We start from the raw sequence: 69665 nt of genomic DNA, 5'->3' as shown, positions 1-69665 counted from the left end.
AACATAAATATGGCAAGAGAGCCATTTTCACCACCCCGCCAACTTTCTCATCAATCAAACCTTTTATTACCTAGATTTGATAATAGGTCAAATGTGGGACTAGTTTTGTTTTCTGGCATTTTTCCATTGCAACCGCCTGCTCCTGCTGCTCTCTTTAAGTAAATAAACACTTGTTCCACTGAGTTGGCTAATTAGTTCGATTGCAAAATTTGGACACGGATAACCTTGAGTATAATATTTTTCTTTTCTTTTTTTTAGCTGGAAAGAAAAACACAGGGTTACCAGTAAATCCTTTGCACATGGTGAGCGACAGAGTGCAGTGACTTTCACAAAGTCTCATTTTGATAATGGCACTTGTTCGATCATTTTTCACACTTTATTAAAATTGTTAATTTCTCTTTTAAATATTTTCAGGAGGATGTTGGCATCTTTCTGCATCTGCAGCCAACGTGTTTCTGCCCACGCTTTGTTGAAATATTTGGACTGAATAACAACAAATTATGTGGTAACAGCAAAAGGCTTTCCGGAGTTGCAGTGCCTTCAGTTTTTTGTTTCTTTTTATTCAGCCTCTGTGACACTGGGTTGTATTTTGTCACTAAAAGTATGTGCTTGAGTGAAACGTCTAAGGATACATTAGACCTCGAGTGGATTTTAGATCAAATCAGAGCTGCCTCGCACACCACGCACCAACCAATCCAACGGCTCCTCCTTTGTCTCGTGAATGTCTATAGATCTATTGTAAACAGTCCTTACATGAGCCACAGGTATTCTGCACAATGCACACTTGTCCTGGTGGGAGGTTTCACACACATTACCAGCCATAATCCTCTTATTTCCTTTCTTCTTTAAAAAATTTGCCTTTCCTCTCGACCTCATCAGAGGAGGTAGTATTTCCACACTACAAGTCGTCAGGCAGCTGCTGCAAGCTCACACTTCATTTTTGCGGGGGCTCCGTGAACCTCAAGGTCCACAGAAACACAAATAACACATGCTGCAAAAAATATAAAATATCTTTTTCCATGTGCTGCACGTCTGTACTATATAGGATGAATCACAAAAAAAGATCTGGCTGTCGGAGAGAGAGCTTTGAAGGTTTTAGTCATACCCAAATGTGCTGCTTTTCCTCTCATGCGCCTCGTCAGGGTCCTCCCTTGTGCGTCTGGATCGTAGATGCTGGGAGAGGATCTGGTACAAAGAGAATTACAGATCAACTTCAGCTTGACAGTAGATGAATGCAGCCAAGCACAAAGAGCCTAAATAGCATTGCCTGCACCTCAACATAAGCATGAGGCACATTTCATTTAGAAAGAAATGTGCAGAGAAGAAATGATGCTGGTATATAAGAGCTAAACTTAAGAAATAAAAATACTTTCATAACTGGGGCACATCCTCATCAACCGCACTAGTTAGAAAACGGGTGAGAATATTAGACACAAATTACGCAATCCATTAGAGTGCATCTGCAGACGGTGGATCAGAAGCACATGGCTGTGGTTTTCGCAGGACAAAGCAGACAGACTAAGCTTTTCAGACTTAAGCGTCGCTGAGGGTGCTGCTGTGATTGTCCTTGCTGAGCATGATCTTTCCAGTATCTCATAAAAGAAACCACTTTTGCTCTTTTTCACGTATTGGATAACCCACAAACCTCCAGCCTGGCAAAAAAAAAAAAAAGAGGAAAAAAGAGAGAGAGAAAAACAAAACCCAGCTCATTAATGCTCAGGATAGAGGAGCTAGCAGGAATCAAGTGAACTGGTGGAGTACCAGCAAGCAAATAACAGCACAGTGTGCCATTCAGATAGAGGAACGGCACGTGTTGGATACATGCTTAAAATGCCTGCATGTGTTTTTCCCCCCCTTTCTTTTGTTTATTCTTTTCTCTTACCTAAACCCATCTACAGTTTTGTCTTTGAGACATGCACAATTTTGACAATTTCATGATTATTTATGCTGGAACTAATACGGACTGGGAAGCTCAGTTTCTCACATTCCATCCCAATGTTATTAAGCTATCTTAAATATTTCATAAACAACATAAAATGTACCAAATGACTGCATTTACACCAACTGTTTACATGCTCCTTTTTTTTTTTATACTTTTCCAGGCAGATTTCCAGGCTTCATTTTACAGTAAATTATAAGTAAATACTGTAACAAGACTTAAATTGTTTCATGCCCATGTGTATGGATGTGATTAGACCATTAGTCGTGCGCAGCCGTTACACTCCCAGTTTCTCCAATCAGGTGCAGGCTGCATTAACACTGGGCAGATGTTTCTGTTAGTTCAAACCCCACATGTGTAAAAGGTCTTTGTGAATGAAAACGGGCAACAACAAGCCACGATGCATGTGGCAAGAATTAGGAGCACAATCATTAATGATTATAATCAATCATTAAATTCTCACACTTTTCCTGTTAGAGTTAGCAGAATTATGAGAGTGGGAAAATTAGATTTTAGCAGTGAAAATGATCACCTAGAGCACTTAAAGCAAGCAGGAGGTACACACATTAAAAAAAAAAAAAAAGGAAAAGGAAAAAGAAAGAAAAGTTACTTGTTGCAGTACATCTTCTGCACTTTGGCTGTTTTGATGCTGAGAGTGATCTGGGCAGCATATTTTACTTAATTAAAAAAATCTGAATGCACCACCTTTAGTCAGAGCATTTCCAAAATTGCTATGTTGTTACTTCCTCGTGCCTCCACTAAAACTGTCCCATTTTCTGCAAATGTTAAAGCCTCTCAACAAAATACCCCCAAAGACTCAAAAGTAGCATTTTTAAAAGTGCCAATGTAACTTACAAATTACGTGTGGGCCAGGATGTCACATTTCACTCCCTGTCTTTGAGGCGGAAAAACATGCTCTCTGTATTTATCTAAAAGGCATTCTTAAGAGGTTTTTAAGCCATTAACAATAGATTTTGTGGAGAACCTAACAAAATAAAAAAGAGAGCTCTAACATGCCTTGATATATTAATAAAAACTACAGCAAACACAAACCTCAGTTTCTAAAAATCTCACATTTCCATTCCTGATAACAACAGCTGGGTGCATTTCAGAGCACAAAGCCCATCAGCTGCAGCAAAGGGAGTCTGGTCTGCTGCAAGCTGGATGTACTTAATAAAATAGCCAGGGTGTGAGGGGAATCTAGGCCACAGAAGTGTTTCTATTTACCACTATTTACCCCCAGCGTGTTCTCAGAGGGGGAAAAACAGGTGCAGAACCATGTTTCACCTTATGAAAACAATTGTGGAAAATTAGCATTGTTCTCCTCTTCTCCTAGCACCAGAAAAGCTGCCATCAATAAAATCAATCCTCCCTCTGTCATGCTTAAACCACTCACGTAAACAGTTTTAATCAAATCTGCAAAACTTCAATGATTTTTTTTCCCCCTTCAAAGACTCCACGTGGCCTCTTTCACACCTATTTTCTGTTCTCTGATTTCTTTGCATGTCAGCTGCTTCTCTCTGTTCTTCCTCGTGTTTGTCTCTTTTATTCTCCGTCTGTTCTCTTTTATTCTCGCTCCGTCCTTTTGCTCGTCTGGGCTGCAAACCAGCAAAACTTCCACTTTAAGAAAAAGATCGGAGGGGAAAAAAGTGATCATATGGATTTGAATTGTCCACATTTTTTTTCTTCACCTCGGTGGATGATAGAAAAACCATAGAAGACACCTAGTGTGCTGAAGACATTACCAGGAAAATGAAGGGCCTATTTCACAGACGTGGATTAAACTAATCCTGGTCTAATACACTGAAAAAGAGAACTTTGGCTGTCTTTCTGTGAAACCAATCCCTAAATCTCATTGAATTTAAAATGTCTGATATTTCTACACTCTCTATTATTACTTTATTAATAGCATATGTTGTGTCACACAGGCTCCCATGTTGATTTATAAACATGTTTACGAGTCGTGTGTGATATACGAGAAGCGCCGAACAATAAAAGTGGTGCAGCTCTGGAGTTTACTGTGCGTTAGCCTTCAACTTTCCACAAAATTCAATCAAAGAGCGATCTCACTGTGTGCTTTTCCCCTCCTCTCTCACCCCTTTCATTTGCTTAATATATTAATCTATTCCCTTTAATCCATATCAGATGATATCAGGCAGTTGCTGTATCACTGCAGTGGCAGCATATACAGTTATGTGTCGCCACTGTGCGATATGAAGCCGAGGACAGAGAATGAATCACTAAAACACAGTAGTCCTGTCTGTTATGTTTCCTTTAACATGTGAGGCATTTTAGCTGACTCTTCTGCACACATGGGAGTTACGATGAAAGAGGCAAATAGCCATCAAGGGTGCTGTCTTTGCTTTCATCCTGTAACAGTTTCTAAGCAGACCACAAAGGCAAATGCTACATATGCATTAATCGCACCGTCTCAAATGTGTTTTGCTTCCTAAACAAAGCTGACTCTGTGCCTATGAGCCTAATGTGTGTGTAATATTAAGGTTTACAAGCTCTTTGTGATTGTATTACCTCTGTACAAGATATTGCAATCAATACCACAGCATAAACATGATCACTGAATACCACTCTGCTGGATATGAAAAAAATATTAGCATTGTTACCATCAGAGCCAAGCCTGTGATTCCAGGCTCATCTGTCCTTGACTCAAGTGTTGCCTTTATGCTACGTGTCTGGTATTTTTTGATGTGAGAACATTGCCCCCTGCTGATTCCATTTTGTACACTATCTAAAAACCCTTACAAGCAAGGAGCTGAGTGACAGAAGACATGTGGGATTGGGAGGGGGAGGGGGGGGGGGGGTCACACAAATGCTGCAAAGCGATCCATCTTATCTCTGACGCCTTTTTTTCACTCCTTTCTCTGCTCTCTTGTCACAAAGCTGGTGTCATCTTCTTCTGAGCTTCCTCTGCTGGAGCAGGCACGTCAAGTTCTCAGTATGATGCCGATATTTTTATGGACGTTACAAACCAAAAACGAGGTAAAGTCTCAGGACTGTAAATGTTTCAGTAATTTTCCAAATAAATATTTATAACACGGGAAAAACACTAATTGAGTCAGTGCATCTGGGCAACGCTTTATTCTCGCTGCAGCGTTAAGGGTGCTGAAAAACTTGGCTTCGAATCTGACTTAGTTCTACAGCATTAAATATTCATGACTAAATACACAGCATTCAAAGTTGAAAAGGGGAAAACATGCTGAAGTTTTTTATTATTATTATTTAGAGTTTAGAAATTCAAAACTGACCCAAACTGCTCCATAATAAAACTGATTTATTCATGGAAATATTTGACACCACCTTTTGGGTGCTGGCATTCATGTGTATGTTACTTTGACACAGACCGCCCACCTAAACATTGTTGCACACAAAGAAGACCCCCCGTGGCAACAGCACTCCCCCGGAGCAGTGGGGGGGTTTCCTCCACACAGCAGCAGGAACCAGAAGAACCAGAAGAACAAGTACTGACCAAATGTCATATCATATGATTGTTGGGTTTTCTCTGAATCTATTATTGTACGATCTACTGTACAATATAAAGCGCATTGAGGCGACTGTTGTTGTGATTTGGCGCTATATAAATTAAATTGAATTGAATTGAATGCCCACATCCACAGATCTAATGTTATTAAATTTAAGTCATTTGTGATCTAAAATTAAGCTCTAAAGAGGTTTAATATTCTGGCTAACTAGTTTTGATGGTTGAATAAACATGTCATCATGTCATACATTAGACTGAGAAGGTGGATTAACTGCAATCTGCAGTCCCTTTAAGGCCCGTGTACCTCCAGGACACTGACAAGGGCCTATAGACAAATCAAGTGTTACAATAACACACATAACTTGCTCAAGCTATAAAAGAATTGTGCACTGGACTCATTACCAAACATTATGCATAATGTGTTACCTATATTTTGCATTTTTACATATTTTTCTTCTTTTTACTCCCATATCTCTAAGTTGTATAACACACATACAGGCATTTGTAATATTCATACCCATCATTTGCACACAGTTACTATAATTACCCTGCATATGCAATCATACACAAACGAAAGAGAAAAACATCCTTGCAGTAAATATTTGCTTTTTATATATTTATCTACATCAACTGTTTGTACCTCACGAAAAAGGCCACACTACTTTTACATTTATGTAACATCACTTTAAGAACTAAGCACTGTCTCTATCAAGAAAACATCATGTCAGCAAAAAGACACAAGTTGAGTAAATAACAGTTTGAGATGCGTCCTATTAGAGAAAACAGGACATTATTGTCTGCAGGTTTTCCAGATTCTGTTCCATATAGGTTCATCTGGCAACTGTGTTCATATCAACTGTTTACCAGCTGGTTCCCTGACAACAGCTTGTATAACTGCATCAGCACAATCTGCTGCCTGTTGTCATATTTCTTGTGCTATTTTCGTGTCTGGGGCTAGCTGCTGTGAGTATGTGCGCATTCTGCAAAGCTCTAATTGGCTGACAGATACTTTGGCCAAACATTTGCATCGACCGATATCGGCTGTGCTGACTGATATCAGACAAATAAGTGGCCGATATTTTAGCTGTTGTGTCACATTAATTTTGTGCTGACTGAAAGGTTCGATGTCACAATAAAGTTTGTTTGTTTTACTTGCACAAAAGAGGAAATCTGAAATAAATGGTATCGGTATCAGTCAGATTCTGATTTTAAACATTAGTAGTGGTGTATTAAGACTTTCACAATCAGTGCATTGAAAAGACGGTAGCCAATGACTGCAATACCATAAAAGGTTCAATTACTAAACATATCAGAGGTGAGAGCAGTGATTCATGCAAGAGGCAGAGTTGGTAAACAGAAACCAATCCAAACTCTTATAATTTTGGCACAAAAATGTGTTTATGTAGTAATAAAAGCTGAATTAAAAATGGTTCAAATGCCTTTCAGCAACATAAAAATAGTTTGGAAATGAGCAGTGCAAACTGGGCAAATAAAGGAAAAGCTCATGCATGTACTTTACTGTAAATTATATGCCTGGGCCCTGATAAGGCATCATACTGGAGCTGTCAGAAAAATCCGGTTCATAAGTTCAAGCATTTGTCACAGTTATAAATACCATGTAGATCCCATTTCATGTGTCAACCAGAAAAGCATGAATTAAAATTTCATGTATACGCGTATCCAACATAATGGCTAAAAGATTCTAAATAAACGTTAAAATCGCCCGGTGGGAAAAAAATTGGTATTCTAACAGCAGTCGTGCTTCCAAATGATGATAATCTGTATTCACACAGTCTGCCAAGTCAGATGAAAGCCTTCAATTAGCAGTCAATTCTATTCAGTATTTTCTATCATGCCACCACTATTTACATTCCCTGTCAGCACCCAAGGCAGCTCCATGCCCGAACGTTGCAGGAATCACGCCTGGTGAGAATATGAGTAACCCTGCTGTGAACAAAGTGCGAAAACAAGTGTTTTGTAATAATCAGAGACGTGGGCTTCTAATGCATGATGCTCCCCACCTCATGGCTGTAGATGTGAGGAGCCATAAGTTGAAGTGTCATCCCTTCAGTCGCAACCTCCGATAAAAAACTGGAGATTGCAGTGGAGAGATGAAACACCTCTGATGCTTTGATTTGCAGCCTCACACTGACAGTGTTCTGCACAGGCCCGCAGCATGATGCTTGTCCTCTCACCAGGTGTTCTTAGTGGAGACGAGCCACTGATTGAATTTTGCTTCGCTACCTATACAACACTGCTGGGCTCACAGCAAATGCATTCAAAACAATACAGTAACTGCCTTCCATTTTAATGCACTTAAATAACAGGGCAGCCACATAGTCTGGCTAAGCTATGATAATATAAGCTTTGTAGTTCCGTGGATGGCATCGTGCTATTATTGTGCACTGACAAGCATTGCCTTGAGAAATTCTTTTCTCGGGGATAATAAAGCATCAGCAGTAGGCCTCATCTTTTGCACTCAATAATCAACTCATACTGGGGTGCTAAGGAGCATCTCAGTCCCTTTGTGTGTGAGAAAATTCATCCAGTGTAGGGGTTTTCTTTCAGTATCATTATTATTAGTATTGTACTGTGTTAGTATGGGGGCCAGACACATAAAAGAACATATTTGAAAGCCAAAAGCAGACCAGTGGGAGTCTGTTTTCAGTGCAAAAAAAAAGAAAAGAAAAAGCTAAAGGCCAGTCTGCAGAGGCCCAGCGTCTACTCACGTGTCTTGCTGGGTCAGCCCAATAGCACTCCAGGTCAGCTGGATTTCTGGAAGACCCCATGCTGGAAGTGACAAATTGAAACAAAAACTTAAACTGTGTTTTATAGTTTGAGTTGAATTCATGAAAATATTATGCAAACAAGACTTCTCAGATGTGAGGATTTGCAGCTTTTCTTCGTTCTACGCCACAGTACGGCAAACTTATTTAATTTATGAATCACAGACTGTTGCAACTCGCAGAGGCCCTGAAATTAATATACATGTTTTCTGATTTTGATCCACAACACGATAAGGCAAATAAAGGCAATATCTGTAATATCGATACCAATGCTGGTATCGGTATTGGACTAATACTAGCATGATAGGACCAATACTTTGTTTCTATCCTCTAGGCTCAGTCTGTAGCCCACTGAATTGTGTTGAATAAATTATTGCTTTTAGAAATGAAAAAATAAACCTCAGACATCTTTTTTGTGTTGACTGCCATGTCTATTTTAATTATAGCCTATTGCACATTTAAACAGCAGAATTTGGGCCAAAGTTGTTTAGAGACAGACACATTTACATTCCAGGTCTCCAAAAAACACAGCTTCGAAATATATGAGGAGCTGAATGGTATGTTTTGTTGTGTTTACTCGTTGTTGTGGAAAGAATCACAGAGATTTAGTGGTCATTAAAATGTGTTCAGAATTTATTAATTGTAATAATGAAATAATACATATAATAATCATCTAACTTCTCATTAGATCTGACACAACACCTTCCGTAAGCTGCCTTAATAAGATGAAAGTATCAGTATTGGTATTTACTTGGTAGAGGATCGATACCAAAATGGGCAGTGTCGCACAGCACCAGTGCAGAAACAACTGGGAGCTGTCGGGACATGGTCATGTGGCCTACAGCGGGTGTCTTGTGGTCTTTGACACAGTGGCAGTAAATCCCTTTGTTTGCAGGCTGTGACTGGGAGTTTAGAGCCTGTGTCAAGGCTGATTTGGCTCAATTCTCATAAGAGAGAAGTCAGACTCACCACTCTTCGTGCAGTTCTCAAAACAGTTAATTTTTCATAACAGAGCTCACCTGTGCAAAAGACACTCCAACAATCAAACATTTTGCCATTTGGTAAAGCATGAAGAGTCCATCAATCGCTTCAACACCATTTAAAGACTGAGTATTTGAAATGTTGAGGTTTTTTCTCAAAACCTTACTTACTTTGGAAAGAGTTCTGGAAATGAAATGTGAAGGATTTAAAAAAAACAACTTTATAAAACTGATGAAGAAAAGCAAAATAGTGCTCAGAAACAGAAAACAGCCAAAGAATATACATAGTGAGAACATAGCATCAACTACTGTACAGTCCAGTAAAGTCAACAACATGCATTCAGCAACCACTTTATTAGGTACGCCTGTTCCACTGCTCATTACAGTAATCCAGCATAACTCAAAGCATTTAGAGATGTAGTCATGGTGAAGACAGCCTGCTGAGGCTTAAACCGAGCATCGGAATAAGGAATGTCGGACAGGTTGGTGTGAGTATTTCAGACATTGTTGATATACTGGGTTTTTCCTGCACAACCATCTCCAGGGTTTCTGAAATACGAAAATATCCAGTGAGGAGCAGTTGTCTGCGTGAAAGTACAATGTTGATGTCAGAGAAGAATGGCCAGACTGCTTCGAGCTGATAGGAAGGCAACAGTAACTCAACTCGTTGCCTGCAAACTATGCAGAGGAGCATTTCTATTTGTTGCAAGAAAACCTCTGACAGTGTGTTACTGCATTTATTCTTTCACACATATCTGAAAAAAGTTTAAAGTAATTTGATTGAAAAAATTAATGCAATGCTGGACAGTATTCGGGAAAGCGAGCAATCTAGACTTGTGACAAAAGTACAAACTGTTTTGATGAGCTGTCAGATTCAAGGTAGAAGTGTGTGAACACAGTAACGAATACTTTTAGAAGTGAAGTCTGTCTAGAAACAATAGCAGTGTGTGTAAAAACAATGAGAATGTCAAATGTAAGTGAGGAAATGCGTCACTGATTGGAGCACTGCAGTAAGAGTAGTGAGAATGACTTTTGTGCTGTGAGAATTGAACCAAAGCGACCGAGGGAAACTGTAATTAATGTATTTCTTCTTTAGTCTTCTCATTTGTTTGACACAGCAGGTAACCTGTGAGGAAAAAGGTAGCATGGAATTTTTTTTATTAACAAATCACAACTTGGCAACATTTTCCATCAAAATATGATGACATTGATAAAATATCACCAACACAGAGCAGACTTGAGGGTTTTTTTCTTCTTCTTTGCCTTAACTTTGATTGTTGCTTATTTGTTCATAAATATTTAATTCTTTGGAGAATTGTAAGATTTGAAGCCAAGTTTTCAGGGAATTTAATCCTGCAGTGAGAATAATGTTGCCCAGATGCTCTGACTCAATTAAAGATTTTTCCTTTAAATATTTATTTAGAATATTAGTGAATTATTATTGTTACCCTTCAGCCATTCCTTAGTATTTTCTGTGGTTTGGCTGACAGGGTATGTTGTCCTGCTTGGGGAGTCCATTCCCTTCAGGGTGTGTGATTGATCTTCACTAGTGTGTAAGTGGGTGTCAATATACCATCCATATGAAAGCCAGAACCTAATGTTTCCCAGCAAAGCAGTGCACAGTGAGTGAAAAATAATCAGTGTTATTCATTTTACCTGGTAGTAGTTTTAATTTTTAATTTTTGCCCAGAATCATTAATGTTACCATTTAAAAAAAAAAGAATAAATACATGAATAAGTAAATACTGCTGAGGGAATAAAAGTACAAAGAATTTTTTTTTTTAAAAAAAGCATAAACTCTTTTACTTGTGGATGAAAATGATCACTACTTTAAGTCCCTATTTTTAAAGTGTATAAATAGGATCTTATAAAAGAATATCATAACTGAACGAGTACAATCTCTAATGTAGGTGTAAGTGGATGCAAGTGTTTGCTAAGTTATTTTTTAACCACAACAACTCCTCCTGTTGTTAAACAGCATATCTTTAATTTGCAATAAGAATTTTTTCCATGTTAATTATAAAATGTCATCATGATTTGTATTTTAGCAACATTATTAAAGCCTATATTTTAAAACAGTGCCTCATCTAAAAACATGGAAAAATGAAAGAACCAAGAAGTTAACATATAAACCCCTATTGTTATGCTATTATAAACTTTGTCCCAATTTTATCACAAATACACAAAATAAGAGAGAGAATTATATTGTATTATATTTATCTGATATTTAAATTATGTGTGCCATGTGCACAACACTGTTCTTAATTATTGTACTGTAATTTACATCCTGAACTTAAGTGAACTTTATTTATTTCAGTCATTATAGTCCACTTGAAACCAAAAAACAAAAAAGTAATAAAAGACAACACAAAAATACAATCATCAGTGATTACACCGTGAAATTTTCCAGTGTTTTGAGAAGTAGGAAAACATCACTTATCAGTTAAAGAAGGCACAGTTAAAACTATTATGACCAGATTTTCTGAATCAATTGGCTGACACATTTGCATGTAACCTCCCTCAGCAAAGCATGAAAGGTAGGAACATTACAAGACAACAGGTGCTTTTAAAGTATATAATAGACTGTAATCAAATGATTAAATATTCATAGACTGTCGTCTGTTTTCTTTAAAGCTCCATCAAATTTTTTGTTTCATATATATTTATATATGACTCAGCGTTATTGCACCTACTCTGTGTTCCACTGTTATCGGTCTTCTTTGATTTGCAAAACCCTGGCTCACAGTGACAGATTATAAGTCATTTACAACAGTTTAAATATTATCTGTCACTTTTTGACACGACCGTGCGACTGCTGTCTGTCTGTCGGGGACGGCTGGTGTTTTGCTCCCATGGCTCGCTCCCTGTCAAAACGGAGCGCAGGAAGTGGCACCGTTTTGGACCAATGAGCTGTGAGATTACTGGGACGCCCTACCCAAACAACACAGGCAGCAGAACAAATTGTTGTTGGAAATATGTTTACGATATGACCGACAGGTTGTATTGATTTATTTAAACACTTGAATGCTGTGTTTCGGAAATGACACAGGTCAGAGCAGCAAATTTTAAAATTCAATGAGACGTTGTAAGAGCACAGCGGCGACCAGCATTAGCAAACGTTAGCAAGCTGTCAGATGCTAGCCGAGGAAGCTAACCGGTAGCGCGTTTAACAAGTTATTTTAGAGAAGCTCCTTTATTTGTCGGAGGGTAACGTCACACCGAACACTTTGTTCGTGCATTATTTGTATGGTAAAGAATCCAAAAAACCGATGTGTTTTTATCTATTTGCACCATTGCCTGGTTGAAATTTAAGCTAGCAAAAGGACGTTAAGTTAGCTTAGCTCCGCTCCGTAAACTTAACATCTACCAAACTGGACAAAACATTGGATTTAGTGGGGTTTAAATCGGGCTCGGCGGGTTCGCTGACCCCTCAAAAGAAGATGAAGAAGAGGAAGGAGCTAAATGCTTTGATTGGTCTCGGGGACAGCAAGAGGAAGAAGACCAAAAAGGGATCCGGTCACCGGCTTCTCCGAACCGAGCCTCCGGACTCGGAATCGGACTCGAGTTCCGACGATGACGACTTCAACGGCATGAACGGCGGAGTCAACTTTGGGAAGTAAGTAAGCAGTTTAACGAGATTTTGTTACGTGTGTATAGCATGTTTTTTCCTACGCAATTGACCTCATTAATAAGATGCCTTAAATTCACTTTGAGTTTCTAAAGAAAATCTGAAAGTGAGTTCTACCTCTGAATTCACTTTTAATAACGTGTGCTTGTGTTTTAATGTGTCATGCTTTGGGACTGGCTTGTCACTATTTTATAAACTTCAGGGATACATGGGAAAATGTAAAAATAATAAATATGTTTTTCAGCATCATTTCAACAGTCAGCTCCCATCGAGCACACTGCCTTTATAGTGCAGAGATTAAAAGAAAACCTCTTTATTGTCAGATCAATTCACTCTCCTGCTTCTGTGCTCGGAGCATCAGGAAAATCATTGACTGTATAGAATCTACCCATCCAGATTTCTGAAGCATGATTGCTTACAAATAATCCTCATAATTCCCATAACATAGCACACAGCCTTCTGAAAATATCTCCTTCATTAAAAATGGAAGAATGTGTACGGCTGTAAAGCTGTCTCACGTTACTGTGTTTCTTCTCTTTACAGAAGAAGCTACACACAGTGCTGCAATGTGTGCTATCCCTTGTTTCTGTTCATCATATTAGCTGCCTGTGTCATGGCTTGTGCTGGGCTCATATGGATGCAGATTGCTCTGAAAGAAGATTTGGACTCCCTGAAAGAAAAGCTGCACAGCAGTAAGACTCCTAAACAAACCTTGTTATCTTTTTGTTATCACTGAAAAGAAAAGAAAAAAAAGGTCTTGTACTTTGTACACAAGCATTTTATATGCTAGTTAAACAGTCACATATTCCTTTATTTTAACACTTATGTTGTTTTTTGTTACAGTGGAATCCAGCCAGAAGGTTTCGTCAAGTGAAATACCAAAATTAAGCGAGGACCTGAAAAACAAGGAGAGACAGCTTGATGATATTGAGAACGGTGGCAGAGGCCTGAACAAACTCTGGTCCAATCTGACAGAAATGAACCGAAAGGTCAGTCATAATGTCTGTCTGGAGGTTTTGAAACCACCTCGACATTTACTCAGTCATACATACAAAACTGAGCTGTTAATGATAAGCTACTGAGTGGTAGTTAAACTTAGAGTGAGATTTAACTCAGGATGATGCACTTTTCATACCATGTAGCTGAAAATTGCTTTAGAAAAGTTTTCGAAATTGCAGATATAATGCATGAAATAGAAGTGGTGCCAACAGTAGTAGTTAAAGTATATTTTTTTAATTTGTGGTGTTAACTTGTAAAAAAGAAAATGCATAATTTATGTTCCTACAAATTGGATTGGATTTTTTTTAATTTTCTGAAATGATAGGTAGGAACAAAGAAGAAGATTTTTACATTTATTTAGTCTCTTTAGTCTTAAGTTTAGGTTTGCTGAGATAAAATGATTGAATATATAAAGATGCCAGTTTGTTGAAGTCACCAGACTAAGACGTCAGCTTTTTAGTAATTTATTAACAAACATGTTACATTTTTACTGAAACATTCAAATTCAAAGCAAGATGGACAAAATAACATACCTAGTATAATAATGTAATAGTAATACAGTCCAAAAGCACCACATACATTTGTTTTAAATATGTAAAACAAACAGAATATTGTAACATTAGTGATGGTAAATTTGAGGGATGTTCTATTAGATTGCATTTTTTGTTAGGTGTTCCTAATAAAGTGGATGGTTTGTGTCTTTTATTTGTACAGATCAGTTTGCTGGACTCTGCTGTAAACCATTTAAAGGCCAACTTGAAATCCGCTGCTGATTTAATTAGCCTTCCAACAACAGTAGAAGAGCTTCAAAAGGTGAGAAGAAAAGGGTAATAAAAACAGAAAAAAGATGCCTTGTACTTTTTTCCCCCTTTTAAAAATTTTGTTAGAAGTGACTTTACAAATATTTTTCTTTTCCAGAGTGTTGCTACAATTGGGAGCACGCTTACAAGTGTACAACACGATGTGAAGACTATGCAGGCTGCTCTTGAAACTCAGAAGAAAGATGACGACTTGAAGGAGACAGTGGTAAATTTATCAGTGACATTTGTAATAGTTTGGATTGAACAACTGACAGTTGGTACAACTACATGTTGTGACTAAAGAGCATATCAGATCTTGAAAGCGCTTCCTCCACACATTCACACTTTCAGATTGCTTTTGTACTTCTTGCTTGTGTATGTTTGCAGTTGACTAATTGTACTTTTTCCTTATTTGGCCATTGTTTGCATGCAGTTACATTAATGTATGTTGATAATAAACCTGGGAAAGATTTCAGGTAATAATTACATTAAATGCGCAAACAATTTCTGAAAGCAAAAATCTGAGACTGCTTTAAACACTCAGTTTTTCTTCTTTTGTCTTAGTGTCATGTCAGGGAGCACAGATATCTTTAATATTTCTGAAGGAAAAATGTCTTTTAAACTGAAGCGAAAATGGCTAAAGCTACTTGATTCAGAAAGTGTATATAGGTATAAGCAATTAGGTTTTACGTTTTGTTTTAATTGTTAATTATGCAGATTTAAGCAAACGAGAGAACAGAAAAAATTCCCTTTAATAATTTGCTCTGTGTAGTTACACATGCAAAAAACATTTTTAGTCACTTAAATGTAACTATTTTTATTCTTAATTTTTTACTTTCCTTCTAGAATGTACACAACCCTCTTGTTTGTGTTATTGAGTGCATGTGTTATCTGAGTGCATGTGTTATCCACATGCACTCAGTGACCACTCTATTAGTTACACCTGTTCAACTGCATGTTTAGGAACATCAGCCAAACACGTGGCAGCTGCTTCATGCATTTGGGCATGTCGTTATGGTCAAGATGAGCGAAAGTTCAAAATGAGTATCAGAATGGGGGATAAAAGTGATTTAAGTGAATGTGGTATGGTTGTTGGTGCCAGATGGGCTAGTCTCAGTATTTCGCATATTGTCGTTCTACTGGGAGTTTTCCTCATAACCATCTCTGGGGTTTACAGGGAATGGTGTGAAAAAGAGAAAATATCCAGTGAGCAGCAGTTCTCTGGGTGAAAATGCCAGAGGTCAGAAAAGAATGACCAGACTGCTTTGAGCTGATAGGAAGGCAACAGTATCTCAAATAACCACTCGTTATGTACTAAGAACTGAGGTTGTTCTGAAGGAAAAAGGGGATCCTAGCTGGCACTATCAAGATATGCCTAATAAAGTAGCCAGTGGTTATATATCTCAGTGTGTCTCAGTAGTTACGACTGTTTCTCAATGTTGATAAATTGTATGAGAGGCAGAAGGGTCCATGAGTATAGCCTTCCCAGCAGTTTTTCACAAATATTGAAGGGTTAATGCAGTGTTGGCAGCTGACAACCATCACAGAATAATCAGTAGCTGTATTCCTTCAGAAATAGGATAGGGCTTCAAGCTTTAGTATTTCACATGAGCAAAGCTGAAAAATTATTTTATGAGTCAATGTCAAAGTTGGATTTCACTTATGTTGTTTGACAGCTTGTCTGTTTTTATTTACATCTCTGCTCCCTTCAAATGCTGCTGAAGGCTGCAGATCTTATTTATTATTTATGTATGGACGTATAGAGACAGGTGTGCGCATAAAACAAGTACTGCGCGCACTGGAATGAATGCGTTAAATAACTTGGTGTCCTGCTGTCTAATGTACTTTCAGTCTCACTCAGAATTGAGACATATCTACTCAGACATGACCAAGGCGTTTCAGTCGATGAAATGTTAGTTGATCTGCTTAACTGTTACACAGATCCAAACCAGAAGCTGAGGTGAACTTCGCCACAGCGAGATTAACTTGTTAAACCACAAATGCATGCATGCTTTTGCAGTTCTTGTCAAGCTTACATTGACGGAGTTGCTGGGTTAAGAAGGTCCTGTCATTTCTTGGATTCATGCCTTGTGTTTCCATCCATAATACATGAAACAAGTGCCAATCTATTTTGGGAGCTTAGATGCTTTAGTTTGCAGAGTGAAACTAGGTCAAATATCCGAGACGACTGCAGAATGTTTTCTCCACATTATTTTTCATTAGCACAACAGGAAGATAAAAGACACACAGAAAGTAATTGTACACTTCCATCTACCTGATACCATGACTGCAGCAGTCATATGAGGTACACTGTCAACCTGAACCTGTTAACACCTTGGTATAAAATCAATTTTCCCTTAACTATGAGATGGTTGACATGTTCTTTTTAATCATTATAGGACATAACAGACCTGAGAAAAGCCATGAGTGAGGTTAACAAGACAGAGGAGCAGCACCACACATGGACTGATGAGCAGATCCACATCCTCCTCTCTACAGTGGCAGATCTTCATCAGAGAGTGGCCTCATTAGAGAACGGCTCAAAACAAAGCGTCAGTAATATGATGAGCCTTTTTTTCCCTTCCCTTTGATGATTTTGTGGCGTTGTGTTGATACCAGGATTTACAGGAACACTGTAAGCACTTTTTATTTTATCTTCTGCTGTACAGTTGAACAACAATGACCCAGCACCTGAAGCAGCAGTCAGCAGTGAAAGTCCAGCAACTGAGGCGGTGAACGAAGCTACAACAACCAAAGCAACACCGGGGGATGTGCAGGGTAAAGTGTAGACAAAAGGGAGCTCATCACAGAGGTCATATTTGCCCCGTGTTGCATTTTAATGCTTATTTCTTCTTTATTTATGTATTTTCTGACAGAGATCACCACCCCGCTGACAGAGCCACAGACGAGCAGGCATCCTCCCTTTTTAACTGCAAACCGCTCGAGGAGACATATTTGGACAAAATGTCCAAAGACTGTGTCACTGCCTGGCATCGGTTCTCTGACAGGTGCACTCTAACACTATAAAATACATATCTCAGCATTCATAAGAAAAAAAATCAAAATATTGGGAATTACACACGCTGGCTTTATTGTGAAGTTAAATGAGACGATTGATTCTTCGCTGTAATGAAAGGAGTCTCTGCTTGTTGCCTGGCAACCTTACCAAGATGATAAGACTACCTTTCAGCCAACAAATAGCCCAGCGCATAATCCCCTAATCTTATTTTGATACTTTTTTTGCATTGATTCAGCAAAAGGGATACATTGCGTTAATGAGCTTTCGAGGCGCTGCAAGAACAAAACCATCGCAGTCCTTTCATATCCTTGTAGTACAGTGAGGCTAAATCCACACTTATATGAAAATGATCTGTTGTCAGAAGAATGTTTTAGCATCTCCACACATACTAGCAAACCTAATATCAGGCATTTCTAAAAGACTCAGTTGTAGGGTTCCTAATGCTAGAGTGGTGCGGAAATGCATTTTTCTTAGAAAACTGTAAATGTGTGGACATGCTCTAAACCTATGAAATTAGATTTCTGTCAAATGTCCTGGCATGAAATGAAACATAATTAAGAGCAAATAATTGAATTTCATGAGTGCAGGTATTGATTGCAGGACGGAAGAAGGACACTACTGTGAACGGTCACTTTCTAAGCAGTGATGCCACAACCTCTGGATTAAACAGGTTCAGTTTTGTGTGGTAAACTGAGCCACACCATGGCAGTTATATACCATATTTGTTTACAATTAGGAAATTGCAGTTTGCATTTCCACCCAGTCACTATATGTGCAGTACATGTATCTGCTGAAGACTGGGCAACTTTTTGTTGGTGGTTGTATATGCCTTGTATTTCGGCTCTAACTCTAAAATCATAAATGCTGAATCCTGATGTTCTTTATGATTTTTTTTTTCTTTAAATCTTAATAAGCTATGTGATGTTTTAAAACAAACTAACAGGACAGAAGTGAGGAGGCTCCAGAACTTGTTGCTTTGCTTTTAGCAGAAAATTAAATATTTCCAAAGTGTACAAATTTTGTTTGTAATTAAAATATTTTTTGTTACAGACTTGGAACGCATGTTCCAGCAGACAGATGCTGAACAAAATTCATTGAGTCTGACCTACGAGGACCTGAGGGAAATATTTGGAACATCAACACCCAGCCATCGTATCGTCAAGTGCTTTGACACTGACGGGGATCAGAAGTATTCGCTGAAGGAGCTGAGAGCTGCTTTAGGTTTGTGAGCACATCATCATCACCGAGAGCAGTGAACAGTATTGAATACCCAGCTGGGTCTGTGGGGTTTGGGTTTTCCGCCTCTTTTCTGTAATTGCTGCACTTTCCTGAACTGAATATTTATCTTACTGATTGTGGAAAAAGTGACACTGACGTTCCCCGTACTCGCTCCCCATCCTCGAGTCCATTTCGACTTAGTGTCAGCCCCAAAGCATCTTAAATTTTAACAGCAATCCAAATGAGTATCTGTATATAGAACATCCAGCTCCTATGTTAACAAACGGCTCGGTTTATATTATTAATCCATGGAAAATAAGTGTGAATTATTTTGACTCTCTTGCTTTACCCTGAATCTTAAGACTTGCAGTGTTCATGTACTTGTCTTTATTTGTTGGTTGGTTTGTTCGTTCCTTGGACCAACTGTCTCATCTTGATGTAAAGTTTTTGTGTATTTAGCTTTTACTGAGGCTGTAACTGTCAGTGTATAGCAGACTTTCCTCCTGCCGGCACCTGGTACAACTCACGTAAACTTTATTTATAGAACATGAGATAGAATTTTATGAATGTTTACAAATGACTACTATAAACAGCTTTGTCAGGCTTTTGTTTTGGTTTTAGACAATTTCCTTACTTCTCCAAAAACATACTTTTGTATGCTCTTTTCTACGCTGGATACAAGTTTGATTGTTCCTCCTCATTTACCTTATTCAGATGGTTTGGATCATGTATATTATCCATCTGTACATGTATATCTAGTGACTGTGGTTCTGTTTTATGCATTTTCCTGATGTTTTGCAGATTTGAAGGGCTACGAACACTTAAAGTCACGTAAAAGATTTTTAAAGCCGTAACTCATGAGGCATATGTAGCAATAACAAAATGATTTAGATGTTACCTGTGTAGAATTGCAGTGGAAAGGCAGAAGACATAGCTCACAATATGTAACAGGTAGTATAAGAAGCACTGATCGTCACTCTGGACTTGACTCATTTTATGCCATTTAAATGGCCTCATAATGTTGTACTTACATCATAAATTTGTCATATTCAGACTTTGTTGTATGCTGTAAAAATGTATTCTAATCTAGTTACCTTGTAAATGGGGTTGGGATGATAAAAAAAAATTGCTTTAGAGACATAATCCAACATGTTGCATTTTTTAATTCTGTTGTGCTTTGCATGTTCCTTTTTATGTAACATGAACGCATTATTTATAACTTAACGTAGGCGACTAATTGTTTTTGCGGGACATGGGTTAGCTGGCTTTGGTCGCCATTGCATAGATTTTGGGTCCATGCTGCTACTGTATGTAAATGAGAGATTTTATGAATGTCTTTGTTTGAGCACCAATGAATAAACATACAGTTAAAGGTTTGATTGTTGGATTCCCATGTGTCATAAGACAAAGTGGCAATTCTCATGTGTCTGTGGCACTCAGGTCTTTTACTAGAATTATATCCAATCCAGTCTGAAATATACAAAGGGAGAAAGATTTGATAGACATTTTCACAAACTTCACAGTTTTTGGAAACTGGAACAAATTGGCATCCACCTTGAGGAAGGCTATAACAATATTCTGAATAAAACTGAGGTCAGTCACACATATCAAGAGAAAGTCAGGCCAGAGCTCCTTTGGCTCTCCAGTCCTGCGACAAAAGCCCCAGCAACTCCTCTTCATTCTCCTCCTCTTCTTCTTCAGTGCTGTCGCCAGTGTCCACTTGTTCCTGCTTTCTGGGCAGAGACTTGCTCTTCACCACATCCCGTCTGTCCCTCAGTACTTCCACCCTCTTGTAACACTCAATTTGTTCATCAATTTCATCAATCTGACGTTCAAGTCGCCCCTCCTCGTCTTCTTCTGCCACGATGGCCTCGGACTTTGTGTTCACCTGTCGGATCTCCTTTTGAAACTCTTCCCACTCCTTGTCCATTTGATCCTTAGGAGCGTCCACGTTGCGCACTTTGGCATCTCTAACCGGATCGTCGAAGAAACCCTCCGGGAGCGCCTCGGCTGTGTTGTCTTTCTTCTCTGGGATCTTTTCCTGAACGTCTGCTTTGAGGATGGAGCCTGAATGGGAGATTGCAGGCGTGGGTGGGATGGAGCTGTCAAAGAAGTCAGCTGGTAGTCCTGCAGCTTCATCCTTCTGAGCAGGCGGATGTGTGGCCACCTGTTCACCTGTCAGAATCAGAATCAGAAAGGGTTTTATTGCCAAATGTTGAGCGGGTTTACAACATTAGGAAATTGCTTCAGTGCAAACATACTGTTATGTTTGTATGTCTCCCCAGTAGCTTCATTATCATCATCATCGTCCTCATCATAGACTCCAGCCAGCAGGCTCAGTCCTGCAGTCTTCTGTGAAGAAGCAGCTGCCCTCTCGCTGGGTTTCTCAAAGAAATTTCCTGGCAGTCCTAACGAAGGCTGACCAGGAGCCGCTGCGGGTTTCGCCTTTTTTCCTTTAACGTCCTCGTCGTCGGGTGCTTTCCGCTTCAGTGGCTGACTCTGCGGTGTCACCGGTTGAGTTTTTGCTCCCTTCAGCTCAGCAACCTTTTCTTTGTGCTGTTTCCCAAGAACATGCGCCGACCACAGCAGTTCGGACTTCACCTGCACATTGCACAGGGTACAACTGAGGTGGCCGAGACTGTTGTATTTAGCAAACGGAGACTCGACGCGTTTCTTGTCACTGGCTTGCTTTTGTTTCTCCCTCATTAGCCGTCGAAGTTCCTCTTGATTAACAACTTTCTTCCCTTTCTTAGAGGTCGCCATTCTTGTAAACAAAAACAAGCTCGTTAGCTAGCCAGCGAGTTGCTTCTGGAGAAGTACGCGCGTCTCATAAAGATGACGCAATACAATAATCTCGCGAGATCTGTCAGTTGCCTGCTAACGGGGTTAGCAGAGATGTTAGCTGAAGCTCAGTATTGTTGTATCGCCCGATTCTCCTGAATTCAGCCGCAAAGCGTCGATACCGTTTTAAAACCTGCATCCGAGAGACGCGGTAGAAGAGACAACGATGTAGTCGTTTGCTCTTCTTTCTTATTATCCCGATTCATTGTTTGTGTGTGTGGTTTTTTTAATGTTTGTCATTATTTTTTGTTTTCATCGCCGCACCCATAGATAAATCAAACCATATTCATTTTCTTGCAGCTAGCTAACGTGTCCTAGGAACCGCGTACCGCTATTTTAATAAAAGAAGCGTTGCGAAAAAGCGTCGCCGTTAGCTCAAAATTTCTAATAGGACTGAGCATTTTTCATATTTGTGGAGTTTTTGCTAATGCCCACTACCATATCGCATCTTCACCATACGTTAGCCTCGTGTGTAGTTCACCAGTTACCGCACGATAGACATCATGACAGGTGAGAAGATACGCACCATGAGAAAGGACCACAAGAAACCGAACAAAAATGACGAGATAATGGACACGTACGATGAGACCTCCAACGGGACTATCTCTAACGGCACCGGTAAGCATTTCAAGTCCAACAAGGCTTTCCAGAAGTCAATCAAAACCTCGGCACAACAACAGCAGCAGCTCAATGCCAACAACATCAACGGTAACTCATCAGTTGTCAGCGACAACAACAAGAACCCAATAATCCTGACCAGTGACGACTTGGAGTTCCCTGTGCATGAATGCGTGTTTAAGGGAGATGTGCGTAGGCTCTCCTCTCTCATCAGGACCCACAGCATCTCCCAGAAGGATGTGCATGGTAAGCTTTCTGCTGTCATGTTTCCATTTCCATTTACAGTGTTTGTGCTAGAGGCTGATATTTACTTGATGTGTTTATTTTTTTAATTCCAGGAAACACACCTCTTCACTTGGCTGTCATGTTGGGCCACAAAGGTAATGCTGAACCATAGAGTAGTAAAATGAAATAACCTCATTTTAAAATTGTTATTATTATTATTGCCTTGCACTGGATTAAACAAAATTACCAAGAGCACTCTGAAAAAGTAATCTTCCAGTATCTGCTTAAGCCCAGGAAATTTGACTAAATCTGCCGTGCTCTCCGTGGCCTAACATGGCTTTATTAAAAGAGTATTTTGAATCCTCATTAAAAGCCCCCTTTGAACGCAGCAGTTCCCTATTCCTGTGTTGGAATAGCCCACATACCCTTTGTGCGCATAACCGTGTCTTATCTGACCTCTGCAGAGCAGCGATAACATAATCTTGGTATGACACATTAGTTAGGCTCAGAGAAATCCACATATATCAGTAATTGCATACAAAGAAGCCAATTTATGGGCACAGAGACACAATTTCATTTATGTGTCAATTATAACACAAATTTGACTCAAAGCTCTTTGTAGTCTGTGTACCACGCAAAGTCCTCTAGTCCTGAAACCTTAATTTGATACAGATTAAACTGAACTATTAGAAAAGAATTTGTTTCTTGCCCTGGCGACCATGCAATTAGTGGACAACTTGCTCTACCACCTGAGCCACAGCTGCCCCGTACCTACTTCACTGTTTAACAAAGTGGCTGTCTGATGCCTAGTTTGGCATGCCATCAAATGAAGACAGAACAGCTGCCTCAACTTAATCCAGATGCAGACAGCTGTTTCACAGTCTGCCATTATTTCCTTGCTAGAGCCAAATCTGCCAAGTATAACTGTAGGAATGAGTAAAGTCAAGAGTCTTCATGCACTCCTGTCATTTGAGTAACTGAAGACCAAGTGTACTACTTTTAGTTTTTATGGCAACTCCGCCGACATGCAGGAAATGTTTAGCGTAAGCATGTGTCTGTCTCTAATGTGGCCAGCATTACCATCTGTTTGCTTCTCTCCTGCTCTCTCTGCGCCCATGCACTGTGTCTTTATAGAAATTACTCTAAATTGAAGCTGCTCTGATGTACACTTTGTTATTTCAGTTGTCAAACAGTGACACAAACACAGCCTGTTATGACTAATATCAACCACATGTCGCTTTCGAGCCATTTTTGAACCTGCTGCTCTCTGCTGTTAAAACCCTGACATTGTAATGGATGAGATTACATTCACATAAGTTAAAGGCAATGGTTGTGGTGTGATTTCAGCACCCACAGCTCTAAACATGTTGTCAGGCCAGCTCACCGATTAAAGCAAACTGTTTTGGTTTTTTTTGGGAGAGGATCCTTAAAGAGAAGCACTTTAGTCAGGAAGTCCACAGAGTGCTGCAGCAGTATACAGCATGAGAAACATTATTGTGGGTAAACCCGTTTTACCAACCCTTCAAATCATGGTCCTGTAAATGAGCGCAATTTGAGCATGTGCAGAACACTATATAGTGGCCTTTTGCAAATATTAAAATTGTTTCTAATAACAATGCATGTAGTGATAGTGCAGCAGTAACAGAACTGTAGAACTAATCACATTTGTCACTCATTGTTTGGTTGTTTTCTTCTCTTTTTCCTCCTTTTCAGAGTGCGCTCTCCTCCTGTTGGCCCATAATGCACCTGTAAAGATAAAAAATGCACAGGGATGGAGTCCTCTAGCAGAAGCCATCAGCTACGGCGACAGGCAAATGAGTAAGCCTAAAACTACTCTGAATAGCTGTAGACTGACTTGAGCTTTTCATATTTGGATCTGTTTGTTGCAATCTCAGTGTCACACCTGCAATCATACACACTCCCTGTTTTGACAGTTAGGCTGAGTTCTGCCTATCTGAGGGTTATATAGATATACAATGTGTTCTTTAGACAGTATTTGTGGGTTATTCAGTCATATCGGTAATTGGGAAGGTGTTCTGTATGAATGTTCATATTGTAGTGGTGTTACTGAACATCAGCTTGATAGCTGCAGTGTTTTGGTTGGATTTTCTTTCCCCACATGCTTTGCACTGGCATCAGGAATCAAATGAGTTACTCTGATTATAGATGAAATCTTAAGTTTCAGAGAACATGTCTACATTAAATGAGGGTTAGATCAGTGTTTCATTTTTTTTTTTGACAAATAAAACTTGTGTAATAAGGCTGAAGATGTAGAATTTCTAGCAAATTGTCTCCTGTTAGTATTCAAAGGATCATTTGTTAGTCATGTAAGTGTTTAACCACAACAAGTGCTGTCTGGCCATCCCATCTAAAAAGCTATGGTGGGGATTTTCTCTGAGCACTCACCATCCAGATGGGCTGGAACGCTGCCTTAGCAATGGCTTAGTGTTAGCCCCAAGCTTAAAGCTTGCCACTGCCCTGCTTAACGATGCTACCGCTTTTAGGTTCGACATCTAGTGAAATGGGTCAAATGACATGTAAAAGGTCCCAGCTAATGCTTTGGAGATATATTCGCTCCTCTGTCCTTGTAGGTTTTGGGTTAAGTTAGTGCGATTTGTTCAAGCTAAAGTAACATATAAATTGTCTGCTAAAAGGGCTGAATAGTAAATAATTTATTTTAGTTTCTGTAGCTGTGCTGAGCTGCACATTTTTAGTTCTTGCTTTTGGCTCTATAGATGATACGAGTGAGCTATGAGCATCATTTTCTTACACAGCCTGCGACAAAGCGTTTGAGGCCTGGTAGTTTGAATAATGACCCTCAGCCTTGTTAGTATGCGTCTCGGCTCTCTGTGCTTGCTGTGGCAGGCTGTCTTGGGACTGGGACCGGGAGCTTTGCTTTTGAGAAGGTCACATCACTCACAAGGGTGAAGGGGTGGCAGAGGGGCAGAGAGGGGGCCGGGTGCATTTAAACCATGCATAGAAATTCATAATCCAGTGACAAAGGATATTTAGATTTAAATCTTTGGCTAAATTACAGCCGGTGCACAGCTGGTGTTAAAGAGAGACAGAGAGCAAGGAATAATAATGGGGTTTGCCAAATGTCAAGTGTCTATTTGTGTGTGTTATAGCTTGTCACAAAGCACTGCAGTCTTGTCATTGGTCATCAGCTTTCACTTTTACACATGTGCCCATCGTGTCAGCAGCTCGCTATCTGGACGTGCGATTATGAACTACCCGAGTGCAGCAGCGTGTGCCTCGTCAGCACTTCTCTCCTCGGTCACGTCTATTTTCTGCCTAATATTTCCCCTGGCTGAAATAACCAAGGATACGTGTGAGATATGCTGAGATATAATTTTTTTTCTTCCTTTTTTTTTTTTTGTGGTTCATTCTGGTATCATTGAGAGGACGCTGGTCAGTTTGTGAGAGGAAGTCGTGCACTTCACGAGCCAACGGGTTACATCAGCCGATCCAAACACAGCTGTGGTGTCTGCACAGTTATATAAATTATATAAAGCTGGGTGGGATTCAGTGTTTTTGTGTTATGTAATAATCTATGAAAATCACACAATTTTAACTGACGCGTTGTGGCAATCAGTGTGTCGGGGTTTGGGTGACAGAGTTCAGTCCTGTGGACTGGTTGTGAAATATGCATATCCTGGCACTCATATCTCCCTCAGCGCGAAAGGTCATCTGAAAATGCTGGAAGAGAGGGTGACCACCATAAAATATTTGTGGCTTGTGCCAATACTCATGCTTTAGGGGTTTAAAAATGTATTAATAACATGCACTCAGCAGCTCCTGTTAAAATGCACAGTTGTGACTTTAGATCGGGGTCAAACATAAGGCCAGGTGGCCAGAATCGGCCTGGCAAAGACTCCAGTCTGGCCCACTGGCAGGCTGAAAATGTGAAGGAGGGCATACATTTTGGGGACCTTTAACTTTATTTTTATATGTTTTACAGTCTTGGTAAAGATAGCCTTATGACCATTCATGCAAACCAGAGGAATTAAGTAATAGCTGAACAATGAAATCATTTAGAAAAACTGAGACATGCTGTTAAAATTGCCACTGCTTTTTCTTATATTAAGATATTTCAGGGGTTTAATGTGTAGCTAAACATCTTTACGCTGACAGAAAGGACAGTTTCGCCTGCCCGGCCCACTTAAGATCACAGAGGCCTGTATGTGGCACACAATGTAAAAAATGAGTTTGAAAGTCATACCACATTTTTATAATACACATCCATTATGATCCATCCCTGTTGTCTCCCCCCAGTCACAGCAATACTGCGGAAACTAAAGCAGCAGTCGAGGGAGAGTGTGGAGGACAAGAGGCCAAAATTACTCAAAGCTCTCAGAGAGGTGAGACTCATTTAAACACTGTGATGACAAACTCAGGTTTTCCACTGACATCGTTAAACCTTTAGTCCCATAAAGTTTGAAAAACCTTCTCTGTATTGATTTGGTTAAATGTCTGCTGACTACCCGTGAGCATGCAATATCAAGTGATGATGCACGTATAATCTGAACTTTCTGTTATGTTGTGCGTTGACCTTTTGATGTGTTTGAATGCTTTGGTGCAGCTCGGTGACTTTTATCTGGAGCTGCACTGGGACTTTCAGAGCTGGGGTGAGTTTTAACTTTCACACAAATGTGAAATTTTCTGCAACATATTCTCACACACAGCTACAGCGTGTAATAGTTTGAGGCTGCTCTTGATTTTTAAATCCTTTGAAAATTTCCGGAGCTGTAACCTCACCCAAAACCCTCCATTAAGTGCGAACACAGCAGGAAGTCACTATTGAATAAATGCACGTCTCATCTGTTGTAGTGCCTTTATTGTCCCGGATGCTGCCATCCGATGCCTGTAAAATCTACAAGCAGGGCATCAATATCAGGTAAGATATAAATACTAGCTAAAGTCTGCCCCCATCTACACCACTGTGTGTTTAATGTAGCATGTTTCCTATTGAGGTCGAGAACTTCTTTTAGCTCTGAAAAGTAGGACGTAACTATCTTTTCACACACTCTTCCTCCTCTCTCTTGATTTAGACTTGACACCACTCTCATAGACTTCACCGATATGAAATGTCAGCGCGGCGATCTTAGCTTCATTTTCAACGGCGACGCCGCACCGTCCCAGTCCTTTGTGGTTCTGGACAATGAAGCAAAAGTGTACCAAAGAATACACCACGAGGTAACTGGGGGGGCATAAGGAGACCTCTGTTTCACATCATGTTATCAGAAAGATGTGAAAGAAATGAACAGCAAGAAGTTGACTCAGTGTTTTTGCCCCAAGGAGTCAGAGATGGAGACAGAAGAGGAGGTGGATATTCTGATGAGCAGCGACGTCTACTCTGCAACCCTTTCTACCAAGTCCATCACTTTCTCCCGTAGTCAGATCGGCTGGCTCTTCAGAGAGGATAAAACAGTAAGGCTTATTTCACAGTATGGTTAAAGCAAAAGCCAGAGGGGCCGATGGCGCGATATGGCAGCCTCGCTTCTGTCAGTCTGCCCCAGGGCAGCTGTGGCTACAACTGTAGCTTGCCTCCACCAGTGTATGAATGTGAGAGTGAATGAATAGTGGTATTGTAAAGCGCTTTGGGTGCCTTGAAAAGCGCTATATAAATCTAATCCATTAAAAGAAATGGGACAACATTAGGAGGAAGAAGGGGGGAAAAAACATATTAAAGGAACTTTGGGGTTTTTAAGCACCGGGACCTTTCCCATTTTACAAAAACAGTTGCCTCGAGGCGTTTTATAGTGTAAGGTTAAAAATCCTACAGTATTCTGGAGAAAACTGAGCAACCACATTACAACAGTGGGAAATAAACATACTTAGCCCTTAGGTTTTACCTCATGACCCCTTGAAGGCATCACAAGCCTCACTTTGATCCTCCATACAGCCTGTGCAGCACATCCCAAGTTTGAAATTTTGTTTTTACTGCTGTTGCATTGGAAGTATGGCACCATCTGTTTGTTTCCTGTACAGGAGAGAGTTGGAAACTTCCTGGCTGACTTCTATGCAGTGAACGGTCTGGTGCTGGAGTCAAGGAAACGGCGGGAGCACCTAAGTGAAGAAGACATCCTGAGGAACAAAGCCATCATGGAGAGCTTAAGTAAAGGAGGCAGCATCAGTGAGCAGAGTTTTGAGGTGAGAAGGAAAGAATTCAGGGCCGTGGCTTCATCCGCCAGCGGTGAATGGTGCTAACACTGACGGATGTTTTTCTGCCCTCCAGCCCGTGAGAAGGCAGTCCCTCACAGCTCCAGCACCCAATACAATTTCATGGGAGGAGTACATAACCGCGGAGCACGGAAAGTAAGCACCTTGTGTTTTCTACGATGTCATCAGTCCTCACTGTAATTAGGAATTTATTCAGGGCAGGTAGAAGAAAATATGTATAACTGCTGAGTGTGAAATAACATCTTTTTGTGTTCGTCTGTGCCTCTTCTCACCTTCAGGCCACCTCATCTTGGCAGAGAGCTTGTTTGTAAGGAAAGCAAGAAGAACTTCAAAGCTACTGTAGCCATGAGCCAGGATTTCCCTCTAGGCATTGAGTCGTAAGTACATCCCTTGCTCCTTAGATCTATTTGCGAAGCTTTCTGTGCAGATTGAGCCTGGGTGGATACACTTGGGATACTAGAAAAGGGTAGTGCAGAGATGAGATGAATCACATCAGATAATTGGGCCAGGTAGACAAAAGGGCTTCAACTGGTTGTGGGAGAGAGCCACTGATGAGAAGATTACAAAATTCAAACACTCCCCCACCTTCACCACCCTCACCAAAAATGTTCTTTTGCTCAGCTTGGCCACCATGGGAACCCGGCACGGTTTGTTTGAAGTTAAAATTTCTTATTCGCTTCTTTTCATGCCTTACTGTATGCACCTGTAACCTTGGAGCTGCAAGGCTTTCGTGTGTCGAGACTTGTTCTCAGAGTCGGGCCAAATGATGGGCCTGGCTGATAAGAGTTTTTCAGTTTTAAATCTTTTTTTTTTTATATATATATTTTAAACCTTGTTTTTTTCCAAGAGTTGATAATAAATTTTGGAAAAGATTTTTCCCCAAAAAATATTTTATCTGACTTGGTTAAGTCAGTGTAGGTTCTTCTTTTTAGTCTGTGAAACTCTTCAGGAACTCTTTGGAATCATCTTAATCCCAAAGATACTTTATTATCTTTGGGATGTAATGAACAAAACCATCCTTTCAGTGCATTGCATGTTTGTGCATCAGAAAGTTGGCTTTTAATTCCATCATCAATCAACTACATGTTTCATGTCTAAGAAGCACTGGTTTCAGTGTTATTGCTGCACGTTCCCAGCTCCCCCCCCTTCTGTTCTGGTTTTGTTTGCGGTCACAAGTAGTCTTTTGGCGACTGTGTACGAAAGAACTAATAAAAAAAGATCCAGCACTTTAAAAGATCATTTCACGTTGCCCTCATTTGGGATTCAGGCGGGATGTGGCTCGGGTTTAAATATTACGGGAACTTAGTAAAGGCAATAAATTGCTTTATCTTGTCTACTGAATGAACCTTAATGGAGACAGCAATAAAAACCTCTCTTTATCAGAGCTAATGTTTTTTTAATGTAATTTTTCCCCTTTGCATATTTTTCTTTGTAATGTTTAATATGCTATGTTTAGTATTTGATCGTTTTCGGTTTTAATGTCATAATGACCCAAAATAGACAGTGCTCTAGTTGTTGATGATAAATAATATAATTTGTACGATAAACCTTTTGCACTTCTTGCATCATTTCCAGCCTTGGTGCTGGTAGTTCCCCAGCCCGCTTACCTTTCACTCTAAACTGCATGTGTGTGTGATTTGTGTGATTGATGAAATAAAACACTGGACTATTTTCTTGTGAATCGGTTTGGGGGTTCACAGAAACTGATTTATTATCATCACGGGCAGCCATCAGTGTCACTCCAGTGTTTTAGGTTTAACTTTTACATGAAAGGCAGTTTTAGTCATGAAAGAGAAAAGACCTGGACGGCTAACTTGTAGCTACCGCCACACATGGAAATGAGGTAAAGTTGATATGTGCATGAATGAATGAAGGGGTAAATAAAATGGGAGCGTTTACTACCTGTTAAATTGTGTTATATTATCGTGCATTTGTCCTAAAAATGAGTTAGTATGCACAAATAACTTCCTGAGTCTGGAAATCTAACATTCCTTAGACTTCAGCACAAAAAAGTACTTCACAGAAATTAAAGCCAGGCCGATGTAGAATTTTTAAGGCTGATAGTTTGTAATAAAAAAATCCGATATATAGGACGATATTTTTTTTATATTTCTTTCAGACATTAAACACAAAGCATTCTATTATTTTTATTTATTTATTTATTTTTTGTTAGTCCTTACTAAGATAAAATGACAAGATAAGAAGATTATTGCGACAAGTCATGGATTTCTCGTCTTGCCAACAGGGAAGTTGCAGAAGGCCCTCTAGTGGAGAAACTATGAAACATCAACACTCATAGCATGCTTAAAGGTTATTTCTCCCGCCTTCCCTTTACTTTTTAAATGCCGATCACGGCATATCGGCAGATAGCCGGTATCAACTATCCTCTTGTTATTTATGTGTTATATGAAACTATATAATATATGGAAATTGTTAACCTGAAATATAAAGTCCATAAATATATAAGATCTTTAAATTTTTGTGTTCATTTTACAGGATTACCTTTCTTGTTCATACTGGCATCACTTTGTTATTTTTAAATTTATTTAAGTGATCTAGTTTCAGCTCGGGTGTAATCAAAGGGTCATTTAGAGCCAATGCTGATGCTGGAATAGTTTCATTTAGACAAAGCAAGTGAATATTTCTTTTAAAGGGGAAATGTTCTTTCCTTAGAATGCCGCTTAGGAGCGCGACGCAAAGACTGCAACTTTGAAATGACGAAGAAATCTTGTATCAGCAGGCGAAGTTATTACAGCAAACCAGGCAAAATCTGCCTTTCATATGACATCGTGATCAAATGTGAATCTGTCTGTTATGAATAATAAATTCAGAGGATCACCACTTAGAATGACTTGAAAGTGTGTGTGTGTGTGTGTGTGTGTGTGTGTGTGTGTGTGTGTGTGTGTGCGTGCGTGCGTGCTGAAGGTCGAGTGGAGAAAGTGGCTGAACCTCTACCAAGATTTGCAATTCAGTCAAAATCTCGAATTGCATTGAATCCGTTTTAATTTTTTATTTATTTTTGTAAGAATTTGTGAGGTTCTGATTTACTCTCTTCTGCTTCCAGATTACTGAATGTGTTGGAGGTCATAGCTCCGTTCAAGCACTTCAACAAACTCAGAGAGTTTGTCCAGATGAAACTTCCGCCTGGTTTTCCTGTCAAACTCGGTATGTGAAGCGACCTGTCGTTGCATTCCTGTGAGTAGATGAGTTTCAGGAGCAGGATCACCAATAACCTTTTTTTGCGTGTGTTTCCTGCCTCACAGACATCCCCGTCTTCCCCACGATCACAGCGACCGTCACCTTTCAGGAATTCCGTTACGACGAATTCGAAGAGTCCATTTTCTTCATCCCCGCCGATTACAAAGAAGATCCCAGTCGTTTCCCAGACCTCTGATCTGTAAACGGGGATATGGCCAGCAAGTTTGGAAGTGCAGACAAAAAAAGGAATATTGTGTTGTTTTATTCTGTATTTATTAGCTGTGAAAAGGAAGGGGCGGGTGGGGGCCGGTCTTAGTGATCAGTTGCTCTGTTGGCTGATGGATCCAAAGCAAATCAATGCAAGCAGGTGTTAGAGCGCCACCTCACATGTAGATGCTTCGGGAGCCGTTTTTGTGAAATCGATGATAGCTTTCATTGTACTCGCTGTTCAACAGAGCAGTTAAACCCACTGCTCCATGCTGCTGTTCTCTACTCTGAAAGCTGTCAGACTTCATCGTCACTATTTAAATATTTCCCCTCATCTTCAAGGACAGAGAACTGACTTCCCATTCTTGAAAGTGCACTGACACCCTCGTCTGTAAATAATTCACGTCTGTACTTCACAACAAAAAGAATAGCAGATATAGCTATATCCTCAAACTGTGCTTAATATTCATTTATATATTATCTATAATATATAGAGAGAGATGGACTCAAATGAGTAACACTGTGTAGCAATACATTTCCGGTACTTAAGAATGTTTTTAACCAGCTGGGATAAGGTTTAGCATTAAAGAAGACCTCCATTGTTACAGTACGATATCCGAGCCTTTTCCCTGCGCAGGGACGCAGTCTCCTGCATCTTCAGGTTAGCTCATGTTACCTCTCGGCTGTCTCTCCATGTCTGTCGTGATCGTATGTGCTCAGTGTGTGAGTGAGTAACTGTACTGTACCAGGGGTTGTTGTGTGTACGTTTGTGAATGGGAGAACCCAGGTGAGATATCAGGTAAACTGTTCTTAGTTTAACACTGCACTGATAAGAAGTATATTTAAGGCATGCTCTGGCTGTGTTGGCCTCCTGGATCACATGCTTCTTTAAAGGTATATTCTCTGTTCTACTACCTGCAGGCTGGCTGGTACTTAAGGAGAAACTGGAAATTAGAACACTGACTCTTAGAAAATGTTTTAGTGCTTATAAATTCTCCTTGATTGTTGTCTGCATATGATTATCTTTTTATATATATATCTATATGTATACATATATAAATGCAAGTAGAGGGAACTAAGCTGTGAAGTTGATCGTTGCTGGATCTCTCAACTCTCCAGATAAGACATTATCTGATCCATTGAGCTGTCTGGCTTCAGCTAATATGTACTGCAACCATACCTACTTCACTTCCCTTTAAATAAAGCACCAGCATCATCTTTCAACTGACTGCGTGTTTGTAATAAAAATTTTATGAGGCTTCCAGAGGGGTGGACAAATATTTTGATATATTGGGGATTCTTATCGCTTCAGTGGGTATTTTAGGTCAAATCTGGCGATGCTTCAAGACAATATTGTAGTCTGTTTATTAAAGAGGTGAGGCTAAGAAGGGAGAGCTGGTTTTATCCCAAGATACTAAAGATTATAAAATTTCCCCTGATTTATCGTCAGTGTGTGAAGACGCAATAAACTAGCAGAGCACTGTCCGTTTGGCTTCAGTGTTTAGTGCAGACATTGGAAAATAAAACTCGTCATTTTATCTGAAAAATATTTAATTTCTCAGAGCCTGGGCTTCTTTTCACTTTAATATGAAAGATTTAATATATTCAACATCCTAAATGTCTAGAAACCTATGCCAGATTAGTCCAAGTTAGGGTTTTAGACACAAGTCCCAGAGACCAGAATTAGCCCAGCAAAGACTCCATTCTGGCCGAGCTTAAGAAAATGTGAAGGTATGCTTAGATTTTCAACTTTTACCTGTCTTATCATCGGTTTTACCGCTTTTCCTGTTGATCAAGCCACGACACCGAAGTACACAAGCATTTTCTGTGAATTCATGAAAACCATATGTTCTAAATTTATAATTACACAACTTTATTTAAATGGTCCTGCCCACTTCACATCAAAGTGGGCTATATGTGGCCCACATGTAAAATGATCTAACTGAACTGGAAAATTTATGTTTAGAAATCCTCCATCAGCATTAGTTTTATGCCAATAAAGACTTTATGTAGTATTGCTGCACTGGACCTACGTGATGCCAAAGGTTAGCATTACTAATTTAGGCGCATCTGCCTTTGACTAGTTTGAAGGCAAAATTGTCTCTGTGATCAAACAGCTGAACCATGTCTGTGATTTAAGTGTTTTTAAACCAGATGTGAGGATTTTCATATCTGTATCATTAGCCCCCCCAACCTGAGGTGGAAGTTATAAATTTTCACAGTCTTAGCTCTTTAAATAAGCTTTAATATATAAAAGAAATCCTTGATAAAACAATCAGTACTCTCAGATAACAAGAAGCTAAGCTAAGAAGCTTGCATTTTTGGTGAAGACAAGAGACCCGTGCATCACACCACCCCACACAACAGAAATGAAAAAGGTTCATATGTAAAGACAAATAAAAAAAGAAATCTGGTAACACAAGCTAAAGAAACGCAAAGCAAGCCTACTTCCAGTTGTAATCTATTACATCTGTAGCAGCAAAGAGCAGAAAGACCACTTACAGTAAATGTGACAAACCGAGAAAAATGTCAGGGCAGACGATTTTTAGCATCAAACATTTGCAAAAGGGCACGCTTCCCTCCTGTGACAGAAACTGATACATTTCAAACAATTCACATTTTCAGATTCAGCCCAGTAGGAAGGGGGGAAAGATGTAGCTTTTTCACAACCAACATGGAGGGAGAATGTGGGAAAGGACGGGACGGACGAGTCAGTCACTGACGTCCATGTCCTCTTCGTGGCGATCATCGGCACCGTTAACTTTGGCCTGCTTCGCGGAACGTGCTGTGCCATTACCTTCTACCGACCGAGGAGACAAAGCAGAATCGTCCGAGTCCTTCCTGTCGCCTCGCTCCTTCTCGCTGTCGTATCCTTGCTCTTCCTCATCGTAGTCTCTGGTGATCTGGGAAAAGAAGCCGATGCATGAGACACCTCGAAAAAAAAAGTAAAAAAGTACAAACTCCCTCCGACTGGCTAACATTAGAAGAGTGATGCTCACAGGGTCCAAAACCACAACACACCAACCTTAACATCTTTCTCTGCATCTGATTTCCGGTCACGTTCCCTTTCTTTGTCTTTACTCTTCTTTTTCTTGCTGCTGGAGCGCTCCCGTTCTTCACGGCCGCGCTCTTTATCGCTCCTACGGTCCCGGTCCCTTTCCTTCTCCCTCTTCTTCTCTTTTTTGTGTCTGAACAGGATGGAAAGTGAAAAGTCCAGAATAAGATTAGTAATGGATATATGTTTACTTCTCCTTTAAAAAAAAAAAAAATCATTCAGGAGAAACTTAAAATACACATTCAGTGCAGCCAGAAGGTATTAAACACATCAGACAACCTTCGAGGAGATGGAGACGGGGAATTTTTCCTTTTAGGAGACTTCTTAGGAGAACGGCTGGCGCTGCGACTTTTCCTGCGTCTCCTGCAAACAGAACAAAATAATTTAAGTTTTGCACATACGCAGGATATTAGAAGCAGCTGAAATAAATACATTTGACTGAAAACCAAAAATCTAGTATTTCATTAATAACTGTCATATGCATTAAATCTTATTTCCTGTTAAAGCATTAGCAGCTTTATCGTGATTAGGGAAGTACTATACTTAAAAACGTACGTTTAACTATTCTGTTCCTGTTGATTTTGTACTTTGGTAAATCTGACCATAGAACAGTCATTAAATTCTCTTAATATTAAAAGGTCTTTACCAGAATAGAATTCAAGCACTTGTCAGCTGAAGACCTTGGCTGTACTCACCGGCTCACACTGCGTGACCTCCTCGCTGTGCTGTAGCTTTTGGGTGGTGTTTTGGATTTCCTTCTCCCTGCATCTTCTTTCTTTCGCTCTCTGTAGATAAAAAGAAAACATGCATATAGATTTAGATCTCAGGTTTCCCAGCTGCAGACCTCAGAGTACAGGTTCGAGGACAGGTTTTTACACAGTTAGCACACCTGGATCTGCTGGGAGATCTCCTCCCTCTGTCTCTAGAGTGGGTGTGTCTCTTGCGCGGGCTTTTGGAGCGTCTTCTGCTTCTCGATCTGGATCTGCGCCTCGACCTGCTTCTGGTTCGCCTGAAACCATTCATTCACAACATTTAACTTTGCTGTTCATGTGAAAACAAACAATACAAAGTTTCCTCATCTCAGCTCTGCAGATGATAAGTTTTAGTAAATCACCTGTGTCTTGAATGCGATCGGGACCTCCTCCTTCTGGATCTGGACCTGGACCGAGAGCGCTTCTTCTTTGTCTCCTTATCTGCACGTCAGGAAAATGAAATACAGGTCAAGTTCCAGTACTCTGTGTTTTATCCTTTAAGACCTACCATAGAACCAAGTCCGCCAGAGTTATCTTTATATTTTTACATGCTGTAGTGCCATTTTTGAGAGCATTTCAAGTTGCTATACATCAATACAACCGTTATAGCCCAAATTTTAATGAGATGTAAGCATTAAGTCTATAATAACTACATAAATTGCAAAAAAGTGCAATAAACTACAAAAAATTGAAAATTGTTTGTTTGTTTTTTTGAGTGTCTTCATAGTTTTATTTTTGAGATACACCAATTTTTATATACTGCTGGAAAAACAAAAATAAATATTATAATGCAAATTTGCAAAGAAAACAGCACGTGCATCAAAATAAACCATTTCCAGCAGTGCAATTTGAGTTCTAAGCATCCCAGAAACTATTCAGAAAAGCATGAAGTCAAACATGACTTTTAAAAACACCAGTATAGGCATATAAGGCCCCGAAGGTAAAAAACAAAAAAGAGGAAATGGTTAAAAAAAAAAAAAAGATGCCACTTCCGGTTTCAGCCAGGTAATGGCGGACATACGATAGTTCGCGCTGACGTCTATTCCAACGTAGGAAGTGTTATGAACAGCTGATCGAATTGGCAAAGCATGTTTCTGGAATATTATGTTTTTGTTGCTGCAAGTGCTTTTTATGCTGTTTTTTGCAAAACTATATGTGGAAGGAAACCGTAATCTAGGACGAGCTGATAGCATAAGAAGTACGTACAACTCCTCCGGTTTCATGTGCAAAAAAAATTATTGCTAGCTTACGTGGTTCCGGTTCTACAGGGATTTAAGAATAGTTACGCAAAACGGAGCGTGCCTGCTCCGTCCGGTTTTAAAGGGTTAACAAACGTTTTTTCTTAACACTGAAAACAAAAGCAAAAACAAACTATTTGCAAACATGAAAACCTGCCAAGGAAATCATCTGAGGAAGTAAGCTGACCTAATAAGTGTTTGTAATGACAGCAGTGCAGACAATCCAGACACTGTTTTATACCGCAAAGCCAACATCCTAGCAACAAGATCTTCTGAACTTTAATGTACTCACGTCCGGGTTCGATAGCAGCAGAAATGAGCGACTGGGCCTCTCTGACTCTCTTCATTGCCTCTTCGATTTCTTTATTAGCTGCGTCAGCCTTCAGCCCAGCATTCAGGTTTATTCCAGCCGCCAGGGGATTCAGTCTAAACAAATAAATATTAATTAGTTGACTCATTACTACAAAACACCAAACAACTGCTTCTTTCCTGTGCCTCAGTTGTTCTACAGTGCCTGGGAAAAATAACAAAACAAAAAAAACCCTAATGCACAGCATTCAAAGAAGAATCTTTAAAGAGACTTACTTTGGATCCGTCATCAATTTCAACAGCTGATCAGCAGCCTGTGTGGAAACGGGAGGATAAAGACTGTCAGTTCAAAACATTCAACATCAACTTCGTTCACTGCCATTTCAGAAAACCTCTCACCTGGGGATTCATACCAGCTCCGGGGAATCCAAACGCTGCCATTGCGTCTATATTGGGTGCACCAAAGGGGTTCGCAAGCTGGAATAAACAAATTTATGTCAGGCCAAGAATATCCAGATACGAACACCTAACAAGTGTTTATGTAATTATATTGGTGCTATCTGATACACTGGGCTAAAAATCACTGTTTATGTGCAGGAGACTAATTTCTCTCATTAGTAAATGGCCAGCGAGGCATGTAAAGCTGTGATGTAAGCAGACACGCTGTACATTAACCGATGCTGATATACGCTTTCGACTTGAAATGACAGAAACATGGCAGAGCCGAAGGAGTAACTGATGGATATGCGAGTGGATGAAGGAAAACCATAGACAGGATACTACTTGGTCACAACTTGGCAAGAGACCTATAACTCGGCAACATGACTGACTGCTTCAAACCATTTATACTAAAAGGATGTGAATGAGCACAATACAATTTTGCATTACCACAATCCTACAAATAACCAAAAAAACAGAAATACAACACAGGGAGAAAAAACAGATTTAAAGAACTATACAAACTACCAGATGGACTTTGAAATGATCCAACTTTAAAACAAAAATAAACAAAAGCCAGTTTATCTGTGAGTCGTATTTTTATGTTATCTTACACTCTGCTTCTGTATGTCTTTAAATGCATAATTACTTTTTCAAAAAAAGGCTTCAAGTTACATTTTGTCATGTCAGAGCAAAAATGTTAAGACTTTTGGTTATGTCACCATGTAACATCCAACACAGTTAAACAGTGAGGTCTTACAGGTGGATTGGGGATGGGATTAGGCATCGGAAGAAGGCCTCCCCCTGGCAGAATTCCTGCAACAGCATTTGCTGGCGCCAGCAGTGACAAAGCTTTAGCCTCATCTGGAATAGATCCTACAGGGATAAAGAAAAAGGCATTAGGAGAGAAGAAAGGTTTCTCACACTCACACACACACACACACACACACACACACACACTACAGAGAAGACATTTTGGAGAAGAAAAAAAAAAAAGAAAAGTGTTCACATTTCTTCACATGTTTACCTCATACATCAGAGAAGAGTTCCCTTAATTCAACATAATCATTGCAGTGACTTAACTATTGCTGGAATAAATCACACTACTCCAATGAACACTGCCAAGAATAGATCACCTGAATGTGTTTTTTAAGTCATGAACCAAACGTTAGCAAGCACAGCTGCTTCTCCAGTTCGGTGTGCCCTCAATTTTCATTTTTGACGTTTACTGAAACAAGCGATTCACGTTGGCGGCTTCGCTACTAAAAGCACACAGAGAAAAATTGAGATACACACACAACAGAGAGAATTTTAGGGATTCGGCAAGAACACTATGCAAACCATCAGCGTCTACTCACCACAAACACATTTCAGAGAATTAAGTAGTTTATATGCTAAATGGCAATAACAAAATTCAGGCTAGATGCTGCCTGCATCATTATCTCAGTATCCTTACCTGTCACTGCATCAATTAACCAAACCTGGACAGAGGATGGTGGGCTGTTTATTTTAAAATGCAAAATACCTCCAATTTTATCTTTTAAATAGCTCATCATCATCATCTCACACTTAATCCATTCACAAAGAGACATCACCTAAATACAGACTCACAACACTTAAACACAAGAGCACACTGGAGAGAGAAAATGCTGCAGGAGACAAAACGGTTGGATGGTATTTTCAGCAGGGCCTGGTATACAGGACTGGCTGAGCCAGGAAAAAGAACTGTAAAACACAACAACAAAAGAAAACCACTGTTAAAGAGGATACTGGACCAACACTACGTCATGTCGGTCGCCTATCTCAGAGGATTTATACCAGAGTTTTAGTTCCATGTATTTATTAAATCACTGACTAGTTTTCCCCTTGTCAAGTCTGAAATTACATCGTGAGGTTAAAAAAATGTTTTAAATCTACTCTGTGCAGAGTAGGCTACTTTGGCATTAGTGTGTTTCTGTATTAACAAAAAAAATAACCCAGACCCCTGACATATACAATTATTGCACCAGAGCCAAATAACTGGTGTCACTCCCAAGTTGATGTTTTTTAAAGCCATTTTAAAAAAGGATGAGGCTGGAAATATTCTTGTTACTGTCCACAAATCTAGTGAATACCATCTCATGCCTGATTTAGACTTCTGTGGGGCTACAACACAACCTACACAAGTGGTTGCGTTACCAGCATTTATGCTAGTGCTGTAGCATTATGTGTAAATTACTGTGTAATCATGTCCCCGTGTTTTACATGCAGTCCCAGCTGATATAAAAGTGTAAAATTCGGGGATCTTTTCCCCCTCCTGGGTCTCTGTTCTTTGTTTAGGTCATTATTAAATCACATGCAAACATATTTTCCCTCCAACTTCTGAAATGCACAGGAGGAATCGGCGGTGCTGAACAGACCAACTGCCGTACTTGCGGCTGTATTTCATTATGTTATCATAACATCATGTGATAGCATAGATTTCCGACACAGATTTCCAGCTGATCAGGTGTAAAACTTTCAGAAATATATTGTCTGACTTCTATAGAAGGCGAAGTGGTTTCTTTAAAAACATACAGTAAACGTAAAGTACTGTGGTGTTATTCAAACAACTGTCCATCTGCTGGGGACTACTTCCAGCTGTTGTTTAAAATCTGTTTGCGTATGCTAGTGAGCTTTTAAAAGAGCATGATGGTGCCTGAGGCACCGACTCTAAATAAACTGCATCAGCTGCAATTACCCTAATGAACAAACAAGCATTTACTAGTCTGTGGACTTGAATGGCCTCTGTGTTTTCATGGGATTTGTTGACATTAAAAAGTGATGAATACAGGCAGCCTTATCTGCAAAGGAACCGTTTCTTAACCATAAAACACTTGACCAAGCAGCCCTCAAAAGTGTCGTTAAATAGTGCAGAATTTGCACAGTTTCAGGTTATGCCCTAGAAATCTGAACTTTATTCTCAAAACCACCTGGGAAAGACAATTTAGACAGAAGGAAAGAAAAAGATAAGGCAGAGAAAGAAAAAAAAAGGAGACAAAATGAGAAGAGAGAGAGAGTGGTGGGGCTTGTATGCTTGCTGGCCTTTGCAAATGTCTACAATTCCCTGTTGGCAGGCAGAGGACCACTTTCAGCCATCAACGAGGGGGCTGCTTTTGCCTTCTTCACTACAAAAATTACACACACACACATACACACACACACACATACACACACAAATAACAGAGAGAAGTTTAACAGGGGGTAGTCCAATATATGGTGAGAATAAAAATGCATTTGGTTAAGCATTTCAAGTACATCACTTCTGAACTTTGACGTGCCTGTGGTGCCCACAGATGTCCGTGTCCTGGTGTGTAAAGCAGAGTTTGGTACACTGAACTTTCTGAGCGCAGAGCACATTACTGTTTTAGTCAGAGACAAACACCTCACTATATCCCGAACAACTTAACTCCAGGTAACAAAGATCTGTTTAAGGGCTGTTGTGCTAAAACAGATGTGCAATGCGCTAAAACAGTTCACCACAAATCTGACAGCAGAAGTCTGCTTTAAACACACGAGCCATGGGAGGAGAATGGCAATACCACTTTCATTCAAAATTATCTTACAAAGCTCATATAAGCATGCCAGGGTGAATTCACAGGAGACGGGAAAAACCAACAACAACCTTTTTACAGTCTTGCACCATCACAATTCATTCAACAATGAGCTTTTATACAAACCTTCAGCAAACGGGACCACTATCAGCGCTCTGTCCACAAACACCGTGTTAGTCAGATGCTGAGACACACCAACAGACTCTGGCTCCTGGAACTTCACAAAGCACACCCGGGATGTCACCGGCATCGGCGAATCACTATAGAAGTGGTAAAGAAGAATGACGTGAATAAACTGCAATAAAAAACATTTTTACAAAATCTAAACATTGCTTTCTTCAGCCTCTTTTGACATCCCGATGTAACACTGAAAATGCAAGGAGCAGCAATAGCAAAGGTAGAGGAGTATAAATGCCTGGTATCAACCGTCCAAATCAACGGTTCACAAGTGAGGTGGAGAAAAGATTGGAGCAGGGTGGAGTGGATCGAGACAAATGTCAGGGTGATTTGTGACAGAAGGATGGTGGCGAGTGTGAAAGAAAGAGTACATAAAACTGTAGCGAGACCTGCTATGATGTATGGTTTAAATACAGTGGCACTGACAAATAGACAGGAGGCTGACGCTAAGATGTTAAGACTTTGACTTTGAGTGAGCAGGATGGACAAAATCAGAAATGAGTACATCACATGGAAAAAAGGATTAGATGATTTGGACACATCCAGAGGAGGGACAGTGGATATATTAGACAAAGGATGTTGAATATGGGGTTAACAGGCAGGAAGAAAATTGGGAAACCAGAGAGGGAGTTCATGGATGTAGTGAAGGAGGACATGCAGAGGATTGGTGTGACAGAGGAGGATGCTAGGGATAGGGTGAGATTGAGGCAGATGGTCAGCTGTGGATCCCTAAAGGGAGCAGCTGGAGAAAAATGTTCTGACAACCTGATGTGGTCCAGTGGCACCCACATGCTGTGTTAGTCACTTAAGTGTGGATTTGACACACAACAAATATATGCAGACAGAGTTTAAAGCAGATTTATAACATACACTTTAAACAGAAATAAATACAAGTACCCAGGCCCTGACTGTATACTTTAGAAGAGAATTTACTGTGGACTGTTGGAAAGACTCAATTATAATAAAAACGACTGGGGAAAGGAGGAGTAGAGTTATCCTAACCCTAACAAAACATCGGAGAGACCGTTAAAGTTAATACAACTAATTTTTCCCTTCCTCACAAGCTCGACTTGGGCGTGTTTATATTAATTATTAATCACTTTTGCTGCATTTCCTCTCATTGATAAAAAGAGACTTTACATACTTTGAAAAACAAGACACTACGGTAACATTAAGACCCAAATAAACACCGAGGGGGACATATTAAGCCTAAATACACGTTTTTATCCCTGTTTAGGAAATAAGCAGACTATCAAAGACATAAATAGGATTAACGCGTGGTTCATGAGGCCAGACAAAGACATTATAAAAGACTGCGGGCCAGGTCACTGGTTAGCATGGACCTACGCGTGCATGCTAACCAGTCTACCGAGTCTACTAGGAAACACGACCAAACAGCCTGTGACTACATTATTAAAGCCGCTAATAAGCCCACAGACAATTATTTAACTTACTCTGGCGGAAATAACTTCAGCTCTTCGATGGTTCCCAGAAAACCGAACAGTGTCCTCATCTGCTCCGACGTTGTGCTCGGCGACACGTTCGTCACCTGCACCACCTTCGTTGTGTAGCTCATTTTCCCGACTTAAAACCTTTGTAACACAACCGCCAACTGCTAGTATTAAACCACACTACCGTCTATCCGCTGGTTACAAAACCAATTTTGGGTTTGTTTGGTAATTTTTTTCTGGGTATGCGCTAACTAGCGACTACAGCAAACTGTAGCGTTTCGCCGCCATCTTGGGTAATTATGGATTGAAATGCGCATGCGTGTAGCGAAACTGGCGGTTTTAAAGTAAATTATTAAAACAGCACATCATCAAGTCTGGAGGCTACTTTACCTTCATGGAATAAATCGACCGTCCTTTAAAGAAGCGTACTACAAGGTTTGTACTATGTAGAAATACTTTTGACCTGCAATTAATTACCAGCAGAGGGCGCCCTTTATTTTCATTTTTACACACAAGACGTGGCCAAAGCGCCTCATTCAGTATTGATGAGAAGTTTTGGGGAAACTACTTAAGCATAGCTTTTCAACCAACCAACATGAATTAATCCAGTCTGGTCAACTAAAGCTATTTAGAAAAAGCCATCCCTTTATGACATTTCTAAAAGGATTTATTGCGTTTAACTGGGAATATGATTGCCATTCAATGTGGAATAAAGTTGAATAATAATATCTATCAATCTATCTTGCCTTCATCTGCCTTCACACGCATAATTCATCCCAAAGGTGTTCTGTTCTGGTTGAGGCCAGGTGCAGGCCAGTCAAGTTCCTCACACCAAACTTCCTCATCCATGTCTTTATGGATCTAGCTTTGAGCACTGGTGCACACTCATGTTGGAAGAGGAAGGGGCCATCCCCAAACCGTTCCCACAAAGTTGGGAGCATGTAATACTTCATTGTATGATGAAGATTGACCAAATCTCCAGAAAAACAACCCTAGACCCTAATGCCCCCTCCACCTAATTTTAGTTTTTGCACAGTGCATTTAGACAAGTACAGTTCTCCTTGCAGCCTCCAAACCCATACTCGGCCATCAGATTGCTAGATGGAGAAGCGTGATTCGTCACGACAGAGAACATGTCTCCACTGATCTAGAATCCAGTGGCAGCGTGCTTTACACCTGTTACAGGCGTGGCCCTTTAAGGATGAGCCTGATGGGAAATGTGTGCGGGGCAGAGAGCAAAAAAAGAAGGAAAAAGGAAGAGTAACGGTTAACTACAGAAGAGACGAAGAGAAAGTAAATAAAAGGAATATAATAACTCCCTCGACAGCCAGAGTTGTATCGGCGATGCCCGCTGTGAGTAAACTGTTTCAGCCCACTGTACGCGGTGTTCGTACCTTGGAGGAGAAATAAAGGTTCGGTAAAGCAGTTTCCTACGTCTCCCTCGATCTTCTTGCTAGCGGAGTTGACCTGTATAGTAGGGGTGGGTTTTTATAATCGATTCATCGATTAAAATCGACTCCGGCTTGGATAACGTAAAATCGATTCATTAAAATCCTGAATCGATTTTTTTTAATATAAATTTATTTTGCCTGAAATGCCAGAATCTCTGGTGACATCTCACAAAATTTCAAGAACCACCAAACAGTTAAGACAGTAAATGAGAGCAGGTACACGGATTCTGCACATAGACTTAAACACACAGCGCGACCCGCGGATCAGAATCAGTGAGATGTCGCCTTTCTCACCCGACGCAAGGACACGGTCGGGGCTGAAAGCCGACAGCTTGCTGATTCTGATGTGTCGGCGGGTCCAAGCTTTGTGTTCACGCCCTTTATGCGCCGATTCTAAAGCTGTTAGTTTGATCTCTCTCCAAACAATATTGACCGAACCAGCAGCAAAAGAAGATTCACATAAACATCGTCATGTATTCACTCTGACTTTTACTGTTTTGCTTCCACCGCGATGCACAGCTCTCTCTCTCTCTCCCTCCCTCTCTCTCTCTCTCTCCCTCCCTCTCTGTACTTCAAGAACAGTTTCCCTTTCTTCATTATTCGCTTGCTTGTTACGCACAAGTCTACTGTTGTTTACAGCGCTGTCAGCCGCTGTTTTTTTTCCCTTTTACATTCTTCCGAAAAGAAAACCTCATTTCTGCTGTTCAATACTGAACAAATTTAAACTTTTTAAAATTATTCAAAATGCAAAACGCTTAACCATGTCTCTAATAAAACCGCTGTAACTTCAGAGGTAATGTTCATATGTTGATTAATGGTTTTCTTTCGTTTTTGATGTACTGCAGAATATTTTTATAAAATCCCAGGCCAGGAAAATCACCTTCATGTTTTTCTGTGTTTTATCCTCAGCTACTTTGACACAAAGGCCTCTGCTGTGACGCTCACACCTTTGATAAAGTCTTGCGTGTGTCAGCTTCCTTTTTATTGATACAAAAATATGTAAATGTACTGATCTGAATTATAATATTTCTGACTGTCAAAATATCCCAGATTTAAATCGAATCGAATCGAATTAAATCGAATTAAATCGAATCGTGGATCGAATCGATTCGGGACCTTGTGAATCGGAATTGAATCGATTCTAGAAATCAGTGACAATACCCAGTCCTACTGTATAGTAAGCTGTTGCCGGTGTTGTGCCAAAAAGTGATTGTCTGCCAAAAACTGATTTCCGGTATTTGCCAAAAAGCGATTGCTCATATTTAAAGTGGTATAAGTAACTTGTTGGGCTATAATATGTTAAACATATGTCAAATGCATCCCTTATGGATGACATAAAGTCATCTTGAGCCACAAACAACATTCGTGTAGCAAGATACAAGCTGCAATCAGTTTTTGGCAGCGACTTTTATATAACCTTTATTTATGCAGTAAAAAAAAATCTCATTAACATTAAAAATGTATTTTGTAAGAGTAAGTTGCCCAACAGGACAACAGAAATGGCAGCAAATATTACAATAGTTCTGTAAAAATATTTTAAGTGGGGATAAAGGACCGGATTGGTTATAATGTAAGTACAAGTTGTAAAGATACTTAAAAAACAGATAATTTTTTAATTCTTTATGTAACCCCTTTGTATCCCCTGTTCACCGAAGTCTATTTACGAACATACGTAAAGATATTACACATAAAAAATACACAGAAACACTGGAAATCAGTTTTTGGCAGACAATCACTTTTTGGCACAACACCGGCCAAAGTTTCAAAAGGGTCCAGTTTGCAAGAAATCACAGAGCCTGTCTTCCTCTTCAGGTTATCCAGTCTGCTGGTGTCTCCAGCTCAGATGCTGCTTCCCCCTGCAGAACACAGCAAAGTACAATGTGCTCACTACAACTGAGTGATAGAAAACCTTGAGCACACATTGAAGGATTTCAGTTTCATGGGAAAAAGAGGCTGCTCATCCACTTTTTTTTCACAGCCTCTGTGTCAGTCTTCAAATTCATCCTCTTGTCGTCAGGTACTCATCCACCACATCAACATCTTGACCCGTGTTTGTTGTGGGACATGTCTCTTTGTTCTGAAGTCAAACACCATCGCCACCCCGGATTTGAAGCAGATGATTCCTCCCAGAACTCTCAACAAAATCATCAACTTGTGCTCTGTACTCTTTTTCCTGCTCATCACTAATAGATCCATCCACTCCACAATCAGTCAGAGTATTTCTGTAGGTGGCATGTACTGCCCATCAATAAAACAGACAGTCTCACATACTGCAGCCTACCTGTCAGGTAGTCAGTAATCCATGAGATTGTGGACATGTTTCATCTCTGTCAGTCGCAGCTCCTGGCTTTTGTTACATGAACTCGAGAAATTAAAGATGGTGATCCCCACCTTGCAGTCATTACTATCTAGATGGAAGAAAATATAAAAGTGGGAGTGGTGTGACGACTTGTTTCACTCATGAGTTTAATCTAAAGCAGATATTTTAGACTATGTTTACTGACTTTCAGTAGACTGCGTGGTTTAAATGGCCTCAGCAAGTGGAAGAAGTTGGTGAAGTTGTCTGGAGATGGATCTGATTGGTGATAATAACCTGCAGACTTGACATCTGAACAAACGCCACCGGGGGGATGTAGCTGAGAGCCAGAGGAGGGAAAAGTAACATTGTTTTTTCAATGAAGCTGAAACTATTTTGTTCCAAAGCTTACAACTTCCTCAAAAATGAAAAACTCCAGATCTAAGTCATACTTGCAGTCTCGTGACTTATTCTAAAATCTCACTGATCTGGTTTTGATTTTGAAACATTATCTTACTCTTTCTTTTCTTACAAAATCATTAAATTTAAAATACAAAAAAGAAAAAATATGAAGCCAAATTACTGTCGCAGATCCTCCCTGAGGCCATATTGCGTTTCTAACAGTTTTTTTTAGCTGTGAGATCTCGTTTAAAGACTTCCGGTGTTAACAGCTGAATGAGCGCACTTTGGATTTGGTAAGTTAAATTATTGCAGACACTGCAGCTGTATCAGCATGAACACATTTGCAGTAACAAATCATAGTTATCAGCTGCATCGACTCTTTCCAAAGCTCATCCAGTGTATCTTTTTTATATTTTCACAATGAAATGCAATCACATCCTAAAAAGGCTCTGTTTTAAAAACTCTTTTTAAAACCGACCAGCTTCTCAGCATCGATCCACTCTGTTGCCTGGATAAAATAAGGTGCAGCAACATCATACACTAAAAGATCTCTTTTCAAGCCCAGAGTCTCATTAGGCTGAAATTATAATGAACAGTCTACCACCTGTTTTTCAGTTCAAAGACGAGTACTGTCTCATTTGTATTGGCGATATCATCAAAGACCCTTTGCTGCTTGTGATCGCAGAGATTAAGCTGCTTCACTGTGACTGCATGCTCTAAGGCATCAATCCTCAAAAAATCTCTAATCTTTGCTGTAGTGTGCTCGATATTAGTCCATTTTGATGCTCTGTGCAAACATCGTAAAGCAGTCTGCAGACTGACGGAGGTTAAAAGGTGTTCTTTGTTCTTTGTTTCTTTGCATTTACTTGACTTGTTTGTGGTCTAATCAGCTGTTTGTTTCTTATACTCACTGTTTTGGGTGCTGATTATATTTGATGTGTTACTTGTGCCGACCCCTTAAAGCTGCGATTATCACCGTAGAACTCAGAGATGCTTTGTTTCTTTCCCGAGAGATTATCACAACAATGTTTTGCGTTTCCCATTCATTCAGTTCATGTGTTGGCTGAGGCCGCTACGTCACACAGCAGTGACACAACTCTCTCCTAACGATGTTTTTTCCCCCAGGAGGAACAATACAGCGTTTGTCTTCAGGATAATCCTTTTCACCTGGATTATTGCGGCGCTGAGACAAGCAAGTTAAGGCATTTTGTGCTCAGAGCAAAGAACAACTGGCCACATTTCATCCAAGTAGCATTTTGTATAACAGTCATTGTACAATCCCACCTAATGATGGCAGTGAGGTTTAACTGAAAACATTTCTTATTTTTATTTAGTACTAATGTCCAAAAAGGAAAAAAATAGTGTTAAAGTGCAGATAGCAGTGAGTTTATCTCATTTATTTCATTTCTGGGTCAAAATTACCTGTTTGTTTTCCCCACATACTGACTACTGACTGCAGTCCTGGGATGAGACTACGTAACTACACCATATAGTTCAGTAGCTTGTAGAATCACCTTTAGCAGCAAGTAATTGTTCTCTGTGCGACATTATCAGTTTTTCACACTGTTGTGGAGGAATTTTACGCCACTCTTCTTTACAACGTTGCTTCAGTTCATTGAGGTTTGTGGGCAGCTCTCTAAAGGTCCTGCCACAAAAATTTCACTCAGGTCAAGGTCTGGACTTTGACTGGACCACTACAACATCTTTTTTTCAGCCATTCTGTTGTAGATTTGCTGCTGGGCTTCAGATTATTATACTGTTGCATGACCCAGTTTCATATATATATATATATACATATACATACATAATTAAAATAGTGAAAGTGTAGTAAATAAACGTTTTGGCACTAATACGGACTGCACTTGGGATAAAAGCTGCAGTTTAGATGAGAAAGGTGTTTGTCTTTATTTCACACAATGTGCAAAACCAGTGTTATGTGGATCAAAGTTCCTACTCTTGATATTTCTTCATAATGGGTAGTTGACCTACATGTTGCATGAGTGCTAAAATAAACTGTCTGTGACTCAGCATAATTTTATCTTAACACATAAATCAGAACAGTTAAAAATAGAAAGAAAAAGAAATCCAACACACAAGCGCAACTCTCTTGCCAAGCATCACTTTTTGCAGTGCATATTCTCTGCAATAAATCCAGGTTGAGAGGTGTAGCCATTGGGTCACCCAAAAGAGGATATTGGCACAATGGGATACTTGTTCCCCATGTGACATGATTGGCTGGGACAAAGCTTTACAGCGCTGATTGCGTAGATTGACTCCGAGGAGGCCCAGATGAATAAATACCTCAAATCCAGTGGGAGATCAGAGGCTTCCAGTTACTAAACCAGTGACCACAGGCTTTTCTTACAGTTTGCTTTTTGTTTTATATTCAACAGCAAAAAGGAACCATGGTCAGCCGGTCAGTTTCTAATGAATTCAATTGTATCTCATATTTCTTATTACATTGAATGACAACCAGGGTAGTATTTTTTTTTTTAAGTAAATGAACTAAAGAGATTTGTTAGGTGAAAACTGTGATGTTTGTTTCAGTACTTTTTGGAAATTAATGCAATTAATTATTTCGACTTTTGGTAGAGAAATCTTTAACCTAATCCTGTGGTGTTTTTCACATGATTAGGTAGTCAGGAGCAGGTTGGGTTTCTGACCAAAAACGAGTCATCAGAAATCCTAAAATTACTTAAAGCTGAAAGATATATAATTTTAACCTGCTGAAAACCCATCAGCAATAATTTCTTTGGCAGTGTTTCTTGATGTCTTTGCTCTTTTGTTTTTCTTTTTTTTTTGCTAACAGATTTGAACACCCAGCTGGTGGCTACAGGAAGCTTTTTGAGACATGTGAAGAGCTGTCTGAGACTCTTCCCACAACAGTCACAGGTTTGTTTACATCTTTCAGACAGAAATAGACTAGACACGAAAATAACTCTTTTGACATTTGCATATCGACTGCACTTTTCTGGAAATTTATACTTTCTAGTTTATAACTCAGCACACTGAAAACTTTCTGTGATCCACGTTCATTCTGCAGGCCGGATTCCTTCGTTTCTGAAGGGAAGCCTTCTCCGTCTGGGACCCGGGCTTTTTGAGGTCGGAGATGAACCCTTCTATCACCTCTTCGATGGCCAGGCCCTCATGCACAAATTTGACTTCAAGAATGGCCAGGTCACCTACTTCCGGAAGTAAGGCGGTCATTTATCAGTGTCACATATTGCATTTGAACTGCAGCTGAGTAGCCGGTGCTGTGTGATTTCGTGTGAAACATCATATGTTGCCATAAGACTGGATGGTGTCATGGATTACCTAACACAGTCGAGCCAGTTTGCTCATGTTGAGTCCTGACATGAGATTTTGACTCATAGATACCAAACACATTTGCATGAAACACTCCTGCAAACACATGATTGTTTCGTTTAGCACATTCCCGTCCACTTGCTGCATGTATGGGAAGTCTGAGGGGTAGTCAATGACCCATAAAGTGGATTTTGCATTTTCTCTCTTTCCTCCATTTAGGTTTATCAGGACAGATGCTTATGTGCGAGCCATTACAGAGAAGCGTGTGGTCATTACTGAGTTTGGTACATTCGCATATCCTGATCCCTGCAAGAATATCTTCTCCAGGTTGGTTCCACATGCACACATTTGAGAGCAAATTAGAAATGTCTCAATGTCTTTGCAAATATTTGCAGTATTTTACCTCCAAGTTCCCTTTTTTTTTGTTACAATCCTGTATAGACTGCAGTCTTTTCCTGTTTTTTCTTCGGCTGCAGGTTTTTCACTTACTTCCAAGGTGTTGAGGTCACAGACAACTGCTTGGTGAATGTCTACCCTATTGGTGAGGATTATTATGCTGTAACAGAAACCAACTACATCACTAAAGTCAACACAGATACGCTGGAGACTCTGAAGAAGGTACATCAATAAAGTACATTGAATCTGAGACGAGAGCGAGCAATCTTTTCACCTTTACAGCTTTCGCCTTTATTTTCTGTGCAGGTCGATATGTGCAGCTATGTCAATATTAATGGAGTGACTGCCCACCCTCATATTGAGAGGGACGGTACTGTGTATAACATTGGAAACTGCATGGGGAAAGGAGCATCACTGGCCTACAATATTGTCAGGATCCCACCCACGCAGAAAGGTTTAGATAAACCCCGCATGCAACAATAACACAAACACTTGGTTTTTCATTAAATTCAGTTCATTTTGTACAAAAAATAAGATGGAATTTAAAAAGATGGTTATTTTCCAAATAACATGAATAAGTAAATGTACTTATGATGCTTAATCTACTCTACAATGGCTATTTCTACCTTTTATTAAAAAAAAAAAAAAAAAAAAATATATATATATATATATATATATATATATATATATATATATATACCCACGGATTAAAATACAACAGTGTGAGTACCCCAGACATAGAAAGTAAGGTTAAAGTGCAAAAATATAAATTATGAAAAAGGTTGTATTTTCTGTCAGTGTAAACATCATATAGATTTTATGAAGTGTTGGACCAAGCAGAGACTTCGAAACAGTGAGTGATCCCTTTAAAACACCACAACTTTTTCTTTTGTAGATAAATCTGATCCGATCGACAAGTCCAAGGTGGTGGTGCAGTTCCCCAGCTATCAGAGATTCAAGCCTTCCTACGTGCACAGGTGTGTCCACATGTCTGTGAGTCTGTGTGCGTGATTCAGTGTTATTTTTGTCCTGCCTCACACTCTGAGATGGGTGCACTTCCCTGAGCCTGGCTCTGTCGGAGATTTCTTCCTCTTAAAAAATGTTTTTCCTTCCCACTGTCGCCCAAGTGATTGCTCACAGGGGGTCTACTGATTGTTTTCTCTGTATTATTGAAGGGTCTCTACCTTACAATATAAAATACCTTACGGCAACTGTTGTTGTCATTTGGAGCTATGTAAGTAAAACTGAACTGAATTGAACTGAATTTAGTTGATGGGTTTTTATTGTTTTGTGTTTTTATCTACTTCAGTTTCGGCAAGACAGACAACTACTTTGTCTTTGTGGAGACTCCTGTGAAAATCAACCTGCTGAAGTTCCTGAGTGCCTGGAGTATCCGTGGCTGCAACTACATGGACTGCTTCGAATCCAATGAGAGCCAAGGAGTAAGGAGCCAAACGAATATCTTTAAATCCACAAAAAACCCACACTGGTGTTTTTGGCTGCTCTTCTTCTATAATCTCATCTGAAGCTCTGATGTTCTCTTGTAGACCCTGTTCCACATTGCCAAGAAAGACCCAGGAGAGTACATCGATCTCAAGTTTAAAGGAGCACCTATTGGCATGTTTCATCATATTAATGCCTTCGAGGACCAGGGGTTCATTGTTGTTGACCTTTGTGCTTGGAAAGGGTAACTGAAGCATTCGACCGACCGCATTTGTTTGATCCAGCAAGATTAATGCTGATGAACATTTTTGTGTTGCAGCTTTGAGTTTGTTTACAACTACCTCTGGTTGGCCAACCTGAGGGCTAACTGGGACGAGGTGAAGAAGGCAGCCATGCTCGCCCCCCAGCCGGAGGTGCGCAGATACGTCATTCCCCTGGATGTCCACAAGGTGAGCACCTTTCTCTTTCATCAGACTGATAAAATCTTCTACAAACAAATGCAAGGTTTGGTTGTTCTGACCATGATCTGGATTTGATGTAGGAGGAGCAGGGGAAGAATCTGGTGAGCCTGCCGTACACCACAGCTACAGCCACCATGTACGCTGATGGGTCGACTTGGCTTGAGCCTGAGGTGCTGTTCTCCAGTCCTCACCAAGGTGACAATGCAGCTATTTTTCAAGAAGATATTTTTAGACTTTACTGAATGATTGAGTTGTGCATTGGTTTGCACTGTTGCCTCACAGCAAGAAGGTGCTGGGTTTGATTCTAGTGTGGGGCCTTTCTGTGTGGACTATGAGTACAAACATCCAAAAAGCATACACAGGGTTAACTGGTGGCTGACTGTAGGTGTGAAGGTTAGCATATCTGTTCAGGGTGTAGCCTTCCTCTTGCTCTATGACAGCTCCACCCTCAATCGCAACCCTAAATAGGGTAAGTGGACAAAAAGGGATGAATGGCTACTGAGTGATCTTTTGTTATTCTTTGGTTTTGTAGCTTTTGAGTTTCCTCAGATTAACTACAAGAGGTATGGCGGCAAGAATTACACATACGCCTATGCCCTGGGTCTCAACCACTTCATACCAGACAGGGTAAGAGACTAGAGCAGCAGATTTCAGACTGTGAGTGTAGAAAAAAAATTTTTTTGGTTGATTTTTTTTCTTTTGATTTCTGTGTAGATCTGCAAGTTGAACGTGAAGACCAAGGAGACCTGGGTATGGCAGGAGCCCGACTCCTACCCCTCAGAGCCGTTGTTTGTACAGACTCCTGATGCTGTCGATGAGGATGACGGTAAGTCTACAGCAGTTAAAGTATAATGTTCCATGCAGTGTGTTTTAACAATTACTTGTATTGTAAGAAGTAATTTTTAAGCAAGGCTGGTGTTTGCTGTCCCCACAGGTGTGCTGCTTACCATTGTTGCAGCTCCCGGTGCCCAGAGACCAGCGTACCTCCTCATCCTCAACGCCAAGGATCTTTCTGAGGTTGCCAGGGCAGAGGTGGAGTGCACTATTCCCGTCACCTTTCATGGGATGTACAAACCCTAATGATTCGTGACTCTGCATATTTCTCTGTGACCAGCTGCCACTCATTATTAGAACAATGGCACAAACTGATCATTGTGTCGAGCTGTTTTTGAGAAAGTGATTGCATGTCCTCCTTTGCAGGCAGCGTAGGCTGCTGGATGCCTTCTGAGCCATGATAATAAATCTCAACTAAAATGTCTAAGCTTGAACTGTCAGTACTGGTAAAGAAAAAAAGGATCTGTTCACATGATTTTTCATATAAATGGGTCATGGATGCAAAAATAAATGCGTAACTATCAATGCAATTCTTATTTTGTGTTGATCTGTTACACCATGTTCATTTGCTACTCACAGAGTGACAAAGTATTTTGCCTTTCATCTGAGGTTTAAGTTCTCTGTTGTATTGCGTTGCTTCTTTCAAATTTTTGAGCAACACTGCATTCCTGCCAGCTCCACGACTGCCTACTGAGACAAAAAGACTTTGTTTTTTATTTATGAGGGCGGAGTAAATCAAGCATTCTCTCAGTAAGCGATGCATATACGAGCAGTTCAACTAATCCTTCAGCCTAAACTCTTGAGGCATTAGTACAATTTTAATATGTTGCCACACAAAAATCTCATTATGGTCGCAAACGAATAGGGGACCTTTCCACGTCTGTCCTCGTGTTTGTCAAAGTTGTTTGAGTTTTAATCTAAAAACAGTAAAGGCACGCAGATCTTGCAGCACTGCAAAGCTGATTAACTGTGTCGGTTCTTATATCTGAGGAAACAAAGCGCATGTTGCAATGTATTCGTCTCAAAAGGTGCTTAAGAAATGGACGCGCAGCCTTTATATGCCACATTTTATCGTACTTAAAACAAGGATTTAAATTTGTGGTTTTTGCAATTGTAATTCCAATCTCAGATATTTGAGCGTCACATATAGAAACGCTTGAAACGGGCACCAACCGTGCTCATGTTTTCCTCGGCAGCTGATGCAAGCGGAGGAAACAAAGTGGCTTTGCCTGAGTTGCTACATCAGTCAAATCACACAGCGCTCATTATGTAGTCACGTTCTCCACTCCACTGCCAGATTTGAGGATTGCATTAATGAAAAAGCTCAAAAGGAGTGTTTTTGCTTTTGTGTTTTCTGTAATCTCTTACTTTGGTAATCACAGGGCTACAAATCTGCCCCATTATTTAGCCACTTCACTGGCTGATGTGAGCAGTTTCGGGGTAAGTCAATGGATGCTTCTGTGGTAATAAACCAAAACCGCATATCATTTTTCAATTTTTTAATTATTATTATTATTTTATTTACACAAAGGGTCCTTAGCCATCCAAAAAAACAAAACAAAAGAAGATTATAAAGAAATATTCATGAAAACACAGCAAAGGAAAGCTCAGTGAAAAAGATGATCTCAGGTTTAACTGTCACACCATGAGAGAAAAAAAACTCTCACACTCTGAAAATTCAGCCAGGACAGGTTTGCACGACCAGACAGTACCAAACAGCTGGATACTTCAATACAAGATGGGTTTTACACACATAACAGAAAATGTGAAAGAGACACCGACACCACCACCACCAAAACAGCACAAGTAAAAAGTAAAGCAATAAATGTAACGTCTACTACAGAAATAAAGACAATAATGCGCAACAAAACAAAAAAGAAATGTGATCAATATTTGTGTAGAATTTAAAACTGTATTCATGTAGATTCAGAATTAACCAGCTATGCCACACAATGCTTCTTTATTAAAGGAACAGTTCAACATTATTTGCTTAGAGACAAAGGTTATCTCTGTTAGGGATGAAGCTGGATTAGGGAATGCAATTAGCTTAGCATAAAGCGTGGGAACAGCTCACCCGGCTCTGTCTACAGAGCACAAAAACCACAATAAAATTAAATCATGAAACAACTTCAATCTTGTTTGTTCATCTTCAGATGGAAACAAATGATGATGGTGAACATGCTGGTGTGGGTTTGGACTTCGGTGAGATCCAGGTTAGAACGTTCTCCCTCTGTATTTAAAATGTTGTTGATCTCTTACTTTCTGTCACAAACACACTTTTTAAATCGGTGGTGCTCATATTAACTATGGAGAAAAGCTTCATTTAATGAAGAATATGTGGGTGTTACACCCGAGTCAGACTCAGTCTGCTCTAGAGGCTTGGTTTCAAGCATTTTTTCTACTCTTGGATCTGTATGAAGTCGGCGAGAGCAGATTTTTTAATACAGTCACGTGCACGGCTGCAGCTGCGACCACACAAGCCACAAACACGTGCTGTAAATACCTTTTGTTCTAAAGGGCCAGCCAATCAGAATCCTGCAAAGTTACTCTATAAAGAAAACCCCCAAATAATCATTTGGAGCTGGAAATTAGTCCAATCAGAAATCATTAATAGAGCTATGAGAAATTAAAAATTCTTCTCAACAAGAATTTGAAGAAGCTTTAATGTCAAACCATTCCTTTAAAGCTGAGCAAGCCTCTGTCCCTTCAATTACACACACACAAAGAAAAAAAGATCAAAGAAATTGCACAAAACCATGAATCACAGATTTCATGAAATGCGTGTTTAGGATTACTTCAATGTGATAAGTGACTACTGACGGCTTTAAAAACATCCTTATCAGCTATATAACTTTTGCATCTCAGGAGATAAAAGGAATGAAGTATTGATAGTGCAAGGTTATAATGTACATATATTAATATACTGTTTTACATAATGACCTAGGAGTAAAGTGCAAATCTCTGGATCAGATGAAGAGTGTGTGCAAGCGCTTCTAATTTCCACTGACTGATCCACCTGCCCATGCACAAATGAGCCCTTTACACTGGCCGTCAGCTACAACACATCGTCTGGTCAAACATTACAAAACTCTACTTTGTTTTCCCTTGAATTCAAAATATATTTTTAGAGGAACGGCTAAAGACACATATGAAGTAGTTTTGATATAAGTAAAGTACACCACTGTATACTTTTACACTTTGGGTGACTTCTGTAAAGTGTTTTCTTTTTGTAATCGTGTTTGGCTTCTTCTCTACACCAACAGTGTAAATGTCAGCAGTGTATTCCCACATATCCAAAGGGCAGGGCTACTTTAATGTGTTTAACAGATCAATATGTTTGAAAGGTCTTCTTTACTGTTGCCAACACATATCTGGCAAATCATCCGAGCATTTTCATCAATAATTTGTTTACCAAATTATTCATTTAAGTCGTGATCAGTGATGAATAAAGGTGCTGGCCGATGGGGAGAACGCCACTGAGACCCGCTCGAGTGGAAACGCAGTCACCAAACAGCTCTTTTAGACACAAATGCCACATGCTCGCTGTTAGCGGCAAAGCTGGAGAGTGCCTAGGCATGACAGAAACACAGAAACACAACCATGCAGGGTCGCTGGGACACCTGTCTTTTACCGACTTGTGTAACAGATGTTTAAGACCAGCTCAATCTGGAATCAGACCAGGGGTATGAAAGGCCAACGTTAGGTGAGTGGGAAACTTTTAAAGTGCAAGACAAAAGCCAACACTTTCATTTTTTTTCTTTCAGCTCCTCTCACTCTATAAGAGGGCAGCTGCTGGGTTTTGGGAGCTGGAGGGGGTCGTGTTTGATATATCGATTCGGTTGAAGAAGGGATGGAAAATTCAGTTGGTCTCGTAGGTGGAGAGCAGGGCAGCATCCACAGGCTCCATGCAGGAGGGGCAGGTGAAGGATCTCATAAGCCAATCATCTATACAGTCCATATGGTAGATGTGCATACATGGCAAGAACCGGATGGGGTCCCCATAAACAAAGTCCAGCATACAGATCACGCATCTGAAAACAGATAAAACAGTCCGCGTAAACACACGACAGCAGAAATCTTCTCAGACTTTCTACATGAAGTGTTCTCCTAAACCTGAAATTATTCATGCTTTAATGTAGCGCAGTTACATGTTATCAATTCATCATTGACTGTTTAATAATAAAATGTCAAAATATTCTCCATTTATACCCTCTGATTTTCAGCTCTAAGTCACTGGAAGTTGTGACGAGACAGACCCAGCGCTCATTCTAATCTACTTTGTTTGATCAGTCTAACTAAAACAATTACACAGCTTATGATTTTACAGATCCAATTTATAGTCAGTAGTTAATCATTAACCCGTAAAAATGTCCACACAACTAAAGGTTGATTTAGACTTTGCGTTGAATTGGGGATTTATTCAGTGGTAAATCTAAGGCATTAACCTGATCTGCACCCTAGAAATTGAACTACACATGTCTGTTCAATACAGTCAAATAATCCTCTGCGTATCCAGCTACTTTTTCACCACTGTTTTTAAATGTATCAGTGAGAGAATAATATTCATAGCATTAGTATAAGGAATAATAATCACCAACATAAGCATCAACATAAGCATGCTCTCCTGGAGGGAGATTACTGAAACCATTGGGATGGATGTGAGGGAATGCACAAAGAAGTGGGAAAACTACAGGGACAAAAATGTTTATCCCCCCCTAAAAAACCTGACCACAACAAAGAGCAGAGACCCAGGAGGGAAAGAAGTCCCAGCATTTTATTTGTTTCGGTTGGCTGGCACTGCATGTACACTGCCGGGACACATCACATGGCTTTTAACACACAATGAACCACACACAAGAATAACTGTCAGCAACAGTGTCGGCCCCTCACGAACATTATATTACAGGTTCTAAAAAAAGACTTCCCACAGGTATCCGAAATCAATTGTCGGTTATTATAGTTTTGTATTTTCTAATTAGATTTTATTTTATTTCGCTTTGACTCTTTGTTTTCAACTAATTTTATCCACGGTACGTTTCCAGATTGGATTTGTTCGTTTCAGTTTGGTTTTTAAATTCATTTCAGTCTCATTTTCAGTCCTTTTAAAGCTACGTACAACTGCTCTCTTATTGTCCCCAATGGGTCACCACAGTGGATGGATCCACATGTTTGATTTGGCACAGATTTTACAACAGATGCCCTTCCTGATGTAAACCTCCCATTTACCCATGCTTGGGAACAGCACAGGCAGTGCACTAGCTTTTGACCCTCTGTTTGTGTCTTCCTCTGGTTTCAAACTGGGGCTCTTTCATGAGTAAGAATAACATGTTAACCAGTACACCATGGAGACACTAGACATTTAAAATGTTTCTATCCTTGCCCAGTCACTTAAACACATTATGCTTGCTTATGTACAACAGCAGTTATGAAAAAAAAAAACCCATAATGCTTATTTATTAGAACAATACCTGGTGTAAGGTTTATGTCACAGCTGCCCAAAATTAACAGTATTGGTAACTACCAAAAATTATTTTCATGTTTCTATAATGGTTAATCTATAAATATAACCAAACTCTTTAGCCAAAATAATATTTATAATGTTAAGATATAAAAACTGTTATTATCCAAGAATTTTCAAATATATCATTTTACAGAAATGCAGGAAAAAAAACAGCAAAGCACATCATTATTATTATTATTATTATTATTATTATTATTATTATTATTATTTGATTAAAATGGCGAACCACGTTTACCCATTTACTTATTTATTCATAGTTAGTTGTATTCTTCATGTTATGCTTGATAGACTTCTGACTTGCCAGAAGTACTGTGTGTCGGTTCAAACGGATATAAAATTTAGCGTATTTGCTTAATAAATAACTATCGGTTTTGGTTTTGAATGGCTAAACAGTAAAAAGCGACGTGTAACCTCATGGTGTGGACACTAACGTGGAAGAAACCGATACTCCTGCTGCTAGTGCTGGCACAGTGTGTGTTGCAATTTTATAAATGGCACAAAATTACATTTAAAAGGTGATTTAACTAACAAGGTACCTGTTTAACAGTTTCATACATCTTGTAAAAAATAAACAAAATATTTGTTTGGCCAATGTTTAACTTTGTTCAATCAAAGTGTGCTCAATTTAAAGGTTTTCTGAGCCATTTATGTTTTTTTGAATAGCCTAATTTTTTTCTCTTGTGATGGGAAGGTTAAGTATAGGCCAATAATCTTTGTCGAAGATGTTTTGTCTACATTGGAGTGAATGTTGCTCATTTTGCTGACGAAGATGAATAAGAGAAAAGGATCAAGTAACAACATCTATATTTGCCCTATGAAAAGATTTTTATTCAAAAATTTGGTTTTTTGGTTGCTTTCAGGCTGAATCAACTTCTGTTTTTATATGTTACCTCTCCAAAAAAATCCATTCACGTGGCACTTTTGTTATGAGCATACATAGTGTTGGTATTTTTTTTTTGCCATGATATAAATGTGTGGCTATACAACACAACTTCCTGCCAAAATACTAGTGAATCATGTCTTTTTGCAACAACAGTTATCTTTTGACCTCTACAGTGGCATCAGCAGTTGTGTTGTGTGTACTCTGTGGGTTTCACCAACCCAACTGTCAAAAAGATCCCACAACTGTCTGTAGATTCCTTTGTTTTTCCAATCCTATAAAAAGTTATAGGTTTTCTGGGTGTATGTGGTGTCATCAGATTTGTTCTACACAATGTCAATCAAACCTGGAAACAGCAGGTAAGCCACCTGTCAAAACTGGGGTTAAACACACCGAAACTTCAACTAGCTGTAGCCATGTGCCCTGGGTGTTTTGAAACACACTTCACAGCAGTGTTTCAAAACATCTGCACTTTGAACGCTTGACACAACATCAAAACTTCTAACTGTGCAGCTTCCTTACACACATTCCCAATCACATGAAGCAAAAACTAATGTACACAACAATTAATACTAATGCTTCTTAACTCGCTTTTTAATTTTTGAAACATAGCTCATTTCTAAAATTCCAATGCTGTCTAGCCCACGAGGTATAATAGCAGTCTGCTAACAGCTACTTAGGAGCTCTGTCACTGGGTTTAACAGCAGTAAAGAGACAGATGGGGGATAAACTAAAGAGACCAGAGATGCTCTAAAAAACCTGGGACCAAAAGAGGAAGTTTTTCAGTTTTGAAAATGGACTGTGGTTTTGCTTCATTTCTGGTCACTGTTACTATGTTGGACACAACAGGGAACCAGCTGAGTTAAAGGAAACATGTTACTTAAGGCTAACAGATGTTTTAACAGATGACAGAGTAATTTGTGCCACAAAAGTTGAAAGAATAAGTACAAATGCAGTTTGTTTTCAAGCTAATGAGCCAGATTTTGCTTTTGTTTGAAAACAGCTGCAACATCACATCTGACCTAAACAGAGTTTACTTCATACCCTCAGATTTTTACGTTTATTGTTTATGTTTTATTATATCTAACCTATAATATATATACATTTCAGACAGAATAATTTTCTATTATAAGGACACACTCCTGCATTAATAATAACAATAGTGTGACACACTGTGAAACAGCCAAACTCCTAAACAACTTTGTTACGATGTACTCCTGAGAAGCAACCAGCCTGAGATCCAAAATGTCTATTCAGTTCTTAGGTTAAAAAAACGCAACCGCACCCCTGCTTGTTGTAAGCTCATCATATTTCAGAAATGTAAAATGCTCACTCTCTGATCTTCTTCTCTGAGCCGTCTTGCCCTCCATCATAAACGCCCTTAGGGAGGTGCTGGATCAGGCCAATGCGCTGAGCTATGCGGATCTGCTCTTCTTCTGTCAGCTGGGTGACCAGACGAGCCTGGCTGGGTGTAGGATGGTACATGGGCATGTGAGCCTGCTCCTGGTAGCACAAACAGGAAAACAACAATATGAAACCAAAACATGTGCTTCCCCCTATAAGCTAACTGTGTGCCTGAAGAAAGTGGTCAGACTAGATTAGGCTCTGTGCTGGGATAAGGTGAATAATGCAGCAGCTGTCTGGTTTGACAACTTTTGATAAATGCCTTCTGTTAACACATACTAAACGTATGATTACTTCTCAAAGGGCCACAGATATGAAACTGAGTTATCCTTTGTTATCACCACCTACTGCATGTTAGCATGTATGTTCTTAACTGACATTAACCTCACAAACTATGATGTTACTCATGTGTCGGGCATGTTCCGCTCCCCTCCCCCGGCCCTTTTGGATTAAAGCACCTGGAAGTTGAGACTGAGCAGCTGCTCACCTGGTAGGGCGGAGGTGGCTCCAGGTCCGGGTCTGTCCCGTCACCGAAACTAGCCCTGTCTGACTGGGATTCGTGGAGCAAAGAAATGTCGTCTGCTGTAGGAGACTTGAGACAGTTACCCATGTCGTCGTGTCCTTTCCTGACCCACGCCAACAAACAAGATATTTGCTGCTAAAGTTGCCCCCCTTGGCTGTTTACTTTCTACACCACAAACTGTTTAGTTACTGTTCAGCTAACTACCGCTGTGGGCACTCTTTACATGCTTATCCGTATAAAACTCCTAAGTAAAAGTTAAATACTAATAGTCTCTCTTCATGTTTAGTTGGACCTCCACCTGAAAAACAAAACAAAGAACTCCCCTCGCTAACGGCAGCTAGCAGCTGAGCTAGCTACTATTACGCTAGCCAATTGGGCGACTTCCTCTATAAGTATCGCTCATTCCTGTGTAAGACTCGCAGTCTCTGCAAAATATCTACTTCAGCTGTAACTTTAGCCGAGTTACTCAGCTGTCTGGGTGTCTGAATGTACAGACATTTCCGCCCTTTAACTTCGTGAGTATTATTTAACAGTTTGCTTCCTTGCTAGCTCTTTCTTCAGCCAAAGGATATGTTATCAGTCCGTTTCATATGACGTAGGTTGTAGTTCTGCATGCTGATTGGACATAAAGCCAAAGAAAAATAGAGCCAAAAAAATAAATAACTGTTAAAAAGTATTTCTAAATATTTAATCTCTACAAAAAAGACTACATTAATATGAAGGAATACTTATAGAGTATTACAAGTATATAAATAACATTTTTTGAGCAGATAATTACATTTAAAGTCCTGCTTAGAAGCTAATGATTTCACTTTCCACACAGCTAACACTGTAATTCATTGCAAAAAATCTAATTTCCAGTTTTGGTCACATGTTATAAAAATAGTCCGGAATAGTTTGGACTGTATACAATGTGCATTATACATTTTTTACATTATACTTTCTTTTTTTTTTAAATACATAAGTTAGATTTTAGAGCACAATGTTTAGTTCATGACTTTTTAGCTGTGTTACAGCCTTCTCGTCTCTGGCTATTTAAACCTCATCTGAAGCTGAAATTAGGTAATATGTCAAATAGTTAGGGGAGGGTTGGGAACATTACTGATACATCTGGGTGCACCTTTTTCCACATGTAAGGTGTTAACAAGTTATTTGTTATCCAGAAGGGGGTTTTGTTTGTTTGTTTTTTTCATTTGTTAGTTGCATTTTAAATGATTGTATTTCACGTGTGCACATGATTAAATGTCTCACATGACATTTAGTCATTTGGGACTAGGTAACAGACTTGTGGAACAACTACAGAGAAACTTTTCCTGATAATATTTCTTAACTTTCTCTGAAGTAAGTTTTTGTAAGGATATAACTTTAGCAGTAATATTTTCCGCAGTGTTTGGACTGGTGCTTCTAATAAACTGAGTGCACCTATTCAAACCCTTCTTTCACTCTCTGACCTCTTTACAGCCTCTCTTTCACCAGACTCTCTATTTGCAAACACTGACTTTATAATATATACACAGGAGACCCCATTATTACATTTCATAGTGACTCAGAGAGAAAAATAATCAATGCACCAAAGAGAAAATCAATTTTGGGGGTGAGGCTAGCTTTTGCTAGCTCAAACAGTACTGTGCAAAAGTCTTGAGTTACCTGTTATTTCTTTATATTTTGCTTCCAAGAATCTCAGACCTCCTTCTAATTTTTAAAGTAGTCTTGAACAATAGATCATCGGGCTTTTCAAAGGTCTTTCAAAGTTTGTCTTTGGATATTGGCCAAGGATATTGGTGGGAGTCCAAGGCAATAAACTCGGGTAACACTTTATAATACGGCCTGCGACTAAGAATGTTATTCCCTTGTAATCAAATGGAATTCCAGTGTATTTGATTTGAAATTACCCTTTTTGCAATTATATTTACCTACAAATATTTAATGGTAGATACACTATAATAAGGGGTTAACAAGTTGGGTTGGTGTTACAGGATACGCAGAAATAATTATAATTTAAATTGTGCATAAATCATTTTAAGTACTGTGTAATTTCCTGGCAATTTAGCAGAAAGACAATATTTCTCCATCTTTCATTATAAATATGTTGTACTTTTTGGGATTCAGACCATATTATGGAGTGGTTTAAATTTCCCCAACTTCAAGGTATTTTACAGGAAAGGAGACACAATTATGTAAGTAATAACTTAAGTACAGCATAACTAATTTTAAATAGTTTGTTAATCTTGTAGAGAAACAATATTTCTCAGTCTTACATTCTAGGTACGCTGTACTTCTCAGGGAGTGGGCTTTAATATGAAATGGATTAATGTTATATTTTTGCATCTTTTTTTTTACATCATCATTTAATATTCATTATGTTCAATGTGAATGATGGATTTTCTATAATTCAGTTTACATTTTTTACTTACTCTTTCTTACAGGATAATATGTCTCTCCTTTCCTGTAAAATACTCAGAAGTTGGGCAAGTTTGCCTGTAATACACAAAAGTACAGCATACCTTTGAGTTAAGTACTTATGGTCCAAAATGGGGAAATAGTGTTTGTTTTTCTGCTAATTTACCAGGAAATTATGCAGTTCTTAAATTTACATATGCACTACTGCACTTACAGTTTAATTATTTGTTTCCTGTAAAAGCCTGACTTGTTACTACCTTACTCTAGTGTTCCTACCTTCAAGCATTTGTATATTAATATGATTTTCTTTTGTAATTTCAAATAATATACATTGAAATTCCACTCAATTACAGGGTATTTACACCCTTAGTCACGGGCCATTTTATAAATGCCAGGGCCAGCTGATAAAGCCTCTGTGAGAAATTGCACCACCCAGCCATCACGTGAGCTATTGAGGTCATCTGAGGCAAAGTGTCAATGGGCGCTGGAAGGGATCTTAGGACTACATTGTAGGTGGCTGGCAGTTGATCAGCCACCATCTATGGCAAGGATGGTCATTCACACTGGGCATAGTTGGCCTCCTTTACTTCTCTCTGTCCAAAAATGTGAACAATGACACCCTCTAAAGAGTGTCCTTTCTCCTTTAAAAGCAGGTGTACACCTGAGTCTCATCCTGTTGAGGTGGGCCAGTGTCTTACAGGGGTTTTATCTGTTGGCCCCAGTGACTCCTTTTTTCACTCCTTAGCTTAGGTGGCAATTCAAAAGATAAATAGTTTGTTAGTGACTCTTGGGACCATCTCCAATGTGGCACCCCACACTGGGGGTTTACAGCCTGGAACTCTCAACCATCTGAAGCCTCTTGGATGAGAGGCGAAATGGCTTCAAAAACTTACAAAAGTCCAATTGCCTTCTTTTCAAGCTCTCAAGGAGTAGAGGTAGTGTAGGTGGAAGAGTTTAAATACCTGGGGTCAGCCATCCAAAGCAATGGACAGTGCGCAAGAGGTGGAGAAGAGAGTGGAGGCAGTGTGGAGCAGGTGGAGACAAGTGTCAAGGGTGATTTCTAACAGATGAACAGCAGCAAGAGTAAAAGCCAAGTTTTACAAGATGGTAGTGAGAACTGCTATTGTGTAGGTTTAGAAGAAGACAGCAGGCTGAGCTGAAAATGCTCAGATTTTCACTGAGAGTGAGCAGGATGGACAAAATTAGAAATGAGTACGTCAGAGGGACAGCTCGGGTTGAGCGGTTTGGACACAAAGTTAGAGAAACAAGGCTAGGCATGTGCGGGATAGTGGATATACTTGATGAATCATATCTGTATTTCCATGTATGTTAGCACGTTTCAATAAACTTCTGTGCTTGTTTGCCGTTTTCCTTGCAAAATATGTACTTGAATTAAATGTACAGACTGACAGTTTCCAGTTGCACTCGGACTGGTTTTTAATTGCAGTGCTCAAGATGTCACAAAGCTTTCTGATGTCTCACTTGGCCTCCTAAATGAGAAATAAAAAGATAAACAGTAACAATGGCAACTTGTGAACACCTTTATTTGTATATACAACTATTTTACACATAAAAACCCACAAAGTATTTGCATTCCAGGAACTCCAAGTTTTTGGTTAAGTGAGTTTCACAGAATTGGCCTTCATCAGGCAAATAAAACAAATACACAAACCTTAAAATGAGTATTTTCCAAGGATTCCTTTACGTTTAAAGCTCATCAGCTGACACTGTTTTCATTTGTTGTCTCTCTCTCTCTACATAATACAAACAGCATAATTTCTCTGTACATTATTTGTAAGTAATAGAGCAATGTGGAGATTTGAAGCAAAATGCATCGTGGTGTGTCTGCAGTGTTCATATATGGTTCGTATAATATTCACAGTTTTAAAAAAAAAACAGAACAAAACTGAAACTAGATGAAAATATTTTGTATTCATGGCAAACAATTAAACATCCTGTTTAATTATGGTTGGGAAAAATTCTCATTTAAAGGATTTTTTTTGGACTGGTAAAAATAAAAGTTTAATACCATCTCCAAAGGATAATTAAAAGTCTGCAAATATCTGAGGTTCGGTGGTGGCATGGCTTTACAACACTGCATGGTGAAATAACAAATAAGCATCATATTCTATGTTATTCTATAACTGTATTCATTTCTCACAACTTATTATGTTCAATAGCAAAAAGAAAAAAACGATGGGGGAAAATCAGGCAGTTTTCCCTCCTCACATTCATTCATACTGTAAAAAAAATCCAGCATCATTGAGTGTTACTTATTAGTATCCACATTGTCTGGTAAGTATCAGATCGCCTCCTCATGATGGCTTGCTGTGTCGATCTGGTCTAATTTATATATGGGGATGGTGTAATGATCACAATGTATTTACAAAACAATAGATTTATAAGAAAATGTAGTTACATATTCACACACCCCACAGATAAATACTGTTTAGAGCAACACTGAATCATTGAGCAACATCTCCAGAAAATGAAAATACCTATTGACACAAATGACATAATTTGACCCATCCATTTGTTTTTTTTGTGACATATTATTACTCTCTATCATCAAGTACAAGTCAGGAAATAGACCTTATTTATTGTCAGTGTTCTGTGTGAATTGGCAACTACAGTTTCAGGAAGTATTGTTCTTCATCATTTTGGATTTTTTTTTTTACCAAACATCCAGCGGGCTCGCGGCCTTGAAGCACTGATGCAGAAAGAGTCGCATTAACCTTCGCTCTGGATGCGGTCGTACAGCGTCCTGTGACATCTCTCTGGCATTCTGTTTCCTCCGTTCATGTTGCGCCTCCTGTCCCTAGCACCTGTCGTCCTCCTCTGTGTCGCTTAGAGGGTCACAACTAGCGACTGAGGTTGTCTGTGCCAGACGCTTTCGAAAGTGTCCGTTGGGGACTTGCCAGCCAGTCCGCGAGCGTGGACGGGCCGTGCTGATGGTGTTTGAGCGTCCCAGGCTGCAGGCCACGGCCGCCTCGAAGGTCAACGTTTCCATGGGACCAGAGGGGTCTGGGCTGTGGTCGTCCTCTTGCAAAGCCAGGAAGGGCTCAGAAGGGTAGCGTCGAGGTGGGGATGTGCGCCGGGTGGCCTCGCTTTGCCTCTCCCCTGGGACTCCCTCTTGGCTCTTCCGTGTGGGCTTGCTCCGCCTCATGGTCTCAGGGCTGCCCGGTTCATCCTCATCTTCACCAATGGAGGCTTGTGTGCGACACACGAGGGGGGAGTAGGAGATGTGAGGGCGAGAGCGGGTTGGAGTTTGCGATAGAGGTCGTCGGCCACTGGGAGTGCTGGACTCAGATGTGGATGGCATCGGACTGTCTGAGCTGTTGCCCTGAAAGCGAAAGTAAAGAATAAATTAATCAACAATCGCCAATAACAACATTTTAAAGACAACTTATTATGTTTTACGTTTTTTCTGCCCATTTTGAATGTGTGGCCTGCTCTCTTGATTTACATGAGTGGTGGAAATGGTCTTCTGCTGTTTTCAGAACAGCAGGTGATTTTTCTGATGTGTTCTTCTCTTCTTATCAGTATTTGGGTATCCACTGTACATGATGGTGAACCCCACTGCACGGGACTCTGAATTGTTAAGTTAAATTGTATATGAATGAATAGACTCTGACCATAAAGGGATGGACATGGTCATCAGAAATACTCAGGTAAGATGTGATTTTTAAATGATGCTCAGATGGTACTAATGGGCCCAACTGATCTGTGCATTCATGTTGATTCTTACCCAACCATCCAAATGTTACAGCAGAAACTGAGACTCAATAAACCAGGCATCATTTTTCCAATCTTCTTCAATTTTGGTGAGCCTGTGAGAATTGTAGCCTCAGTTTCCTGTTGTTAGTTCATAGGAGGGGTGCCTGGTGCAGTCTTCTGCTGCTGTCTTCTGCTTCAAGGTTCAGAGATGCTTTTCTGCATATGTTGGTTGTAAGAAGTGGTTATTTGGGTTATTGTGGCTTTTCTATCAGCTCAAAGCAGTCTAGATATTCTCGTCTGACATCTAACATCAACAAGGCATTTTCTTTCAGTGAACTGCCACTCACTGGATATTTTATCTTTCTCAGGTCTGTAAATGGAAAATTATAGTAGACCAGCAGTTACTGAAATACTCTGGCCGGGTTATCTGGCACCAACAGCCATACTACCTTCAAAGTCCTCATTCTGATGCTCGGTTTAAACCTCTGCAGATTATCTTGACCATGTCTACATGCCTAAATGGATTGTGTGGCTGCCATGTGATGGGCTGATTGGATATTTGTGTTAATGATTAGTTAAATAGGTATACCTACCTGTTTATCTTGGGGATCTGCTCGTTCTACGCTCGAGGATCGTGAGGGCTGCAAGCTTCTTTCCTCTGAATTACAACGAGATGTGTCTGGAGACAGGAGGTGGCAGCGTTCCTTGGAGCGACCGCGCTCCCTGTCGCCACGCTCAGAGCGAGAAACTAAAGGGACATTCAGGAAAGAGTGCAACAGGAAATGCAAAAATACAAGGGAGCAAAAAAGAAAAAGAAGAAGAGGAAAATAAAGATATAAATGTCATAGGACTACATTCAATTCAGCTCTTCATTATCTATGAACACAGTTGCCTAACAGCAGGCGAGCAGGACTAACCAGCAGCCTTATAGCTCTTGTGACGAGGTCGATAGACTCGCTCGGGGCTTTTCTCCTCTTGCCAAAGTCCATTCACACACTGATCTGCAACAGTGGAGACTGATCGCTTCATGGAGCCACTAGAAACCTCTGCCTGCTTGAAGTTAAAAACACACACAACAAACATAGAAAAACAGGGCACAAACACAAGGAAATAAGTAAGCATACTTCTGTTACCACCAGATTATTTGATCCAAACAATAAAAATGATATTTCATGCTTTAGCCAGTGCAAAAGTGCAGTGCAGCCTAAAAGATTTGAGAGGTTTAGTCTTTCCTTTACTCTGTGGTTGAAAGTAATGGTCATAACAAGATGAGGCAACAGCATTCGAAGATCACAGCCCGTTCTAGCAACTCATTGGACCTTATTCAGCCTCCCAAAGTAACAAATGTCGAAACAAAACTCTACTGATCTGAACTTCTCAGCATCACGTGCACTTAAGGAACGACAGACTTTGGCATAAGAGCCCATGCAGCCCCTGACGTCCTCGAGATCCAGCCCAGAAGCTGTGTCATGGGAGATGTGTGTACCTGCGACTCTACAGCC

The 69665-nt window shown here is 39.8% G+C and overlaps 7 protein-coding genes and 1 long non-coding RNA gene across 12 annotated transcripts in view; 4 read left to right on the top strand and 4 right to left on the bottom strand.

The window, feature by feature from the left end:
* Nucleotides 1–12096: 12096 nt before the first annotated feature.
* Nucleotides 12097–20241, top strand: efcab14 (EF-hand calcium binding domain 14). The gene is made up of 9 exons (XM_026150772.2): nt 12097–12817; nt 13373–13521; nt 13673–13818; nt 14543–14641; nt 14747–14854; nt 17028–17180; nt 17298–17406; nt 17505–17636; nt 18698–20241. The coding sequence occupies exons 1-9, from the start codon at nt 12642–12644 to the stop codon at nt 18874–18876; spliced, it is 1251 nt and encodes a 416-aa protein (XP_026006557.1). The 5' UTR covers nt 12097–12641; the 3' UTR covers nt 18877–20241.
* Nucleotides 20009–21727, bottom strand: znf830 (zinc finger protein 830). The gene is made up of 2 exons (XM_026150773.2): nt 21127–21727; nt 20009–21040 (listed from the first exon to the last, which is right to left on the bottom strand). Exons 1-2 carry the CDS (start codon nt 21626–21628, stop codon nt 20484–20486), a joined length of 1059 nt encoding a protein of 352 aa, XP_026006558.1. The 5' UTR covers nt 21629–21727; the 3' UTR covers nt 20009–20483.
* On the top strand, nt 21712–33361 carry LOC113011291 (ankyrin repeat domain-containing protein 13C-like). The gene is made up of 13 exons (XM_026150768.2): nt 21712–22570; nt 22663–22704; nt 24263–24367; nt 26825–26910; nt 27132–27177; nt 27380–27446; nt 27601–27745; nt 27848–27979; nt 28541–28702; nt 28788–28867; nt 29011–29109; nt 31797–31897; nt 31996–33361. The coding sequence occupies exons 1-13, from the start codon at nt 22210–22212 to the stop codon at nt 32124–32126; spliced, it is 1557 nt and encodes a 518-aa protein (XP_026006553.1). The 5' UTR covers nt 21712–22209; the 3' UTR covers nt 32127–33361.
* Nucleotides 33362–34361: 1000 nt separating this feature from the next.
* On the bottom strand, nt 34362–43561 carry LOC113011292 (uncharacterized). The gene is made up of 12 exons (XM_026150769.2): nt 43133–43561; nt 41628–41761; nt 38690–38805; nt 37891–37968; nt 37768–37805; nt 37475–37608; nt 36307–36385; nt 36082–36201; nt 35888–35977; nt 35472–35555; nt 35163–35325; nt 34362–35040 (listed from the first exon to the last, which is right to left on the bottom strand). Exons 1-12 carry the CDS (start codon nt 43252–43254, stop codon nt 34849–34851), a joined length of 1350 nt encoding a protein of 449 aa, XP_026006554.1. The 5' UTR covers nt 43255–43561; the 3' UTR covers nt 34362–34848.
* An 811-nt stretch (nt 43562–44372) lies between these two features.
* On the top strand, nt 44373–46970 carry LOC145421694 (uncharacterized). The gene is made up of 2 exons (XR_013903049.1): nt 44373–44541; nt 46393–46970. It is a non-coding gene; the product is annotated as an uncharacterized LOC145421694 (long non-coding RNA).
* Nucleotides 46971–49551: 2581 nt separating this feature from the next.
* On the top strand, nt 49552–54248 carry rpe65a (retinoid isomerohydrolase RPE65 a). The gene is made up of 14 exons (XM_026150767.2): nt 49552–49694; nt 50088–50170; nt 50322–50472; nt 50804–50911; nt 51061–51202; nt 51287–51434; nt 51876–51957; nt 52290–52422; nt 52528–52667; nt 52743–52872; nt 52965–53079; nt 53417–53511; nt 53599–53710; nt 53819–54248. The coding sequence occupies exons 1-14, from the start codon at nt 49684–49686 to the stop codon at nt 53962–53964; spliced, it is 1596 nt and encodes a 531-aa protein (XP_026006552.1). The 5' UTR covers nt 49552–49683; the 3' UTR covers nt 53965–54248.
* Nucleotides 54249–57348: 3100 nt separating this feature from the next.
* Nucleotides 57349–62635, bottom strand: LOC113011155 (RING finger protein 11-like). The gene is made up of 3 exons (XM_026150560.2): nt 62011–62635; nt 61453–61622; nt 57349–57749 (listed from the first exon to the last, which is right to left on the bottom strand). Exons 1-3 carry the CDS (start codon nt 62131–62133, stop codon nt 57578–57580), a joined length of 465 nt encoding a protein of 154 aa, XP_026006345.1. The 5' UTR covers nt 62134–62635; the 3' UTR covers nt 57349–57577.
* A 3338-nt stretch (nt 62636–65973) lies between these two features.
* cacna1eb (calcium channel, voltage-dependent, R type, alpha 1E subunit b) overlaps nt 65974–69665 on the bottom strand; it is a 59506-nt gene continuing 55814 nt past the window's right edge. For 2 of the 5 annotated variants that reach the window (XM_080292204.1, XM_080292206.1), the window contains 4 exons: nt 69650–69665; nt 69081–69216; nt 68757–68911; nt 65974–67789 (listed from right to left, as the gene is read on the bottom strand). The exon at nt 69650–69665 is cut by the window's right edge and continues 89 nt beyond it. In XM_080292204.1, the coding sequence (XP_080148330.1) occupies nt 67265–67789; nt 68757–68911; nt 69081–69216; nt 69650–69665 (832 nt within the window). In that variant the 3' untranslated portion in view covers nt 65974–67264. The remainder of the gene's footprint in view (nt 67790–68756; nt 68912–69080; nt 69217–69649) is intronic. The other 3 variants (XM_080292205.1, XM_080292208.1, XM_080292207.1) reach the window with 3 other exon arrangements.

The sequence above is a fragment of the Astatotilapia calliptera genome, chromosome 18, assembly GCF_964374335.1.
Source record: "Astatotilapia calliptera chromosome 18, fAstCal68.1, whole genome shotgun sequence".
NCBI lineage: Eukaryota > Metazoa > Chordata > Actinopteri > Cichliformes > Cichlidae > Astatotilapia > Astatotilapia calliptera.
This window is presented reverse-complemented; position numbering and strand designations above follow the sequence as displayed.

Coding starts and splice junctions, on each gene's coding strand:
- efcab14 (XM_026150772.2), top strand. CDS start 12,642: ATGAAGAAGAGGAAGGAGCTAAATGCTTTGATTGGTCTCGGGGACAGC. Junction 14,642..14,746: donor CAGTAGAAGAGCTTCAAAAG/GTGAGAAGAAAA, acceptor TTTCTTTTCCAG/AGTGTTGCTACAATTGGGAG. Junction 17,407..17,504: donor AACACCGGGGGATGTGCAGG/GTAAAGTGTAGA, acceptor ATTTTCTGACAG/AGATCACCACCCCGCTGACA.
- rpe65a (XM_026150767.2), top strand. Junction 50,171..50,321: donor TCTTCCCACAACAGTCACAG/GTTTGTTTACAT, acceptor TTCATTCTGCAG/GCCGGATTCCTTCGTTTCTG. Junction 51,958..52,289: donor AAGCCTTCCTACGTGCACAG/GTGTGTCCACAT, acceptor TATCTACTTCAG/TTTCGGCAAGACAGACAACT.
- LOC113011291 (XM_026150768.2), top strand. CDS start 22,210: ATGACAGGTGAGAAGATACGCACCATGAGAAAGGACCACAAGAAACCG. Junction 26,911..27,131: donor TACTCAAAGCTCTCAGAGAG/GTGAGACTCATT, acceptor GCTTTGGTGCAG/CTCGGTGACTTTTATCTGGA. Junction 31,898..31,995: donor TGGTTTTCCTGTCAAACTCG/GTATGTGAAGCG, acceptor CCTGCCTCACAG/ACATCCCCGTCTTCCCCACG.
- znf830 (XM_026150773.2), bottom strand. CDS start 21,628: ATGGCGACCTCTAAGAAAGGGAAGAAAGTTGTTAATCAAGAGGAACTT. Junction 21,041..21,126: donor GGAGACATACAAACATAACA/GTATGTTTGCAC, acceptor TGATTCTGACAG/GTGAACAGGTGGCCACACAT.
- LOC113011292 (XM_026150769.2), bottom strand. CDS start 43,254: ATGAGCTACACAACGAAGGTGGTGCAGGTGACGAACGTGTCGCCGAGC. Junction 37,969..38,689: donor ATCCCATCCCCAATCCACCT/GTAAGACCTCAC, acceptor TGTTTATTCCAG/CTTGCGAACCCCTTTGGTGC. Junction 36,202..36,306: donor CGATCGCATTCAAGACACAG/GTGATTTACTAA, acceptor GAATGGTTTCAG/GCGAACCAGAAGCAGGTCGA.
- LOC113011155 (XM_026150560.2), bottom strand. CDS start 62,133: ATGGGTAACTGTCTCAAGTCTCCTACAGCAGACGACATTTCTTTGCTC. Junction 61,623..62,010: donor AGCCACCTCCGCCCTACCAG/GTGAGCAGCTGC, acceptor TTGTGCTACCAG/GAGCAGGCTCACATGCCCAT. Junction 57,750..61,452: donor TCAGAGAAGAAGATCAGAGA/GTGAGCATTTTA, acceptor ATCTGTTTTCAG/ATGCGTGATCTGTATGCTGG.